This window comes from Mesoplodon mirus, assembly GCF_964341445.2.
Source record: "Mesoplodon mirus genome assembly, chromosome: 5".
Lineage (NCBI taxonomy): Eukaryota > Metazoa > Chordata > Mammalia > Artiodactyla > Ziphiidae > Mesoplodon > Mesoplodon mirus.
In genome coordinates this window covers 68,749,273-68,810,220 of record NC_138980.1, presented here as the reverse complement: position 1 = coordinate 68,810,220, position 60,948 = coordinate 68,749,273, and the positions used below count along the sequence as shown (strand labels likewise).

Here is a 60,948-nt window from a genome sequence, read left to right as displayed (position 1 = left end):
CACTATTCTTTAATATGATTCCTAATTACATTAGTCTCATTTCCCCCACCTCAGATGCCTATACCTTAATTTAGCTTGCTAAGCTTATAAATCACATTCTCTACCAACCCAAAATCTATGTCCTTTAATGGACCTCTTCCTCCACAAACTTCTCCAACTTTTAGGGCTCCGTTGCTTATATCACATGCATGTTTGCAGACTGCTTTGGGAATATACTGTAATTGCATTTAATTTTCTAACTCCTGGATTGATTGAACTATCACTCACAAACACGGTATCTTCTACTTCCTTAGGATCCTAGCAAGCTTTATAGTTTTACTTAAGCCAAAAAGATCTGTGACTTGCAATCATAAAGTTCTATATCTTTCTCAAGAAGGCTCAAAATACTAGACAATACCCTATTAATCTCCATCTCTTTTTAATAAAAAGCTCACTAGTTCACTTCACTGACTTAGTTATTTAGTGACAGAAGTTGGGATAAACTCAGGTGATTAACTTGATAATTGAGTCTAGCCTTCAAACAGTAATGTTATGCACTCTAAAATACACAAGAACCCTACACATAGAAATAGAAAGGAATAATAATATACTATTCAAGAAATACCATGTGCAAAGACAGTATAAGTAAAACAAATGCCAAGGATAAAGATGCTAGCTATATCCATGCTTTAATCTTCTTTAAGCAATGACATGAACAGAAAACTCTGAAAACTTTAAGTTTTACCAAACATTGAAGAAAGGCTGAATATGGCAGTACTTACGGCACAATGCAGTACTTTTAAACATTATAAACTCAATCTTGGTTACTTACCTTCTCTGACCTGTAGAACAGTTCATATTATAAGACCACTTTCCCCCAACAATCTCATTCCCACAAATGACGAAAGTTTCTATACAGAAGAAATCACAAGTTTCACACACACATTCACACACTCAAAGAACACACCAAAGGCTAGAGTTTTCTTTTCTTTCAGAGTTTATTGTGTACACATACACTTCACAGGTTTTTTTTTTTTTTTTAAGTCTGTACACTTCACAAGACAGTACAAACTAGCTACAATCTGCTAGCAACACATCAGGACATTAACACATCCCATGATTTTTGCCCTAAAACAGGCAATTGTGCTACTCCAACTCTCTGAGAGAGATTTTTCCAGCTCATGTCATGTGGCCCAGACACCTCCTCTTCTGTAACTTCCACTTCTGGAACTTCCACAAGCCCAAGCTCTATCTTTACTTCTATTTCATGTTCAGCTCAGTGCAGATACTCCGAGGCTTCACTTTTTCATCTTCATATCTGCTTCAATGGCACAGCGGCGCCCCCTGGTTCCCCCATCCTAGATGACAGGCAGACAAAGAAAGGGAGCATGAGTGAGTTAGCTATGAGGTAAGAGAAAAGGTGCAACAAGAATGCTGGGGATTTGGTTTTTTGGGGGAAGGGGGGGAGAATCAGCAGAAAAATCCAGGAAATAAGGGGCATTTATCTGTCTTCCCACAGAGTGGGCTAAAAAGCACCTGGTAGTAGTGTGTGAGGAAATGTAGGACAGAGTGCCTTGCTTCTGCCCACCATAGAGGTCACTGGAGTTCACCTGGGGTCCCACAGAATGACTATCAGTCATCCCACCCAGGCCCCAAATCATGTGCAAAGGAAGAGGAAGAGTAAAAGATGGGTGGGAGAGTCAGAAAGGGCAGTGGATAGTGAGATTCTTGGCTAACATACCTGTCCAGCTGTTGATCCCTATAAGAAAGGCCTTTCCTGCAGACTGACCCTGGCACTAGTTCCCTAGCACCTCCTGAGTTGTTTTCCGTGAGATCAGGACAATCAGAAGGCTTCTTTCCATCTGCTGCTCTCTCCCTGCAGCCCAGCTCCTTCCTCTTGTGCAATACTTTGCTGTCTTCAATAGATAAAAGATTCTATTAACCAGCCTTGCAACAACCAGCCAATTGCTTGGGGATCCAGAGTCACTGTTGCAGGCCAGTAGGAAAGAATGGAGATTACAGTGTTCTGTCTGTGGTACGGACTAAGGCCTGTAGGTAAGATGAGCTAGTGAACACTTTTGCTGGGCCAGGCCATTTTTACATTTCTAACATGCAAGGACTCTAAAATTCTTAGAGCTCATGAACACAAGTTGCCTTTGAGGCAACAGTAAGTATAAAAATACCACCCTTGCATTTGTATAACACTTCCTTTTTTTTTCAAGCCATTTTATCCTCATTTTATCCTCACAACATCCCTGTGAGGTACGCTGGACAGGCACCTCATTATATTACCTCCATCACACAGATGAGGAAAACAAAGCTCCAAGAGATAATCCAGAGTTTTAAGATCATGTGGTTTTCTAGGCTGATATCCTTCCATTACATCATGACTTAGTGCCTCATAATGAACAACAGAGAGTCAGAGTATTTTTCAAATCACAGAGGAAAAGAATAGAAGTCTTTAGGCTAGCTTTACTAAGCTTATCTCTAATTCCACCAGCCACTACTGTATGTAGTGGTCACTGTTACTGAGATCTTTATCTTAAATTTTACTGAATGTTTGTGTATCAGTCATCACTCTTGCAACTTAATATTAGAGGAAAATTAAAAACCCATGTGCTGAGTATCTGTAGGTATGAGGAACACTTTTTAAAAGCCAGCTAGCAGTTGCTGCTCTGAGCAATCTTCTATTTGTAAGAAAAGAACTGTCAAAAGGTGCAGTCAAGAAATAAGGAGCAGGTGCATCCTAGATCCTTACCAATAATACCTCATTTCAGCTCAGTGAAGTCATAAATAGTCCCTACCCAGCCCACACACACACACATGCAGACAGACAGGAGTGCAGAAGAGAGAGTTTCTTATTCGATGACTTGAATAAACAGAAGTTTAAGACATTGCCACAGTCTGCATGTTCGATTTCCCTCTGCCACCCACCCCCAGCAAGAGCTGAGAAACTTTGTGGCAACACCACCCCTTGCAGCCATTCAATACTTACAAAGAGAGAGAGAAGGAAGGCAGGAGAGCCCATGGGGACACTGTCCTGTTAGAGGACAAACAAACACTGATCAGGTTCCACGGAAACTCTCAGCTGCAAGCACCCCAAACCTCAGGACAGAGACACAAGCACCACACACACAAAGACAAAAATCTTAAAACTCAAGAATAAGAGGAAAGAGATCCAAAAGCAATCTGGCCATTATGCCTCTGGAATAGGAACTGATGGTCCCCAAATGCTGCAAGCTATGTAATTTCTCCCACTTTGTGAGCATTCTCCGAGAGGAGATAATAATTCATGCACTCAGCTCACAATTTCTCCCATGTGACTGGGTCTCCCAGTCACAGCAGGTTTCTTCAGTGTTTGGATGGGAGCAAACAACTACCATTTTAAAATCTTTATGTCTGTATACCATTGGAATGTAGAAGCCTGGAAGTACCAAGTAGTAACATAAGGTTCCTTGGATGCTTCAAACTTTTATCACTGGAACACTGGCACACAGGCTCTTCCTTGGTCTCCTCACCTTCTCTGAAGAATCCTGTTTGCGGGTAGAATCTCTCCCTCGAAGACTTTTAGCACTGATCCCAGACTCAGATGTCTGCATAATCAACTGTGTGGCCAGGAATTGCTGTAGGGAGAAGAAACAGAGTTGGCCCTAGAGACCTGATCCATCAAGGAAGAATGAAGACACCTTAAGCTTTGTAAATAGGAGTACAGTACTGTTCTGCAAACAGCATTCAAATACGTCTTGAATGATTAGGAGTTTTAGCACATTAGGTTTTAATTCTAGTTGTGCATGCTAAGGAATCGGAAAATGCCAAATAGCTCTAATTTTTTGTTGTTGTTATAATATAGCATCAAAATCTCTATGCTCTTACTCTATAGCACAGGGAATTATACTCAGTATCTTGTAATAATCTATAATGGAAAAGAATCTGAAAAGAATATACATAAAAAATTGGGGTGGCCAAAAAGCTGGTTAGGATTTTTTTCTGTAAAATGTTATCTGAAAAACCTGAACAAACTTTTTAGCCAACCCAATAGATATAAAATTGAATCACGTTGTTGTCCACTTGAGACTAACATAACACTGTAAATTAACGATATTTCAATTTTTTAAAAAATCCTAAAAAACAAATTTCTATGCTCTAAGAATGACAGAGAATAAAACTAGATGAACCAAAGCAATTTAAGTAATCAGTAAGCAATTTAAGTAGATTGGCAGACTCTGCAGAGATAGACAACATCCCTCCAAGTTCAATATCCCAAAGGGTGCCTGGTAATGTAACTACAGGTTAGAAGTAGGTTCCCTGCAATGAAAAGAATCGTCTACCATGTACATAATTCATATCACTTAAAAATATACATTCACCATTTTACAAAAATTTTATTAAAAAACTTCAGGAAACAAGATATTTGCCCAAGAAAGGCAGAATATTCTCTCACAACTCTTTTACCAAACCAACAAGAGAAAACCGTCATGAATCCAGCAAGAACAAAATTGTATCTTCCTGTGTCCCTGATGGCTATTCCAAGCAAAAACCACAACACCCCTTCCTAACATCAATACAAATCCTTCTTTTGAGTATTTTAAAATTCTCAGGATCCTCAAAGTACCTGGATCTGCTCCAAGACATCTCGCTGCATTTCTACTGCCATGTGATAGACATCGTGGTCTGAGCTATTATACATCACAGCATTCTGGAACATCAGCATAATGTCACGCTGAAATTCAGCTGTGCTGCGGATCAGTCCATTTTCAATGTTTTTCTTAATAGTTGACAAATCCATAGGCCTAAAAAACAGAGCAGGGGGAAATGGGAGCATAGAGGGGAAAGGACTCCGCTGGATCTCTGAATATATTATTACCGTATGCATTTCCTCATACATACCTTTAGTCCCAGCTGCCAGGACTCAAACACCAAGCCCTAAAACAAGTACTTAACCCCAAAACCAAATTCAGCCTGTATAGTAAGTACTGAGAAAGGTAATAAAGGGGGTTAATTCTTTTAGACTCAGTGATCCAGTCAGTGAAATAATTAGTTTAGCACTTGGTCATACTTACATCAAAAACATCTGCTTTATACTTTCTGTCTAAAGCAAAAGTCCACTAAGGGGCTTCCCTGGTGGCGCAGTGGTTGGGAGTCCGCCTGCTGATGCGGGGGACACGGGTTCGTGCCCCAGTCCGGGAGGATCCCACATGCCGCGGAGCGGCTGGGCCCGTGAGCCATGGCCGCTGGGCCTGCACGTCCGGAGCCTGTGCTCCGCGGCAGGAGAGGCCACGGCAGTGAGAGGCCCGCGTACCGCAAAAAAAAAAAAAAGTCCACTAAGACTGGACAACTTACAATTCAGGCCTAGTCAGCATGCTGAATGGATCATGGCTTACCTCTGTACAATGCTGTGGTAGCCAGGTGCTATGTCATCTGTAACAGGCTGCAGGAAGACATTAGCGTACCTGTCCAAAAAGAATATGGTGCAATTACTGACTTATCCTTCAAGAAGCACAGGTGAGAGAACTTGATCTAAGCGGCTGAAGGTTGTAAGAGACAATGCCATCAGTCCTGTACAAGCGTACTCACTTTTTTCTAATTACCAACAATGAGGAAGAGCAGGAGAAAATGTTCCTACTACTTGGTAAAGCCCACTCACCTATGATTAGCTGCGGCTCTCCATACAAGCATGATGGCTTTCTTCCAGATTTTCTGTGCCTGAATAGCTTCCTGATCCTCACTACAGACAGAGCTGAAATAAAAGAAATATGGGAGTCCCACTTGACATAAGTCCAAAATAAAAAGAGTCTTAATTATTTCTTGTCAGATGTTTGTTCCAGGCCAAGAAACAGAAGATGAAAAAGTAAGACTAAAGAAAAGATCCTCTCCTACTTCTCACCTTCACTGCCTTGACCTCAAAGAAAGAATTGCAGATACTCACAACTGTGAAGAAGCAGGGCTGCTGGGGATGGAGTCTGCCAGTGTGTGGGACTGCAGCGTAGCATTGTGTATGCTAAAGCCATCGTCACTCTCACTCACAGGGGGCTCATTATCCATTTCTGACAAATAGCCTTCTCCTTGATCTTCTTCCTTAGGCTCCCCTAGGCTGGCCGCTTCACTGACTCCATCTTCCTCCTCATCCTCACCTGGGGCATCCTTAGACATAGTGTGCTCCAGTCAACAAATGGAAGGAGAGCAAAGCTATCCAGCAAAGCATCATTAAACATGATCTGTCTTTTGGGTTAGATCAGTTCTAGAAAATGACCTCACACTGTTTCCTGACTGAGCCCTCTATCACTTATACTACCATCTACTTAAAGACACTGGCTGATCAAGTAACTTAGAACCTGGACAAAGAATAAGACCCAGGATCTTTTTAAAAGGAAGAAAAAAAAGCTACTTACTTAAGACTAAGCTAAGAGGCGTTCCTTCTTTCCCCTTGCTCTTGAGAGGAACTCTGACCCTGGGTACAAAGTTATCAAAAATAGTTTTTATTTTGTGTCTCATCTGATGGAGCAAGCTCACATCTCATTAAGTCTGTTTGTTACTACTGCTTTAGTAATTCTAATAAGAAAACTTTGGATGACTTTCTCTGAATAGTATAATTAATATCTGATTTCTATATGCTCTCCCTGGCTCTGATATCCCTACTCACTCCAAATCACTCTGGATGTATCAAAGCTTCTTTGTGCATTATATGCAAAGAAAGGTCTGTGTGATATTCACAAACTCTTTCAATTAGGAAGCACCTGTTGCCATAGTACTCCCACTATGCCTAACTGTCCACTGCAGCTTTTCCCCATGCAACTCCTTAACCAGTCTCATCTCAGAGAATAATGATGCGAGTTTACTCAAATTCATTAAAAAGGTAGTGCTATAGGGAAGTCTAGTCACACAGCAAGAGGAATAAAGAAAAGTCTGAAATACCTTTATCTGGCTTCCAAAAATAGTCCCTGATTCTTCTTTCAATGAGTCTGCAGAGGAGAGAAAGACTACCTGAAGATTTTTCCACCTTAGCCTTCCCCTTCCTATGGACAATAGTCCCCTGCAGCTCTCCTTTCCATGCTGACCTATTCTACCTTCTCTACTTGCCCACAACCCACAAATCCCTCAGAAGCCAAAGCAAATGATTTAAAGTTAGTTATAGAGTACATATTTCCTGGCTTTATTATTTACCTGACATTTCAAACTTGTGCTGAGTCTCTGACTCTAAAGGATCTTCAATAGGATTTGAGCCATGTGATGGAGACAACATGCTTTCAGGGGATGCCTGAAGACCAAAAAGAACAAATACCTTAAGTCCTGGTAAATCACTACAGCTTATACATTATTCTTCAATGATAATGAGACTATAGAAATTCTAAGTCCTCCTACCCATGTAATATGATTCTAATGGTCACCTTAATAGAACAGGGTAAGTATATACAGTACTGATCATACCTATGGGCTTTGGACACATCAACATGTCAGAACTCAGGCATGCAACAGGAAAACCAAAGGCCTAAAATGTCACTTCTTACCTAAGATATAACCCTCCACCCCCTGCCCCCATCCCCCAAGCCCTCGATCTTAAATACCTCTGTCTTCACTGTTGTAATTGGAGTTTCATCGCCTCTCCTACTGGAAGCATCTGCTTCAGTAATTTCTCCAGTTGCAGTACTTCTGGGTTCCTCATCTAAGTCCTGACTCCTGAGTTCTGGTGGCTCCATACTCGTGGCTGGAACAACTCCAGATACTATTTCAGCCCCTGAAATGCCTTGCTCTGGTTCTGCAGGTTCCATTTTGATCTCAACACTGGGTTCCCTGATGTCCACCAGTTCATGGATTCCTTTGCTTTCTGTTTCTTCAAAGTCCAGCCTCTCTTGCTTGACCGTCATCTCTGGTGCAGGGAGAGGTACTGGCTTTTCCCGTTCCTGCTGCATAGGGTGCTCCCAGGGGCCAGGCAGGGATTGGGGATCATCATTCTCTTCACAGAATGACAGTGCTGCTTCCACTGCTGCCACATCCAGCACTTCAGGATGATCATCTACCTGTCCCATAATACATACACTGTTGAAGTCACAAAAAGAAGCCCAAGTCCCTCAATTCATTAGCACCAAATGAGATGGCCTGAATCTGAAGCTTCTCTCTCCATCTTCTCCATGTAGCAGAAGCAACCAATGGACAGGTACCTGTCTGGTGCAAACCAGTAACATAGGAAAGGCTGGGTAGATGACTAGTATGTCAGTATCAAAGGGCTTTGGGACTACAGAGATGGAGATGGGAAGAAGCAGGAGAGTTGTTTATGTAATTCTTACTACAAGAAGCAAGGAGAGGCTGAGGAGAGAAGCCTATGTAGGACCCATGAGACATTCTTTGGGGCTTTGCTGAAGTTACCTTGTCCTCAATGATGGCAATGATGTCCCCAACAGTCTCAAAGTCCAGCTCTTCACCTGTGTAAGACACCGCAATATCCATCTTCTCAGCCAGATCTAAATCTTCCTTCCCATCAATGCTAGGAGCCTTTGATCCTCCAGGGGCCTCTGCTACCCCTGACCGGAAACACTCTTCTTTGATAGAATTGATGATCATGGAGATTTCACTGCTATCCATGGAGACAGTCACAGTATGTGGATCCCCCACAGCCTCCATGGGAACACAGGTGTCAGGCTGACTCACTGAATAACAGGAAAAGAAAACCATCTCAGAAGCTTATTTGGTACCAACTGTCCACCTGGAGATCACACCAAAGCTGTGGACAGATGTCAAGCACCCATACACTTAAGCTCAGTAAAAGTTATCTTACATCTACCTATGTTTTCTTCTCCTCAATTTTATCTAGAAAGGTGAAAACACATTCTCAAGCCCATTCATATATGTACACTTAGCCCTTTTGCCCCAACACATAAATGCCCACCCACTTCTTCTCACATCCTTGTTTTTGTAAGAATAAAGACGGCACATGTCCACAGAGAACAGAAGCTGATGTTCTTGGTCACCTTTCTCTAACTGAAGCTCAAAATGAAATTTTGGATCTAGTTGCTGCTCAGGGCGTGGGTCAAGGACGCACCTGGAGCTACACTCTCAGGAGTGGAGACAGCCGGAGCAGAGGATGGTGCTGGCAGCGCAGGCATCATGACAATGGTAGCCTGGGACACAGACTCTACAGGGGGTGGCACAATTTTAACTGGAGGTTCACTGGCAACAGTAGTGAAGGAAGCAAGAGGTGTGGTGAACTGTGTAGGACCAGCTTCTAAAAGCCGGGAAAGAGTGGGAGCACCTAACAGACAAAGAGGTACACAAACGAGGTAAGAAGAAAGCACATGAGCAAGCAGCAAACAATAGCCACTTTAAGACTCAACCAAGAAAATTTTTAGTCTCAAAGGATGAAAGTAACTCCTCTGTTAAATAAGCTCATTATCTATATCCTTATTTTTTCAAACCTTACTTAAGATCTTCTGCCAAGTTAGGAATGACTCAAAGCACCAGAATACATAATTCACATGAAAAATGAGTGGTAATTTTTTTAAAAAGGTATGAATAAATCTGACCCTTCTACTGAAGTTAAGCATGCTATAAACCACCCAAATTTAACACTACTCAAATACTAAAATCAAATGTTTCGCATTTTTTAAAACTCTTTTTTGCTTTACATTTTCTACCTCATTTAATTCTCACTACATCCTTGTGAAGTATATATATTGCAATTAATAAAAGAGGAAACTGAGGCTCAAGAATTAAGTTACCTATCCAAGGTCACAAAACCAGTGTGTGGCAGGCCTGAGACCCTTTAAGTCTAGTGTTCTAGTTCCAAATCTTATCTGCCTATGCTATAGTCTCAGGTATCCCTAGCACCCTTTTGTGATTTTTGCACCTTCACCATTAACTTCACTATTCCTCTCATTCAGTATCTATGCTGTGGTCATCCAGGACAATCAGTATTTTGAAGATGAAATGGATTTACAATTTCGAGCTCCATGTGGTTTAACAGGTAAAGTAGCTCCAAGTTTGGGCTTTAAATCTAGGATTCACAGTTGCTTAATAACAAAGGCTAGAAACCAAGGGCAGTCAATGCCATGTTCAACATCTCTAAAATAAAGTCGACAACAGAAAAGTAGTGACTTACCTGAGGCAGCTGGGGAGGCTGCAACAGTGTTGGGTGTTTGCTGCATCTCCCCACCATGTATCATGGGAAGGACCCCGCCTACCTCCAGGAGGACACCTGTACTGTTCAGGTGGCCAGAAGCCACAGCCATTTCACTCTCATTGACCTACCAGGGAAGAATAGAGGTGAAGGCTACACTCAAGCTTTCCTTTATTACCACTTCCCAAAAAAGCTCCAGCAGTTGGCCAAACTTCATGAAACTAAAAGTTAATATCCAAAGAAAATGATTTCAGACCCAAGGGAAACACTGATTTTCAAAACTTATTGACAAGAGTTCTCTGGAGAAGAGAACCAAAATAATTATGGTTTCAGATACCTCAGGACCCAAGGATACTATCAACTATTTTGTTTTGTTGTGTTTTTAAATTAACATTTAACTAGGAGATCTCTTCCTCTTTTGAACTTTTTTTCCATGTTATATTTTAGGTCCCAGGCACTCCCTTCCAAATTACTTAATCACCACAGCTCTCAAACACCCACAGAAGTCTCCATACCAGTCTGGGGCTAGTAGGCAGGAGGCTGCCCTTCTTCAAGAGCTCTGACAGCAGAGGGGAGGGGGGTGGAGTTGCTTTCTGTCCAAGCATCTTTTTCTGGGGTGAATCATCTGTTACTGGGGTCATGGGGGCTTCTAAGGGTGCAGAGCCTGGAGGAAGGGTGTCAGGAATTCCAGGAAACGAGGTGACTGGGGTACTCGGCAAAGTCCCAGGGGTTACCTAAGAGACAACAGAGAACCTTTATCTGACTTCTCAAACTCAGGAAGGTTCCCTACTAATCTGGATGGGTTAGTGTGTCTACCTATTACTTTATTAGTCCTGAGTGGAACTGCCCAGAAACCCTCTACCCGTCTTGCTCTCAACCACACCTTTCTTCCCCACAATTTTTTCTCTTCTACTCACTCAAATCCAAAGTGACTCAACCATTCCACCCAACTTGCCTTTTATAAACTCCTTACCCACTACCAATATTATATTTACATAGAAATCACCCTATATTTCAGCAGGAATTTCGTAAGACCAGTACACTTACAAGTAATTCCTTAAGTTAGTCTTTTACCTATCTCTAAAAATGTCAAAAGCCTCAATGTTTTTAGGTCCATTCTTATCTTAGAGCACAGAACATGGTAAATTATGTCTTTAGAATTCAGACCAAGAGAGGAAATTGCCTCTAAGCCAGAAGTGGTTTCCTCATCACTCAGCTCTCTGATGGCTTACTGCCCCTTTGCCGATCAATTCCTGTGGATGGAAATATACTCACCCCAGAGGTGGCCTCTTCCATAGTGGTTGCAGTCAAGTCGGCAAGTGGATAATCACCTCCTGGGGAGGAAGAATCTATAGGAGAGCGAACCATCACAGTAGGTAACCTCCGAGGGGGTGTTTTTACTGCTTGACGGGCTAGAACATACAAACGAACAATTTCTGTCTTCAAGATTAAATAAATAAAGCTAGACTCTGCTATTATATAATAAAGGACAAATAGGGATGTTACATTACTAAGGCAGCATTAAGAATCTGGATTAGGGCTTCCCTGGTGGCGCAGTGGTTGGGAGTCCGCCTGCCGATGCAGGGGACGCGGGTTCGTGCCCCGGTCTGGGACGATCCCACATTCCGCGGAGCGCCTGGGCCCGTGGGCCATGGCCTCTGGGCCTGCGCGTCCGGAGCCTGTGCTCCGCGACGGGAGAGGCCACGGCAGTGAGAGGCCCGCGTACCGCAAAAAAAAAAAAAAAAAAAAGAATCTGGATTAGAAAGCTTTCTTTACAAGATTTTAGCCTAATTTTTCCTAAGAGCAATTCTCACCCTAAGCAAACTTGTGTACCCTAAAGGTCCTTGGAGTAGGAAAGTAGTTTAAACATCCCTCAATATCCTCTTCAACAACTTAAGATTCTGCTTTTAACAAGAGGGAAAGACCTCAATGGCTCAAAGCATGTATTTCTAGAATTACAAATGCTTAAGTTCCTCCACTTATCCAATGACTAAGTTATTCTCAATCTTTTTACAGGCTTTGACTTCTAAAACCTTATGTTCAATATGTTATTATCAGGCTTTTGTGTCTTAAAAGAACACATGGTCTAGTGAGATCTCAGCAGAGCTCACTTTCTAAGAGTTTCCTCCTGGACATAAAGGGACGTTTTTATTCTGGTAAAAGAGAAGATGACAGAGAAAAGCATGCAATTGGAATTAGTAGATTCTGTGTTAACAAACAGTCTTCAACTGTCATCGTCATGCAGTAGTGTATAGTCAAATTGTTAAACGGAGTCACTAGGTTCACCTTACCCTGATAAGCCGCATCCGTAGCCTTCCTCTTTACTTCAGCCTCCTCTTCCTCCAATTTCTTTTTCCTAAAGAGGAAAATAAGGGTTAGATCCTAGCCGGCTGTAGCTCCTTCAGCAGTGCCCTCACAGGGAAATTTTTTGCCAGGCTAGCACTTTCTAGAGGAAAAACCTAAAAAATAAATCTTTATCAGCAAAATAGGGAATTTTGAGTATACTCCCTAACTACCAGTTCTTTACCCGTTCTTTACCCAGGCAAACTAGAGCCACTTTTAAGTTAGAACTAAGTTATGTTCTCACACTGAAATATTCTATCACATTACCTTCTAGGACTCACTACCCCCTCCCAGCCACCAGGCCACTCTGCAGCTTTCCCTTTCCAGAATCTCTCAAATCTAAAGGGGTGGCAGATGTAGGAAATAAGCCAGATTACTTAAGAAGTAAAGAGGATAAAAAGAGAAAAAGAAGTACAGATGGAAGAACAGTATAATATAACCCACATCGCAATGTCATTGCAAAGCTCATCCAGTCTGCTGTCCATGTGCCCAGCTTGAATTAGTTCTGCATCTCTTTTCAGCCGTCTGTAGGATGAGAGGTAGGTAGACTGGGTTTTTTAATCTATTCAAAAAATTCTGACTAGTATAAGCCAGCCCGATTTGTCTCTCCCAACCATTTTGCATTCTCTGAGAAGTACCTATATTTTTCCTGGGTTTCCTTTATCACTTTCTTTAGTTCCTCAACTCGCTCAGCAGTCAGTTTCCGAACAATGACATCTTCAACAGTTTCTACCACTTCTCCCTTTTCACCCCGTTTCCGTCTATGGAAAAATTTTAAAAACAAACAAAAACAAAAACAAAAAAACAGATATACACTTGAATAAGAGAACATTTTTTCCTACTCCCACTTGCTTTCTTTGAGCCTTCTCCAACATCTAACCAGAGATAATTTCTAACTTTTATCACACCATGATATAAACATAAAAAAACCAGACTTCCACAGTAAATATTCTCCACTAAAGAGATTTGGCTCAAGTGCCTGGCTTTGTACTCACTTTGGGGTCTCAGTGGTCTCTAGGAGCTCTGAGTACTGGGAAGCACAATGCTATGGAAAAAAGTGAAAATATGATGAGCAAGCCTAAAAAGGAATGACCTTTCAAAGTTTCAACATATTAGACTAAGGTTTAGACAGGGGAGCTATATTTAAGGTAGGAGTAGCTTCTAGGAGGACAAATTACTTTGCAATCAAATCAGTTCAAAATAATCAATACCATAACACAAAAAAGGGAGTCTTCTGGCCTGGAGTTTGTCTATTTGAGGAAAGACAAGCTAAGAGCCAATATTTATATTTAATATCAACTGAGTAGTTACTGTATGCAAGGCACTGTGCTAAATGCTTTCTAGGTATTACCTCAACTAAATATTTTCAACAATCCTGAATCTACTTTTATCCCTATTTTACAAATCAGAAAACTGAGGCTCATGGTTCAAAGTTTTCAAGTGGAGTCATATCAAACCCAGATCCATCTAATGTACAAGACTGGCCTTTTAACTGTTATGCTACGCTGACAAGAACAGTTTGTAATAGCGTGGGCATACGTGGATGGATTGGCAAATATTGAGAAAAAGAAAAAGTATTCTCCAACTATTCTTCATGGTACAAAAGCCTTGTGATTAAAAGGGTAGGACCTGGTCACACTGGTCAGAATGGCCATCGTTAAAAAGTCTACAAATAATAAATGTTGGAGAGGGTGTGGAGAAAAAGAGAACCCTCTAACACTGTTGGTGGGAATGTAAATTAGTGCGGCCACTGAAGAAAACAGCACAGAGATTCCTCAAAAAACAAAAAATAAAACTACCGTATGATCCAGCAATCCCACTACAGAGCATATATCCAGATAAAACTATAATTTGAAAAGATACATGCAACCCTATGTTCACAGCAGCACTATTTACAATAGCCAAGCTAAGACATGGAAACAACCTAAATATCCATCAACAAGTGAATGGATAAAGAAGATATTCAGATATAGAGAACAGATTTGTGGTTACCAAGGAGAAGGGGGTGTGGGGGAGGAAAGGATGGGGAGTTTGGGATTAGCAGATGCAAACTATTATATACAGGATGGATAAACAACAAGGTGCTTTTGTATAGCACAGGGAACAACATTCAACACCCTGTGATAAACCATAATGGAAAAGAATATGAAAAAGAATACATGTATGTATAACTGAATCACTTTGCTGTACAGCAGAAATTAACACAACATTGTAAGTCAACTATACTTCAATAAAATTAAAAAAAGAAATAAACGTAAGAACAAATAAATAAGATACTTAAAGACCAAAAAGAAAAAAGGCAGGACCTGGAAGGGAACCCACTTCACATCTCAAAAAGTGCTCTAAAAGAACGCTTACTTGGGAACTTACTTTTTGAGAGAACCAGTCTGGAGGGCGGCCAGGTTCTGCAAAGGGCTTGATTGCTCTGCTAACTGATACCCTACAAAATTAGAAAAGCCTTATCACATATCAAATTGAAAAAAAAAGAGAGAAGGTATACTTAGAGTTCAAGGTTTAGAGTACAAACTTTGGAGTAAAAAATTGTCACTGGGAAATATTCTGGAATATGTGACTATGGAAAATGACACAGCTACTGAAAAGTCATTTTAGAGGGAAAGTGTCATTGCTAAACAGTTTTCCTACATGATGTATTTCCTGAGTGAAGTGAAGCTACTAGGACCTAGTAAAGTATCATTTCTGTTCATTTGGGAAAATATTTTTATGTTGATCTTGGTTCTTTCAGAAAACATCTGTCATTTGGGAAGCAATCTGTAAAATATTCCAGCCCCCCCAAAGTTATCTTTTGATCTATTAATACAGCTCTTAGGAATATAAGAAAATAACAAAAGAAGCAAGCACCAGGAAGAAAGCACCATGTAGACTTGACCAAACTGATGAACAGTTAGGTTTTTCCTAAATGCCTGCAAGAGGATGTTTAACTTATAGCACTTCACCTCTAGAAAATATTAAACCACCCATAAAAATAACTATGAAATATAATATATATGGTGATACAGAATGTATTTATAACATAATATTAACTGAAAAAAGGTGACAATTTTCTGCTATGATGCACTCATGACTTTTTAAAAAGTTACAGGTATAAAGACAAAGGAAGAAATAGGCAAAAATGAAAATAGACTGAAATGGCTTGATGCAAGAGCATGAAGGGGCTTCAACTGTGTCTATTTCTTTTTTTTTTTTTTTTGCTGTATGCGGGCCTCTCACTGTTGTGGCCCCCCACCCCCCGTTGTGGAGCACAGGCTCCAGATGCGCAGGCTCAGCGGCCATGGCTCACGGGCCCAGCCGCTCCGCGGCACGTGGGATCTTCCCGGACTGGGGCACGAACCCGTTTCCCCTGCATCGGCAGGCGGACTCTCAACCACTGCGCCACCAGGGAAGCCCCAACTGTGTCTATTTCTTTAAAAAGATCTGAAAGAAACATGACAAAATATTAAGATTTCTTAAATCCAGGTACCAGATACATGGGCATTCTGTATGACTCTCCCTACTTTTCTATGTGGCTGAAGTATTTCACAACTTTAAAAACAAAAAAAGTTTTGAATTTTGTGTTGGGATAATGGTTTCAGAGTTTTTTCTTTTATAAAAAATTTACTTTGGGCTTCCCTGGTGGGGCAGTGGTTGAGAGTCCGCCTGCCGATGCAGGGGACACGGGTTCGTGCCCCAGTCCGGGAAGATCCCGCATGCCGCGGAGCGTCTGGGCCCGTGAGCCATGGCCGCTGAGCCTGCGCGTCCAGAGCCTGTGCTCCGCAACGGGAGAGGCCACAACAGTGAGAGGCCCGTGTACCGCAAAAAAAAAAAAAAAAAAAAAAAGAGTTCAGTTTATATTTGAGTTATATTTAAGTTCAATCTGAGATTTACCAAATTAGTGTGCTTCGTTTTGTCGCAGGATTTACCAGCTCGAGAACAGTTGCTACCTGGAAGATCCTGGTTTCATCTTTGAAAACTTATTTGAAAAACACATAAAATTGTATAAGTGCTAAGTGTGACCAGCAATGGTGCTTTGGTAAACTCATTTGGTTAAAGTAGTAGAGATATACCATACAAATGCAAATTTGTATATTAAGTAATCTGAACACTTAAGACAATTAAAAGGTGTCCTTAGATCCTGAGGGAAAAAAGAGGGGGGAAAAAAAGGACTAATGTTAAAAATGAAAGCGTATGTCCTGGTAGCAAAAAAGACTGGAAACCACACACAGTCCTATTTTCTGGTACTTAAAAGAAATACTGAGTGCTAAGACAATTCAAAAGGGAAAGAATAATCTTTTCAACAAATACTGAGTCCTGGGACAGTTGCATACCTACATGCAAAAGAGACTCCTGCCTTACAACCTACAAAAAATTAACTCAGAATGGATCAAAGACCTAAATGTGGAGAGTTGAAAGCTGTTAGAAGAAAATATAGACGTAAACAGCTTCTTAGCTATGACACCAAAAGCACAAGCAACAGAAGAAAAAATAAACTCATATCGAAACTAAAAACTTTTGTGCTGTAGACAATACCAACAGGTATCAACAATACCAAAGAAAGGCAACACACAAAACAGGAGAAATATTTGCAAATCATCTATCTAACAAGGGATTTGTGTCCAGAATATATAAAGAATTCTTTAAACTCAATAATAAAATGAAAAATAATCCAAGGGATCTGAGCAGACATTTTTACAAAAAAGACATACAAATGGCCAATAAGAACATGAAAACATGCTCAACAACACTACTGGTCATCAGGGAAATGCAAATCAAAACCACAATGAGATACCGTTTCATACTCATTAATACAGCTATAACGAAAAAAGACAACAATAAATGTCAAGCATGCAGAGAAATTGGGGCCCTCATTTATTGCTGGTGGGAATGTAAATCAGTGGGGCCACTTTCTAATTTGGCAGTTCCTCAAAAAGTTGAATAGAGAATTACAATCTGATCTAGCGATTCCACTCTTCCAAGACAACTGGAAACATGTCTGCACAAAATCTTGTACACAAATGTTCATAGCAGCATTAATTATAATAGTCAGAAAAATGGAAACAACCCAAATGTTCATCAACTGACAAATGGTAAACAAAATGTGGCATACCCACACAAGGGACTATTATTTAATCAAAACAAGGAATAAAGGGGACTTCTCTGGTGGTCCAGTGGCTAAGAATCTGCCTTCCAATGCAGGGGACGAGGGTTTGATCCCTGGTCAGGGAACTAAGATCCCATGTGCTGTGGGGGAACTAAGATCCCATGTGAGGCGGGACAACTAAGCCCTCGCGCCACAACGAAAGATCCCGCATGCTGCAACTAAGACCTAATGCAGCCAAATAATGTTAAAAAAAAACACACAAGGAATAAAGTACTGATACATACTCCAACATGAATGAACCTTGAAAGCACTATGCTAAGTGAAAGAAGCCAGTCACAGACAACCACAAACTATATGATTCTATCTATACGAAATGTCCAAAATAAGTTATCTATAGAGAGACAAAGTAGATGAGTGGTTGGTGGAGAATGGGGAGGGGAGATGTTAGAGAGGTAAAGAGGAGACTGGAGAATAACTGCTAAGGGATAAGAGGCTTCTTTCAGAGGTATTTAAAATGTTCTAAAATTAGACTCTAGTGACGGTCTTACAATTCCAAATATACTAAATTCTGTGAATATACTGGGTTAATTTTATGGTATGTGAACTATATCTCAATAAAGCTGTTAAAAAACAAATGCTGCTTAAAGGTTAACTGTTGGAATCCACCGGTATAAAAAAAAAATACCCGACAGTTTCTAATACCCAAGAAAGCAGACATCCTAGATACCTTACCAATTTTGATCTCCACTCCTCATAACGGAAGACGCTAAACACAGCTTCTCTCGGATGGACCATGGCTCTGTAGGGCCAGTACTCAGCAGCTTATGTTCTGAAAGGAGAGAAGACTTGGAGACAACCACTGAGACACTAATTCTAAGCCCCAAAGGGAAGACTAAAAGCCTAACACAAAACATCCCCACCTGTAAGGACAAAGTGAGCCACTATCACCAAATCTTGATTTTCACCTCTTTAGTAAACACCACCACTAGGGTGATGCCTATTCATTGCATGAGAACTGCACTGAGTATATGGCAAAACTTTTCTTCAAATGCCATGGTTACTATATGTTCAAAAAAAAAAAAGAGTCATTAATTTATCGCAGTTCTCCCCAAAGACCCAGTTTTAAGAATGCTTTATTCCAGGGACTTCCCTGGCGGTCCAGTGGTTAAGACTCTGCACTTCCACTGCAGGAGACACGGGTTGGACCCCTGATGGGGGGAACCAAGACCCTGCATACCCCGCGGCGCAGCCAAACAAGAATGCTTTATTCCAATTTGGACGCAAGGGCTATTTCCCAGGATTCCGAGCGGCCAACCCCCACACCCTACCCCGCACTGCCCCACCTCCTTCTTAGCATAAACTTGTTTACTTCTCTCAGGAACACCCACTCCCCTTTAGCTGTTGAGCCTAAAAGAGCTTTTCACTCCGTGAAACAGGGGGAAATGGCTGAGATGCACGAAATGCAATTTTCCCCCAGTGGCAGAAAAAGCTCACGGTTAAGATACCCCATTTCTCTGTGAGTACAGGCCTCACAAACGTTCGTCAGAAAACGACTCTTTGAGACGCCGGCCATTCCATATAGCTGTTGTGTGGACAACATGTCTGCCCACACGCCCGAGCCTCTGAGGCACCTTTTTTCCTCTCACTCTGCTGAGCTCCCAAACATACAAGGACTCCCTGAGGTGCTTCTCTCAAAACTCCGCGGCCTTACTGAAACAGAGACTCTACGCTTCTAGGCCCCCAACCGTTGGCCTTCACAACGCCGGTCGAGCGCAGGTCTTTGACGGCCCTGGGCCCTCAGGCAATTCATTGCTCCTACTCTCTAAGAGTGTGACAGAAATCTGTTGCCTGGCCTTGGCTCTACAAACACCTTCCACACAAGAGCAGCCCAATTACTTACTGCCCGTTCCTGCCGCCATCTTGGCCCCGAAGTCTCCAACCCCGGAAGGAAGACCGTCTGGTAGGGCTAAATCCCGCGGGATTCTGGGAAATCGAGTTCCGGTGTTTGTTCGCGGTGCGTCATGGGAAATGTAGTCCCCCACCCTCCCACCCCCCAACACCCCCAGGATGAACAAGCGCCCTAAACTAGGTCTCTTGTGAGAGGATGGCGACTGAAGCCTAAAGAATGCTTTTAGGCTTCTTAGAAAAGAAATGCCTAGGGTTCAAGAAAAACTGATAAACCGGAGTTCCAGTGGGCCCAACTCCAAACTCCGACAGTTGGTAACCCGTCCCGCACTAGAGCAGAGGTCAAGCCGTAGCGGTTTTCCGGTCTCGCCCGCCCCCTTGCGCCGATTGGTAGGTGCAGATTTCGCTATCTGATTCGCCGAACGAAAGCAGCGCGTAGTTTAAAACATTGTATCAGTAACAAAGGTGCACCTCGTGGGCGGAGTTGTGCTCTCAGGCTGGGAAAGTCCAGGTTCGGCCGCGGAGTGAGAGTGAGCCGGTACCGTAGGAGAAGTGTGGCGTCTTCGGGTGAGTGTGCGGCTGTGCTTGAGCCCAGCTGGGGTACTTGCTTTTGCCCTGGCGGATTCGGCTTTCAGAAAGCGGAACTGCCGCCATCCCTTTTTTTCTTAATACCACTGTCCTCACTGTGGGCCTGGGAGGCGAGGTTGGAGCAGGAGCCTAGGGCTACTGACACCGCCTCCACGACACCGTTGAGCGAGGCACCCTACTTGGAGCGTGGCCTTATGCTTTCGGAGCCGGATATCTGTTCATTCCTGTTCGCGGTCCGAAATGCTGCCTCAGATTGGATTAAATGATTAACTCTTTCTCTCATTCCCTTCCCCTTTGCTGGTAGTTTAAGGGGAAAAGGAGTAAGAATTCAGGCAGCGAGACTAGATTGTCCTGGGGCCAGGGAATTGTTTCTTACCCAGAATTTGCTGCCCCTTTTATCCCTTAAGGTTCTCCTCTCTACCCACTCTTGTCTCTTTTTAGACCTAAACTGCCCCTGCTGAAATGTCACAAGGGATCCTTTCTCCACCAGCCGGCTTGCTGTCGGATGAGGAGGTCGTAGTCTCCCCCATGTTTGAGTCCACAGCTGCAGATTTGGGATCTGTGGTACGCAAGGACCTGCTGTCAGACTGCTCTGTCATCTCCACCTCCCTGGAAGACAAGCAGCAGGTAAAGGAGTTGAAGAGTGGCTTGGGGACAGAAAGTGATATCCTCAGCCTACTAGTTGTCCATACAGAGTAGCATGAGGTAAAAAATCCAGCAATCCTAGGGTTTGAGGGATCAACTCAAAATTAAGAGCATGACAAGTAGAGAATGTACAGTTGTGTGTCCATAAGAAAACTATTAATTGCATTGCATTAATGAAACATCCTCAAATGCATACTCTCAGTTAATCCTATGAGGGAAGGCAATTGTTGTGTCTACTTCACCATGAGTCCCAGACATTTTAAATAATTTGCAAAAGGTCATATTGCCATTATGTAGGTGGAATGTACATTCAGGTTTTAATATCAACCACAGCTTCCATTTAAGGAGCCTTTCTTTCTGCTGAGCTGAGGTTTCTCAGCTGCAGCATTATTGATGTTTGGGGCCAGATAATTCTTTGTTATACGGGGCCGTCCTGTGCGTTGTAAGACGTTAAGCAGCATTCCTGGCCTCTACCCACTAGATGTCAGTAGCTGCTTACCATTTGTGACAACCAGGAAACCTGTCCTGACATTACTAAATGTCCCTTGAAAGGGAAATGGCCATGGTTGAGAAGAACTCTACTCAGAAGTCTCCCCTTTTGTAGAAGTTTCATGAGAGCAGGAGCCTTGTTAATGTTCTTCACTGTGGACTACCAGAGCTCTTAGAATTTTTGGGCCAAAGTAGACAGATCTCTAAATATCTGTTGAATGAACGTGGTGGGTGCTGTTATTAACCCCAATCTACAGATGAGGAAACTGAGGTGAAAAGAATTTAAAGAACTTGTTCAAGATCTCATAGTTACTAAATTATGAAATTGGGACTCAAATTCAGGTATGTCTGCCTCCAAGGTGCTTAACTGCTGTCTTTTGCTATATCACACACTGATCTTCATACCAGTCAACTAGTTCTGACTCAGATAATCTGTGGTAAGCCAAGTTTTCAGGATAGTGAAGAGACAAGGAAGGGTGATTAAGTACTGAAAACTCCATGTGGGTTGGAATGATTATGGAACCCAAGTAATGGCACAGAGTCATTTGAGGTGGAATAGAGGTAGTGTTAGCATGATTCCCAGGAAATATGCTATATTTTCCCATCTGCTCAGAAGTAACTGTTGAGATTAATCTGTGATATTGGCCTGGAATTCTGCCACAGGTTCCATCTGAAGATAGTACAGAGAAGGTGAAAGTATACCTGAGGGTCAGGCCCTTGTTATCTTCAGAGTTAGAACGACAGGAGGATCAGGTAAGTTTCTGAGGAGGGAGGATTCAAGGTGGAATGATACAGTACAGTAGAGGTTCCCAGGAGTGTTCCCTTCTGTGACAACTGTGTTTTCCCCCTTCTCAGGGTTGTGTCCGTATTGAGAATATAGAGACCCTTGCCCTACAGGCACCCAAGGACTCTTTTGCCCAGAAGAGCAACGAGCGAGGAATTGGACAGGCCACCCACAGATTCACCTTTTCCCAGGTACGGAGTTACTGACATGTGAACAAGGGACCAACACTTAAGGGCAACTTTATTCCCTCTTTAGAAGGAAAGCTTTTTACTTGACTGTGACTCCTTATATATTCATGTCTACAATCTGGGAGACACTTGTTATGTGCTAGTCAGTGTGTCGAGTACTTTATGTGCATTAATTCCCAACAACTCTATTGTTATTATTATCATCATTGTCCCTAATTTCCTGGTAAGGATACTGTGGCTCGGTGAGTATAATGTTGCTGAAGCCATGTAGCTAGTCATTGGTGGAGTTAGGACTTGAGTCTAGATCCATCTATTTCCCAAGCCCATGCTTGTGAACATTATGTTGTTCCATTTTGTGTGCAGCATTGGACTTAGTGGATAGCATTCCATAAGTATTTGTTGATTTGGATGAAAAATGGACTGGCAGAGAGTATTTAGGCAGCAGCTGGCAGCAATGCAGGAAGAAGTTGCTTGAGTAGTCTCCAGAGCCAGCCACCCAGGAAGGGATGTATCTGCTGGCTCTGCACAGAGAAAAGTGGGAGACGAAGGATGGGCCTCTGAGAAATTGGGTGTGTCTCTAGATCTTTGGGCCAGAAGTGGGCCAGGAATCTTTCTTCAACCTGACTGTGAAGGAGATGGTCAAGGATGTACTTAAAGGACAGAACTGGCTCATCTATACATATGGAGTCACCAACTCAGGGAAAACCCACACAATTCAAGGTGAGTAATAGGCCTCACAGAACTGCTGACTGTCTTTGCCTTTTGATGCTCTGAGTTGGGGAACAGCACCTACTACAGCTGTCCACCTTTCACATGCCTCCAGGTACCATCAAGGATGGTGGGATCCTGCCCCGGTCCCTGGCTCTGATTTTCAATAGTCTCCAAGGCCAACTTCATCCAACACCTGATCTGAAGCCTGTGCTCTTCAACGAGGTAATGTGGCTAGACAGCAAGCAGATCCGGCAGGAGGAATTGAAGAAACTGGCCCTGATAAATGGAGGCCTCCAAGAGGTAAAGTGTTGGTGTTCACAGAGGCAGGGATGGGGGACAAAGTCTCCAGAAAGTTTTGTGCTTATCTTATCCCTGGACCCCTCCAGGAGGAGCTGTCCACCTCCTTAAAGAAGAATGTCTACATTGAAAGTCGGATGGGTACCAGCACCAGCTTTGACAGTGGCATTGCTGGGCTCTCCTCCACCAGTCAGTTTACCAGCAGTAGCCAGCTGGATGGTATGTACCATGACTGGGCTCTGTGCCAAGTAACAGTAGGGACGTATTCTCTACTCCCAAAAACTTCCAGGGGTACAGACCAGAGGTTGCAACCTGAGCTCCACCTTCTGAGGCCCCTGCAGGCCAAAAGGGAGATGGACTACTCGAGTTGATGCTCTGTACATTGGCTTCTTCCCCAGAAACGAGTCACCAATGGGCACAGCCAGACACTGCCCCAGTAAGTGTCCCTGCAGATATTCGCTTCTCCATCTGGATCTCCTTTTTTGAGATCTACAATGAACTGCTTTATGACCTGTTAGAACCACATAGCCAGCAGCGCAAGAGGCAGACACTGCGGCTGTGTGAGGATCAGAATGGCAATCCCTATGTGAAAGGTATGGGAAAGCAGGGAGGCTAGCATGAACCCTGGAGGGGACCTTGGGAGAGACTAGGAAAAGAGTTAGGTGCTCCCCTCTTATGTATGCCCTTCTTTCCTTGGCCTCTCAGATCTCAATTGGATTCATGTTCAGGATGCTGAGGAGGCCTGGAAACTCCTGAAAGTGGGTCGTAAAAACCAGAGCTTTGCCAGCACCCACCTGAACCAGAACTCCAGCCGCAGGTTAGTGGGTTATGAGTCAGCCTTTCTTTCACTGTGTTCCAGGAAACATTAGTCCTCCACCTGGTCATAGAAGATATGCAGTGACTTTTCGCTCTTTCTTAACTTCCAGTCATAGCATCTTCTCAGTCCGGATCCTGCACCTTCAGGGGGAAGGGGATATAATCCCCAAGATTAGCGAGTAAGTTTTTCCATTTAGAAATTTGGGTTCTTGGCAATAAATGGTAATTGGGGGAGGGGACGAGAGCGGTCCTCAGGGGAATTACTTCCGTTAGATTCATGCTCTCCTTCCTTGGGTACAGAGATTCTTCATGGGTCCTCCCCTCCCTAAAACTATACAAAGGGCTAGAAAGCTCATAACATGTGGGGTCCTTATGTTAGATCCTGTCCATCATTCAAGGTTATCACTCTGTGATCTGGCTGGCTCGGAGCGCTGCAAAGATCAAAAGAGTGGTGAGCGCCTGAAGGAAGCAGGAAACATTAACACTTCTCTGCACACCTTGGGCCGCTGTATTACTGCCCTGCGCCAAAACCAGCAGAACCGGTAAGCTTTTCACTGCAAGCCAGGATGGCCTGGAGCTCTGCAGTTTGCTAAGAGACTTCCCGGTCATCACTGGGGCTAGTGCTAGGATACCCCCAAGGGCTGGAGTTCTGCTCACAGCTCTGTTCTCTGATTCCCTGCCAGGTCAAAGCAGAACCTGGTTCCCTTCCGTGACAGCAAGTTGACTCGAGTGTTCCAAGGCTTCTTCACAGGCCGAGGCCGCTCCTGCATGATTGTCAATGTGAATCCCTGTGCATCTACCTTTGATGAGACCCTTCATGTGGCCAAGTTCTCAGCCATTACTAGCCAGGTGAGAAGCTATAGGTGTGATGACTGTGCTCACTTTGGGCTGGTACCTGTACTTAAGGAAGCTACTAGGGACTAGAAATGGATTCAGTTAAGATTTTTTCCCCCCTCACTAGCTTGTGCATGCTCCACCTGTGCAACTGGGATTCCCATCGCTACATTCATTCATCAAGGAACACAGTCTGCGGGCATCTCCCAGCTTAGAGACTGGAGCTAAAACAGACCCAGGCCTTGATGATGATATTGAAAATGAAGTTGACATCTCCACATATGGCAAGGAGGTGAGAATGCAAGAAAGCTTTGGTGCAGCAGCTTGATGGCTATACATTTTCCATGCTACCTTCCAGGTAGGCCTGTGCCTTTTTAGGGCATGGGCTTCTAGTGACCTCTGACCTGTGTTTACCTCCTAGGAGCTTCTACAGGTGGTGGAAGCCATGAAAGCACTGCTTTTGAAAGAACGGCAGGAAAAGTTGAGGCTGGAGATGCAGCTCCGTGATGAAATTTGCAATGAGATGGTGGAGCAAATGCAACAACGGGAACAGTGGTGCAGGTACCAGCTGAGTAACCCCTCTTGTTCTGTCACCTAGACCTAAGGGTGGGAAGCAGAGACTAGGATGGAGTAGTGCCTCAAGATCTGCTCTCCAAGCTCACTCAGAATCTTCACTCACTTCTCTCTTCTCTGACAGTGAACATTTGGACACCCAAAAGGAACTACTAGAGGAAATGTATGAAGAGAAACTAACGATCCTCAAGGAATCACTGACAAGTTTTTACCAAGAAGAACTTCAGGTGAGTTGCCCTGAACCAGTCCCAACTAGCTGCTCAGATTCCCATCGCCAGCTTGCCTGAGATAAACATTATATAAACTCTCATAGGGGTAGGAATATGTAATTCACCTTTCTATAGTCTCCTTAGTGCTTTGTACGTGTCAGTCTATGTTTAATTAATTGATTAAGAGTTTGGCCAGGAAATGGTGTAAGTGCTAACAAACAGGATTTTGAGGCCCATGTATCAGGGAAATTTTTGTTCATTGTTCAGTCACCTATTCCTGTAGGATTTGTCTGACTCTGAATGGAATTGTGCTCTCTACTTCCTTCTTAGGAGCGGGATGAGAAGATTGAAGAGCTAGAAGCTCTCTTGAAGGAAACCAGACAGCAGCCAGTGGCCCATCAACAATCAGGGTCTGAACTGTCCCTACGGCGGTCACAAAGGTTGGCGGGTTCTGCCTCCACCCAGCAGCTCCAGGAGATTAAAGCTAAACTGGAACAATGCAAAGCAGAGCTAAGCTCCACCACTGAAGGTGAGGGAGACAGGGCCAGGAAGCATAACAGTTTCAGGGAAGAGCTGTTCTTCAAACTTGGGCCTTCTGGTGCCAGCTCCAACATAATTTCCTCAACTCCAAGCTACATCCCCCTGACCTTTCATCCTAGGATGCACATAGCATCACTTGTTATGTCTGCTGCAAGCTACTGTTAATTCAGTTAAAGAGATAAGTCCAAGGCTAGAAAGCCTACACATGTAAGGTTATTGTTTCCTTCTCAGAGCTGCAGAAATATCAGAAAATGTTAGAACCACCACCCTCAGCCAAGCCCTTCATCGTTGATGTGGACAAGAAGTTAGAGGAGGGCCAGAAGGTAATTACCTTTCTCTGTTACCAAAGCTCTCACCTAAGGCAATTTCCAACACTATATCCCTGGTTCATATGAGGACAAGATGTTTTCTCTGCAGTCCTAGAGAATGGCTACTTCATTCAAATGACTAGCCTTTCTAGTTTTACTTCTCTTCAAATGGTTCTCCGACTCCTCCAGATCACTGGTTGATCTTCGCCACAATTTGGTTCCTACTCCTCCTTTTTCAGAATATAAGGCTAATGCGGACAGAGCTTCAGAAACTTGGTGAGTCTCTCCAGTCAGCAGAAAGAGCCTGTTGCCACAGCACTGGAGCAGGAAAACTTCGCCAAGCCTTGGCCACATGTGATGACATCTTAATCAAACAGGTTAGGGAAGCCTATATACCACTTTCTCCCATCAGCCCACTTCAGAGTATACATGAGAAAGAGAAAGGTAAAGACTTTTAGGCTAATCTTACAGTGAGGGGAGTTTCTCTTCCTTGCAAAATAACCATTCACTAAGTACAAGGCATTATGTTAAGGAATTTGTAGGCTTTTTCTGTTATAACAACCCTAGAGAGGTAGATACTATCATATTTAATCCAAGATGCTTAGATTATAAGAAACAATTGTAAGATAAAACACTAACAATTAAGCTATGACACTGTCATCAGTAAATGCATCCTGATTCCAGATGTATTCAAATGTAAAAAAAAAAAAAAAAAATCCTAGGCTAATTTGATACCTAGGAACTGAGGCTCTTGGAGGTTAAGTAAAATCATTCAAGCTCATACCACCTGACGTGTTAGAAAAGGTCCTTCTATTCAGTGCTATTTGTTTGGGTCTTAAAGAAAATACCCTCCTATTCAGTTAAAAGCTCTAAGCATAAAGAGTTAATCTTTGTAAAAAGCAGTTTTAGTAACTAGTAGTGGATAGTGTCTATTACCTTGCCCTCCTGTTTCTCTAACAGATTAGACAGAAATGTTTTCTATAACTTTGTTGATCTTCCTTAGGATCAGACCCTGGCTGAGCTGCAGAATAACATGATGCTAGTAAAACTGGACCTTCGGAAGAAGGCAGCATGCATCGCGGAGCAGTATCATACTGTGCTGAAACTCCAAGGCCAGGCTTCTACCAAAAAGCGCCTCGGTGCCAACCAGGAAAACCAGCAACCAAACCAACAGCCCCCAGGGAAGAAACCATTTCTTCGTAACTTACTTCCCCGAACACCCACCTGCCAAAGCTCAACAGACTACAGCCCTTATGCCCGGATTCTGCGCTCACGGTGCTCCCCTTTACTCAAATCTGGGCCTTTTGGAAAAAAATACTAAGGTTGTGAGAAGGAGAGAGCATTGCTCTGAGGTGGGTCAGCTGCTCAGCTTAAGAAATAGGTCTCTTTAAAGCTTTACTATATATATATACCTGGAACTCTATCCAGAATGCAATATTCAGACACTAGTTTTTCTCCCTTTTGTAATATAATCACCTATGTAATCTTACACTTTTTTTACTTATATGGTTTCTATGCACACAAAAGTTATATTAAAATAAAGATATTGTTCACATTTTAAATTTGAATTCTAAATTTAGCATAATCATTGAATTATAAAAGGGGCAGAAAATTTGAAAATCAAATATCATTCGGGCCCCTGGGAACTTTGCACAGGAATGGCAGTGCAGACCAGCAACTGGTGCACAGCTAACCCAAGAAAGCTTGGTAAGAAATTAATTCAAGGGACATTAGATATTCTAAACCTTCCTTAATATAAAATGAAGTGTCACCAATAAAGACGTTAAAAAAACCAAAAACCAAAAAAACAAAAACAGGTTAATTAACTAAATGATTAAAAGGTTAATAAAAAAGTTATTCATAAAAAAATAAAATAAAATAAAATGAAGTGTCATACATTAGGAGATGAATGGGTAACAAACTTGTTTTGGAACAAAAATAAAGGAAGCCTGGGCCCTGAGCTCAGAATAACCCATAGCATCTACTGTACAAATTCATTACAGCAGGCATTATAGTCATAGCATATTACCTCCTACTGAATACACAAGCACAGGCCTGAAACTCTCCCAAGAGCATAGTAAGAATGATTACTTTTACCTTGTCTAATAGATGAAGGCTAGAAAAAAAACATTCTTTTGGAGATGGGGGGAGAGACAATTATGGCAAAATATTTATTAAAACAGACCGACTCTAAGAGTTTATTCTTATCTGTACAATCACAGAAGTTATCACACCCAAATGTCCATGAAACTCTGTAACCCTGCCTCCTTGCTCTGCTTTAGTAGGGGTATAGCCAACTCTATAGACATCTTTTCCCCTTAGTAGGGGCCATCAGCAGTTCCACACTCAATGAGAGTCCTTTTGCCCCTTCTTTTGTTCAACTCTAGTAAGTTACTTCCAATTTGAAAGCTTCTAGGAGACGCCTCAAAACCAAAACAGCAGAATGTCTCCCCAGTAAGAACAAAAGTATACCTTCACCCCATTTAAACCTAATCTCTGATATCAGAATAGTCATGCTCAGCAAATCAAAGAATGATGAGTCATGTCTATACAGTGCCCTGACCTTCCTAGGGTATCCAGTGCCCTACCATCAGCAGAGGGTACAGTGGCAAGCTTTTCTCCCTTCTTTCTTCCTTGCCTCTCTAAAGAAATCTCCCACTCCCAGCAGCATTTAAACTTTGTCCCTGTAGTCTTGCCTGTGCTAAAGTGCTATTAAAGGGATGTTTTTGGGGGGCAAAAAGGTCTGGGGGAAAAGGCCAAGATCTATAGCCACTCTGAACAGAAGGGAGATAGAAGTGCTTCAAACTGGCAAAGACAGTATCTGTTCCTGCCAGGATTCTTCTGTCAGTCTACTCTGCAGGTGATTCTATAAACTGTCCCCAAGGAGCTGTTTCCATGTGTACAAACAAAAAGAACTAAGGTCCTTGGAAGAATAGACGTGGCTGTTCTTTACATGGAGGTAAGGCTTAATATGGGTCTGGCAATGTGCTGGCTTGAAAGTAGCCAACTATGGTGTGACTGAAGACAGGTTGAGTGGAGAAACTCTGCGTGTGGGAGTGTTGTTAGCAGACAGTGAAGCAGGGAGGAAAAAGGGAGCAGGCATCTCGGTGGAGGGAGTCTCGCCTTGGTTCCGAAGCTGTAGGATTTGCCGGAGCAAGGCCTTACCTTCTTCCCGGGTCTGAAACAAAGTCAGGCAAATGTGTCAAAATATGTCCAAGGCTTTTCTCAAAAACAGTTTCTAAAATACTGACATACAAAGTTCCACAGAACAAGGTAGCCTTTCCACTCACCCTGTTTTTTTTTTTTTTAATCTTTATTGGAGTATAATTGCTTCACAATACTGTGTTAGTTTCTATTGTACACCAAAGTGAGTCAGCCATATGCATACATATGTCCCCATATCCCCTCCCTCTTGAGCCACGGCAATCAGAGAAGAAAAAGAAATAAAAGGAATACAAATTGGAAGAGAAGGAGTAAAACTGTCACTGTTTGCAGATGACATGATACTATACATAGAAAATCCTAAAGATGCCCCCAGGAAACTACTAGAACTAATCAATGAATTTGGTAAGGTTGCAGGATACAAAATTAATGCACAGAAATCTCTGGCATTCCAATACACCAACAATGAAAAATCAGAAAGAGAAATTAAGGAAACAATCCCATTTGCCATCGCAACTAAAAGAATAAAATACCTAGGAATAAACCTGCCTAAGGAGGTGAAAGACCTGTACTCAGAAAACTATTAAACACTGATGAAAGAAATCAAAGATGACTTAAACAGATGGAGAAATAGACCATGTTCTTGGATTGGAAGAATCAATATTGTGAAAATGACTATACTACCCAAAGCAATCTACAGATTAAATGTAAACCACTCATCCTCTTAACCACCTTCCACTTTCCACCCCCAGATCATAGTAAAGTCATGTGCTAGAACCTAAAATCCAAACCTTTTACTAAAGAACTGATACTCACATCATTGAATGCACAGCACTTTTGGGCACAAGCTGAAGCTTCATCCCACAGCTTGCACTTAAAATAATACTGGGCCAGATAGCGGAAAGCAGTGCTCTCCTCCAAGTGTTCCACTATTTCCTAGATAAGGAAATCAGGAATGACTGAGGTGACAATAATAAGATCAGCAACCCAATTCTCATGCTCATGGCACATACCCCACATGAATAGATATCTTGGATATATTTGATGTAACATTGGGCTGCCTGTTCTGACTCAGTCAACTGTTCATGAAGCCTACAAAAGAAATTGGTCTTTAAGTATAAATCATATCTCAAAGCAAGCTAGTGATAAAAAGTAAAAGCACACAATTAAGATAAAAAAATGATAATACATAGACAAGTACAAATTTTGACATAAATGACACAGTGGGACCCAGAATAGTATTAGTGCCCAGAGGTGGTGGTTACTTATCAAAGCTTAGAATCATTACTCTGCTACTGGTGATGGAGGGAAAGTTTGTAAACACTTAAGCTGGATAACATACCATTGCAAAAATTCCCTGGTAATACCCTGAGTGAGATTTAAAAAGATACCAAGCAATTCAGATTTTTTGTAAGAATCCAGAAAAGAACTGGCAGGAAGGAAATTGCATTTAAGAACCTCTTTCCTTATCATTTCTGAGTTATTCCTTATTTTCCTGGGCCTTATCAGGAGGAGATTAGTACCTAAAGTAGTTTTCCTAGACTGCTCTGACATAAAAATTTCATTTCTTTCTATTCATTCTTGAATTTTCCAAATAGGAAAACAATTCCTCTTCAAAGAGAAGTAGCATTCTCTTGAGTCAAGATGGCTAAATTTCCAGATCAGTAATCATACACTGTGCTACATCCCCTCATTCATGTAGATGATGGATGGGAAGCTCTAGAATGTGCAGGACCCACCTCACCAGAGAAGCCAACAGAAATATCACTAGCGTGTCACTCTTTCACTCACTTTGCCAGTTTCACCAAAGCCATCTTTTCCACATCTCCCACGGCATAAGCTCTCCAATAGCACTGTCAAAAAAATAAATAAACTGGTCACTTCAACCACTGCCCCATCTGCCATGACTAATCACACAGAGACTCAGGTCCTGCAAGCCTCCCAGAAGTTCAGACTTGGAGAATACAAAGCATCTTTACTAGATCTGATAGGTCCAGGCTACATACTAACATTCCCACTAATGATGTCAGCCCCACTTTGCTTTATACACCCTATGTGCCTATAACTATTCAGACTTCCCTAAGTAGATAGATCCACATGAAGGAAAATTAAGCACAGATAGCTCAACCCCTCATCCAAACAGCAGATTTCCACACAAATTCTTCAGGACCCAATTTCAGATACCTTTTTGGCTTCCACTAGTTGATTGAGTTTCTCATAACATTCTCCTAAAGCGACCAGCATACGAGAATCATTGGGCCTGAGAGGGAAGAGAAATAGGAAATCCAAGCAAAAACTGAAGTCCTCCCTTGAGGAACCACCACCACTATTTCAAAGCTATGAAGGGAATGGGCTTTAATCCAATACTTCATGTAATTATATTATTTTGTGTTCACAATTATACTATTAACACATTAGTAGAATACACTACATAAAAATGACCAAACAACATATGGCATGTTTAAACTTAGGTCTCTAAGAGTCAAAACCATTCACTGTGATTCTTCAATAGCTATCAAAAGAGAAAGAAAAGTGTCAGCCCTTCCCACAACAAACACATCATCAAGTGGCCCGACTTACCGAAGCTGGTGGGCCCGTCTATAATAATAAAGGCAATAAAATGGCATCTTAAGGATTTCATAGGTCTGCCCAAGGCCATACCAGGCTCTGTAGTCCCGCTTATTGACCTCAATAGCATGCCTAAGAAATGGAAGAGAGACCGGTAAGAGAGCAGAATCAAAGTTAGCGACTTGCAGGCTCAATAGATACTCCTAAAATCACAACAATCTGCTCCATCTCCCCCTCCAACTAAATGCTCACCTATAAGCCTGAATAGCAGCAGATGTGTTCTTCATTTCCATGTACTCATGTCCCATCAGCGTCCAGGCACCAAGATACCGAGGATTCAATTTCAGTGCTCTCTGGAAATACAAGGCTGCTTTCTCATGCTGAGAACGCAAACTATAATAATTGCCTAATTGAAAAACAAACAAACAAAATATATAAATAACTAGAAAGGCAAAAATAAGTCACTGGGCTTCCCTGGTGGCGCAGTGGTTGAGAGTCCGCCTGCCGATGCAGAGGACACGGGTTCGTGCCCCGGTCCAGGAAGATACCACATGCCGCGGAGCGGCTGGGCCCGTGAGCCATAGCCGCTGAGCCTGCGTGTCCGGAGCCAACGGGAGAGGCCACAACAGTGAGAGGCCCGTGTACCAAAAAAAAAAAAAAAAAAAAAGTCACTAAAATAGGCAGCATTCCACAGAGTAGGCATGAACCATAACCCATTCCCCCAAAGTCCTTGCAGAAAAGCCAAATTCTACATATGGGCAACATCATCATTCCCTTGGAAAATATATTTTATCTATCACACATTCTGGTTGTTTAAAAAAAAATGTTTCCTAACACCACAAAGGTTTTCTTCATTTTATTTCCTCTCGATATAGCATTTATACACATATTTCCTTAATAAAGGTAGGAAATTCCTAGAGTATGCTTTAGATTGGTGGTTTTCCAACTATCTTCCTAGGTTTCTAAGGAGGTACCTAAAGGATTAAAAAGGTAGCACTCTGAACTCCCCTCTTCCACAAGAATCAAAGAAGTTCTATTATCACTGGTCTTAAAAAGAATATATGAAAGATTTTAAGATTCTATAAAAAATTTTATTTGAAGAAAGGGAATAAAGGCCATCTTTCTTATACTAACTAGTAAATGGATAAACGAAATGTAGTATATACCCAGACAACGAAATACTTCTCAGCAGTAAAAAGAGAAGAACTACTGACATATGCTGCAACATGGACAAACCTCGAAAAAGAGCTCAGTGAAAAAAGCCAGACAATAAGACTAAATATTCCAAGATTCCACTTATATGAAATTTCTAGAAAAGGCAAAACTATACAGATAGAAGGCAGATCTGCTGGGGATTGGGAGTAGGACTGACTGCAAATAGACCCAAGGGAACTTTTTGGGATGATGGAGTATTCTAAACTGGATTATGATTATGGTTACACAACTGTATAAATCAGCAAAAACTCAGCGAACTGTAAACCTAAAATAAGTAAATTTTATGTTATGTAAATTATCCCTCAATAAAGCTATTTTTAATATATACCAATAAAATGGATAACCTAGAAGAAATGGACATATTCCTAGAAATGTATAATCTCCCAAGATTAAACCAGGAATAAGTAGAAAATATGAACAGACCAATTACCAGTAATGAAATTGAATCAGTAATAAAACAACTCCCAACAAAAAAAGTCCAGAACCAGATGGCTTCACAGGTGAATTTTACCAAACATTTAGAAAAGAGCTAACACTTATCTTTTCCAACTTATTCCAAAAAATCGCAGAGGAAGAAATGTTTCCAAACTCATTCTACAAAGCCAGCATCACCCTGATACCAAAACCAAAGATACCACAAAAAAAGAAAATTACAGGCCAATATCACTAATGAACATAGATGAAAAAATCCTCAATAAAGTATTAGCAAACTGAATCCAACAATACATTAAAAGGATCATACATCATGATCAAGTGGGATTTATCCCAGGGATGCAAGGATGGTTCAATATCTGCAAATCAATCAATGTGATACACCACACTAACAAAATGAAGAACAAAAATTATATGATCGGGCTTCCCTGGTGGCACAGTGGTTGACAGTCTGCCTGCCGATGCAGGGAACACGGGTTTGTGCCCCGGTCCGGGAAGATCCCACATGCCGCGGAGCGGCTGGGCCCGTGAGCCATGGCCACTGAGCCCGCATGTCCGGAGCCTGTGCTCCGCAATGGGAGAGGCCACAGCAGTGAGAGGCCCGCATACCGCAAAAAAAAAAAATTATATGATCATCTCGATACAGTAAAAGCTTTGAACAAAATTCAACATGCAGTTATGATAAAAACTCTCCACAAAGTAGGTACAGAGGGAATATCAACATAATAAAGGCCATATTATGGTAAGCCCACAGCTAACATCATACTCAATGGTGAAAAGCTAAAAACTTTTCCTCTAAGATCAGGAAAAAAATCAAGGATGCCCACTTTTGTGACTTTTTTCAATGTAGTGCTAAAAGTCCTAGCCACAGCAATCGGATAAGAAAAAGAAATAAAAGGAATCCAAATTAGAAAGGAAGAAGTAAAACTGCCACTGTTTACAGATGACATGATTCTATACATAGAAAATCCTAAAGGTGTCACCAAAAAATTACTAGAGCTCATCAATGAATTCAGTAAAGTTGCACAATACAAAATTAATACAGAAATCTGTTGCATTTCTATACACTAATGACAAACTATCAGAAAGAGAAATTAATGAAACAATCCCATTTACAATCACATCCAAAAAAATTAAATACCTAGGAGTAAATTTAATTAAGGAGTTAAAAGACTTGTACTCAGAAAACTATAATACATTGATGAAAGAAAATGAAGACACAAACAGAAAGATACACCTTGTTTATGGATTTGAACAATCAATATAGTTAAAATGACCATACTACCCAAGACAATCTACAGATTCAATGCAATCCCTAACAAAATACCAACGGTGGGATTTCCCTGGTGGTCCAATGGTTAAGACTCTGTGCTCCCAATGCAGGGGGCCCGGATTTAATCCCTGGTCAGGGAACGAGATCCCGCATGCCACAACTAAAGATCCCACATGCCACAACTAAAGATCCCGCATGCCGCAACAAAGACGCCACACACAGCAATGAATATTCCGTGTGCTGCAACTAAGACCCAGCGCAGCCAAATAAATAAATAAATATTAAAAAAAAAATACGAACGGCATTTTTCACAAAACCGGAACAAATAATCCCAAAATTTGTATGGGAACACAAAAGACCTTGAACAGCCAAAACAATCTTGAGAAAGAAGAACAAAACTGGAAGCATCACATTCCCTGACTTCAGACTATACTACTAAGCTACAGTGATCAAAACAGTATGGTACTGGTCCAGAAACTCACACACTTATGGTCAATTAATCATGACAAAGGAGGCAAGAATATACAATGGGGAAAAGACAGTCTCCAATAAGTGATGCTGGGAAAACTGGACAGCTACATGTAAAAGAATGAAATTAGAACATTTTCTCATACCATATAAAAAAATAAACTCAAAATGGATTAAAGATCTAAATGTAAGACCAGAAACCATTAAAACTCCTAGAAGAAAACAGAGGCAAAACACTCTTTGACAGGAATCATAGCAATATTTTTTTGGATCCATCACCTAAGGCAAAGGAAACAAAAGCAAAAATAAACAAATGTGACCTAATTAGACTGAAAAGCTTTTGCACAGCAAACAAAACCATCAACAAAACGAAAAGACAGGGACTTCCCTGGTGGCACAGTGGTTAAGAATCCGCCTGCCAATGCAGGGGACATGGGTTTGATCCTACATGCCGTGGAGCAACTAAGCCCATGCACCACAACAACTGAGTCCGCACTCTAGAGCCCACGAACCACAACTACTGAAGCCTGCACGCCTAGAGCCCGTGCTCCGCAACAAGAGAAGCCACCACAATGAGAAGCCTGTGAACTGCAATGAAGAGTAGCCCCTGCCTGTCACAACTAGAGAAAGCCTGTGCATAGCAACAAAAACCCAATGCAGCCAAAAATAAATAAATTAATTAAAACAAAACAAAACAAAAACACAACTTACTGAATGGGAGAAAATATTTGCAAATGATATCCAAAATATATAAACAGTTCATACAACTTAATATCAAAAAATCAAACAACCCAGTCAAGAAATGGTCAGAAGACCTGATAGACATTTTTCCAAAGAAGACGTACTGATGGCCAATAGGCACATGAAAAAATGCTCAATATCATTAATCATCAGAAAAGCAAATCATGGGGCTTCCCTGGTGGCGCAGTGGTTAAGAATCCACCTGCCAATGCAGGGGACACGGGTTCGAGCCCTGGTCCAGGAAGATCCCACATGCTGCAGAGCAACTAAGCCCGTGTGCCACAACTATTGACCCTGTGCTCTAGAGCCCGTGAGCCACAACTACTGAGCCCATGCGCCACAACTACTGAAGCCCGCGCACCTAGAGCCTGTGCTCCGCAACAAGAGGAGCCACCGCAATAAGAAGCCCACACACCACAACGAAGAGTAACCCCCAACTAAAAGAAAGCCCAACTAAAAGAAAGCCCACGTGCAGCAACTCCTAGAAGAAAATCGCAACTAAAAGAAAGCCGACGTGCAGCGCGGACGCTACGCAGCCAAAAATAAATAAATAAATAAAATTTTTTAAAAGAAAAGCAAATCAAAACCACAATGAGATATCACCTCACAACTGTCAGAATGGCTATCATCAAAAAGACCACAAATAACAAATGTTAGTGAGGATGTGGAGAGAAGGGAACATTTGTACACTGTTGGTAGGAATGTTAATTGGTGCAGCCACTAGGGAGAACAGTATGGAGGTTCCTCAAAAAACGGAAAAGAGAACTACGATATGACCTAGCAATTCCACTTCTGGGTATATATCCAAGGAAAACAAAAACACAAATTTGAAAAGATACATGCACCCCAATGTTCACAGCAGTATTATTTATGATAGCCAAGATACGGAAGCAACCTAAGTGTCCGTCAACAGAGGAATGGATAAAGAAGATGTGGTATACATACATAATGGACTACTACTCAGCCATTAAAAAGAATGAAATCTTGCCATTTGCAACAACATGGATGGATCTGGAAGGTATTATGCTTAGTGAAATGTCAATTTGAGAAAGACAAACTATCTATTATCACTTATACATGGAATCTAAAAAATAAAACAAACGAATGAATATAACAAAACAGAAACAGACTCACAGATAAAGAGAACAAACTAGTGGTTACCTATGGGGAGAGGGAAGTGGGGAGGGCAAGATAGGCGTAGGGGATTAAGAGGTACAAACTACTACATGTAAAATAAATAAGCTACAAGGAAATATTGTACAGCACAGGGAATATAGCCAATATTTTATAGAACTTTAAACAGAGTATAATCTATAAAAAACTTGAATCACTATGTTGTACACCTGAAACTAATATAATATTGTAAATCAACTATACCTCAATTTTTTAAAAAAGAAGAGGGCTTCCCTGGTGGCACAGTGGTTAAGGATCCGCCTGCCAATGCAGGGGACATAGGTTCGAGCCCCGGTCCGGGAAGATCCCACATGTCATGGAGCAACTAAGCCCGCGAGCCACAACTACTGAGGCCGCGCGCCTAGAGCCCGTGCTCTGCAACAAGAGAAGCAAGCGCACCGCAACAGAGTAGCCCCCACTTGCCACAACTAGAGAAAACCCGCACACAGCAGTGAAGACCCAATGCAGCCAAAAATTAAATACATGAATAAATTCATTTAAAAAAGTAAAAAATAATAAAAGAAGAAAAAACAATTTGAGATATACCAAGACTCTGAGGGATTTTTCATGAGATATTGTTGAGTGAGAAAAGTAAAATACAGAGAAATGTGTGTAATATGATCCTATTTTTGTAAGCAAACAGCCCATTAAACCCTGCATATGTGTATGTGTATGTTTTATGTGGTATGGGACATGCTAACACAAGTATTTTAAAGGAGGAAAGGTGCAGTGAGGGAAAAAAAACCTGCAGTTAAAAAAATCTCCTTCATGTATAAATTGCATGTGCATAAACTAGATAAAAAGATGGATTTAAATGCATATATACTAATTTACAGAGATAATGATATACTGTCAAACAGAAAAAGCAAATTGCAGAGAAATTATACAATTCCACTTTGGTAAAAAACAAGTAATAAGATTTCTATATATGTGTTTGTCTTTGCTTTTAATTTTCCTAGATTCAGCTGTCAGTTTGATTCAGGAGAAATTATTTATAACAATGGTCTGTATCACTTAAGATCATTCAAGTTCACATTCACCTGGGAAAAAAGCAAGATGGAGGGCTTTATGTCCTATAAAAGGATACCTTTGCTTCTGCCACTGACTCGGACCCAGAGACAGAGGAATAAGCAAACTCTAGGCAGACTGTCCAAAGGTTAACTTCTGTAATAGAATAGGAGAAGTGAAGTAGTGGTAGCAAGGGTATAAGCTTTAGCTGCTAAAGGAGTCAGGATGACAAAGGAGATGTTAAGGAAGTCAGAACAGGCAAGTTCTGGGCAAAGATTAAGTAGATGAGATTTTCTGACCAGTTGGAACAGCTAAAATGTACTGAATGATTGCAATGTGCTGGGCAACTTACATTGTTATAAGTGCTTTTTATATGTTAATTTACTTACTCCTCACAACGAATACATGGGAGAAGGTTCTACTGTTATTATCCCTTTATGGATGAGGAAAGTATAGCGCATAGAAGTTAAATCCAATGTCACACAGCTAGTTAGTAGCAAAACCAAGATTTAAACTTGGGCAGTTTTGTTCCAGAGTCCAAATCTTAACCATGCTATACTGTAATATATACATATATAAATACACATACATATATGTATTTGTGTGTGTGTGTGTGTAAAGCTGCCTCTCAGAGACTGGGACTCCAGAAAAGATGCAGAAGGAAGCATTCAATTCACATCAAGACATAACTGCAGAAGCAAGGACTAAACAAGTAGGAGATTCTTGCCATCACTCTATTCTTAAGTTGTTTCATTCTCTTTCAGGTCCTCAGTTTCTTCTCTTCTCTCTCCACCCTTCTTTCTCCTTTGTGAAAGCTGAAATATATTTTTTGTCATATCTAATGTTCCTTTTTCTTGATTTTTAAGATAGATGAGCTGAATTCAACAAACATTTATTGACAATATGTCAGGAACTTTGCTAGGCATTACAGATACACTGAAGAAAAAACAGTTCATTAAGAAGTTTACCAAACGATTATTTAAAAAAACAGATGGGAATTCCCTGGCAGTCCAGTGGTTAGGACTCCGCACTCTCACTGCCGAGGGCCCGGGTTCAAACTCTGGTCCGGGAACTAAGATCCCGCAAGCCGCGAGGCATGGCCAAAAAATAAATAAATACATAAAATAAAAAAAAGAAACTCCTAAAGCATTACTCTTCATATGTACATATCCTTTGATTTTAACTAGCCTTAAGTTAGTAGGCTAAAAAAGGAACAGTTCATTATCTCCCCTACCTCTATTTCCTTTCTTCAGGTGAAGGACACTGTTACCAATCTGGTTACCCATTCACCAATTCCTGCATGTTCTACTTCCTAAATATCTTCTAAATCTAATCGCCTCTCTTCATTCCTCCTGCCAATACCTCAGCTTGGGCTCTCATCATATCTAGACTGGATTATTGCAAAAGCCTCCCTGTTGGTCTTGCCCTTTTTCTAATCCTCCCAGCACACTGTCTCCAGTTATCATTTGAAAATGAAATTCTAAAAACATCTATCATTCTCTGGTTTAAAATCCTTCAGAAGACTTCTCCTGCCTTAAGAATAAAATCCAAACTTTTAGTAAGGCACAAAAGGCTCTTCAAGATCAGGCCCCATTCAGACATTCCCTCCTCCCACACCATGCTTCAGGACACTAAACTATTTCAGGATCACTGTCTGTTTCACACTTCAATGCCTCTGCACTGCAATATCCTTCCCAAGTCAATCCATCTCCTCCTTTAGTGAACTCTTTCACTCCTACCATCCTTCAGGTATCACCTTCTCAAGAGCCTTCCCTAATCAGACTGGATTAGCTACCTTTCCTATGTACTCTCTTAGCATCCTATGTTTACTTCAATCATAACCCTCAACCCACTATATTATAGTTGTTTCTTACTGGTCTTCCTCAGTAGGTAATGGGGTAGGTACTGCAACACAAACCACCGTATCTGGCACTCAGAAGATGTTCAAAAGATGTTTTCTGAATAAACTGGAGTTCCATCCTCACTTTAACGGACTTTATACTTCATTCACAATGCTCTGATATTGAAAAGATCATTTGTTCCTCTTACCTATGTTCCCATAGGATTTTTCTTTTTTTAATATTTATTTCCCATACTAGTCTACAACTTCCTAAAGGGCTGGAAATATTTATTGAATGACTGAATTGAAATTCTATCAGTTTGTTAACAACATCCTAACATACACATGTATGTTCTCAATGCAGTGTCACCAAAGATCCAGGAACAGGGTCTTTCATCTCCAGGAGACTTAGGCTTTCAATCACAACCAACCAAGCTTACTTTTATCCAGGAGTGGCCAATTATCTATTTATGTCAACTGATTATCAGGCCACAGTAGTGTGGCCAAGTACATAGGGCCATGGTTCTCAACCAAGGATGATTCTGACCCCAAGAGGTTATTTGGCTTTATCTGCACAACTGGGGGAAGGAGGTTACTGACATCTAGTGGGTAGAGCTGGGTATACTTCTAGCATCCTGCAATGTACAGGACAGACTCCCACAAAAGAAATTATCAGCCAAAAATGTCAATAGAGCCAAGAGTGAGACACCCTGATACAGAAAAAGATACACTCTCATCTCTTTTCATAGGATTGGAAATTCTTACAAACATTTTAGTAATATTAGTAAGTTTAAAATACACAGGATTTGGGACCTCCCTGGTGGTCCAGTGGTAAAGAATCTGCCTTCCAATGCAGGGGATGCAGGTTTGATCCCTGGTCAGGGAATTAAGATCCCACATGACATGGGGCAACTAAGCTGTAGCCACAACTACTGAGCCTGCGTGCTGCAAACTAGAGTCCACGTGCTCTGGAGCCCGCACGCCACAACTACAGAGCCCATGAACTATGGAGCCCACGCGCTCTGGAGCCCGTGCACCACAGCTAAAGAGAAGCCCACGTGCCACAACAAAAAGCCCACGCCACAACAGAAGATCCTGCATGCCTCAGCGAAGACCCCGCGTGTTGCAACTAAGACCCGACACAGCCAAAAAATAAATAAATAGGGGCTTCCCTGGTGGCGCGGTGGTTGAGAGTCCGCCTGCCAATGCAGGGGACACGGGTTCATGCCCCGGTCCGGGAAGATGCCACATGCCACACAGCTGCTGGGCCCGTGAGCCATGGCCGCTGAGCCTGTGCATCCGGAGCCTGTGCTCCGCAACAGGAGAGGCCACAACAGTGAGAGGCCCGCGTACCGCAAAAAATAAATAAATAAATAAAATAATAATTTTAAAATACAGGGACTTCCCTGGTGGTGCAGTGGTTAAGAATCTGCCTGCCAATGCAAGGGACACGGGTTCGAGCCCTAGTCCAGGAAGATCCCACATCCGGGGAGCAACTAAGCCTGTGTGCCACAACTACTGAAGCCCACGTGCCTAGAGCCCGTGCTCTGCAACAAGAGAAGCCACCACAATGGGAAGCCCACGCACCACAACGAAGAGTAGCCCCCGCTCACCACAACTAGAGAAAGCCCGCATGTAGCAACGAAGACCCAATGCAGCCAAAAATAAAATAGATAAAATAAATAAATTTACTAAAAAAATACACACACATATATATATTAAATACACACATTTTTGATCCAGCCTTTCACTGCAAGGAACTAATTATACAGAAATAGTTGCATAAACATGCAAAAATAAAAATATACATACAAAGATGTTTCCTGAAGCAATTTTTATGTTAACAAACACTAGCCACAACTTATACAACAGAAAATGATTAAATAAAAATAATGGCACATCTATATAATAAAATACTAAATAGCCATCAAAAATAATACAATACAGGGCTTCCCTGGTGGCGCAGTAGTTGAGAGTCCGCCTGCCGATGCAGGGGACACGGGTTCGTGGCCCAGTCCGGGAAGATCCCACATGCCGCGGGGCGGCTGGGCCCGTGAGCCATGGCCACTGAGCCTGCGCATCCGGAGCCTGTGCTCCGCAATGGGAGAGGGCACAACAGTGAGAGGCCCGCGTACCGCAAAAAAAAAAAATAATAATAATAATAATAATACAACTCTACATGTACTAGCATGGAAAGATGGAAAAGATATATTGTTAGGTTAAAAAAAAGGACATTACAAAGCAGTGTGTATAATGATACAGTTTTTGCGAGCAAACCATACACACACATACACCATTTTTAGTACTCACACAGAAAAATATTCTGGAGTCATATCCACCAATCTTGGGGGTGGGATTACAGTGATCCTTCACATTCTATTGTATATAATTTTGTTACCTTTGACACTTATTTTTTTTGGCTGTGCTGTGAGGCATGCAGGAAGGCAGGATCCCAGTTCCCCGACCAGGCATCAAACCCGTGCCCCCTGCAGTGGATGTGTGGAGCCCTAACCACTGGACCACCAGGGAATTCCCTTTTTTTCTTTTGACACTTTCATATTATTGTTATTTTTACATTTGGATTACTCACAATAAAGATAAAAAAAGAAAAAAAGTGGTGACTCTTACCAATTACACAGCATGTTTCTACACGATATTTATCAATCTCACAGAGGTTGTGAGCCAGATAACTCAACTCAGATTTCATGCTCTGAAAGAAAAGAAAGACAATCTAAGCATGGAAAAGGAACCCCTACATAATTTTTCTTGTAGCTAATGCTACTAGGTGACAATCCAACCCAGGAGATCAAAGCACAAAAGAGCTTAAGTCCAAGCAAAGGAAGGAGCTCACCCTGACATAAAGAAGGTTGGAGAATGTGTCCATATTTTCGATCCTGTAAGGGTCTTGTTTCCTTAGCTCATTAAAAATAGAGAGAGCTTTGTCGATATCTGCAGAAAGAAGACAGAGAGTTCAGAAAACAACACAGCACTACCTTCAGGGTTTGATGGTATTTCGTTGTCCTTATTCACTCACCTCTGATATTGTGATAGGCAACTGCAATTTGGGAAACAATATATGAGCTCTTAGAGAAGCCCACATCAATGAGATTCTGATACTTTTGCAGGGCCTCCTCTATCAACTGCAACTCTGTGTATATATGAGCCAGAAAAAACTCTTTCATCCAGGTGTCTGGCAAAGACAGGAACTTCAGCTGGCAGCAGGAGAGAGAGGAACACACTTAATATACTTTGACCTCTCTCCCAAATGAACATCAAGGAACTATCTTTACTGTCTAAAAGAATTTATCACCAAAATTTTATTAGAGTACCTAATAATGAACACAGGGCAGTTCAATTAAGTGAATAGGACTTACAAGCACAATAGGGAGGAATAGGGAGGAATGGTCTAGCTGGGGACAGCTTCAAAGAAACGACAGGATTTGAGGCGAGCCTTGGAGGATGGGTAGAAACTGAATAGAAAAAGGGAGAGGAAGAGAAAAAAGACAACATTCTAGGTAAGGACAACAAAAATAGAGGAAAAACAGTCATGATGAGTGTGGGTAAATAGAATGCTGCAACTAGCTCAGTTTCAGGGGAGGCTATGTGTTGGGAAGTAGTGGAAAAATAAGACTGAACTGATAGGGTGGGTCCTATGCTGCAACAGGAAACCACTGCAATTTTTTTTTTTTTTTTTTTTTTTTTGCGGTACGCGGGCCTCTCACTGCTGTGGCCTCTCCCATTGCGGAGCACAGGCTCCGGACATGCAGGCTCAGCAGCCATGGCTCACGGGCCCAGCCGCTCCGCGGCATGTGGGATCTTCCCGGACCGGGGCACGAACCCGTGTCCCCTGCATCGGCAAGTGAACTCTCAACCACTGCACCACCAGGGAAGCCCCCACTGCAATTTTTGACAGGAGAATGACATGATGACATGGGTGCTTTAAGAATAAGTTTGGAAACAGTATGTCAGATGGCTTGGAAATGGGAGTATAAAAATGGGAAAGCTAGATAGAAAGTATTTATTACTTTTAAGTAATCCAAATTTGAGATGATAACCAAGACAGCAAAGGAAACCAAGAGAAAGAGATGCAGATAAGAAGGTAACCATGGCAATGTCTGGTGACTGACTAGATTCAAGGGAAATAAGAGAAAGGGAAGAGACAAAATGTGACTCTGAGGCATCAAGACTGGGTGCGTCCTGAGAAACAGAGATACAACTGAGAGTCCGTCAAGTTGGGAGGAAGAAAGAGAATTTGGTAGGCAAGATGAGAAATTTGGTTTTGCATATTCTGAGTTCAGAGATAAAACAAACTTTCAATGAAAGTCTAGTAGGCAGTTAGAGATAGGTAAATACAAGTAAACCAAGATTAAGATTTCAGAAACAAATGTAGTAGCATGTATCACTACTGGGGAAAATCAACCAGCCCTTGGTCCTTTAGAGCCAACAAAAGGAAGTGTGTTGTTGCTTCTATTAACTATTGAAGAACAGCAAAATAAACTTTGTAGACAATGTTCTCTAACAATGACTAATAAAACAATGCAGTTTATAAAGCAATTTCATATACATTATTTCATTAATTAACAAATCTCTAAATCTCAACAGAGACCTATGACAGCTCAGAAGAAACATTAAAAATGTTTTTAATTCAATTCTTGATATCAGAGAAATCGTTCCTATAGCATCTTTGGAATTAGGAGAGAAACTATAATAACATTTAGTCTATAAAACAAGTTACAGTAAACCTTGAATGTGAAAACATGAACATGAAAAGATATTCTAAGTCAACTGAATGCAAATGCAACAGCAACTACCAAACAAGATCTAGACATCAGTCTTTCAAATAAAGACCTAAATCCCAACAGTGAAAGAGACTAGAGAAGGAGCAATGAGGTAGCTATAATGAAAGGTTTAGCAAAACTTTCTCCCCCTACCCCATTATTAAAGAATTACATAAGACTTGAAGCAGAAGATTTTTCACATAGCTCATCTCAATTTACCATCTCCTTGTCTGTAATCAAGTTACAGAGTTCTAGCCAGGCTCCCCAATGCAAAGGCAAAACATGAGTAGCCTCCACAAACACATCAATGGCCTCTTTCACCAAGTCCAGCTTTCGAAGCACCACACCATACCTAGGAAAGAAGGGAAGGATCACAGAAGTTAACAACATCTCCCCTCTACTCAGAAGAATATCTCACATAAGTTCCAAATTACTATAACACTTACAGATAAAGGCCAAATCCATCAAGTTCCCGAGCCTGGTGTTTTTTGCTGAGCTCCACTCTCAATTCTCTGAGAGCCTCATTTTTCACTTGACCTTTCTCCAGGGGGCCTAGGAAAGAAACAGAGTTTCTGATCTAAGGGTAGACTGCTGTTTTTCATTTCATAGACCTAGATATTCCCTTTGGCATCAACCAAAGTTACACCTGGAACTTCCAGCAAACACTCACAAGTGGCCAATGACATTTTTTTTTTTTTTTTTTTTTCGGTACACGGGCTTCTCACTGTTGTGGCCTCTCCCGTTGCAGAGCATAGGCTCCAGACGTGCAGGCTCAGTGGCCGTGGCTGACGGGCCTAGCCGCTTCACGGCATGTGGGATCTTCCTGGACCGGGGCACGAACCCCTGACCCCTGCACTGGCAGGCGGACTCCCAACCACTGCGTCACCAGGGAAGCCCCCTCCAATGACATCTTACACAGTCCATTTACTTTATTATAGAATCTGCAACTGATAACTGGTCTGCAGTCATATTTTGTTAGGCCCACACAGGTTTTTAAAAATCTGAATTAATTATCAATGTTGAAAAACCAGAAGCTTCAACTAAAAATCTAAATTTCCAGGTTCAGGTTGCAGGGAACAGGGTAGGGCCAGTGGAAGAAAGCCCCTGACAACACCAAGCACACATTCCCACAGGGCAACCCTCAGAGGGAGTTGGGTGACAACCAGCCAGTTGTGCTCTCCAATTTGCAGACTCCTCCTCAGTCCACTTCCCATGTTTATATTACCTGCCTGGCTCCTATAGGCATTATAAAGTTTGCAACCTCTGTTTTAGTCCAAAAGTTAAGAGAAAGAAATTCATACCTAGGCTATCAACTGTTTCATCATCCTTCTTCTTTTCTCCAGACTGTAAGAGAAAATCAATAAATAGGTCTTTTTTTCCGCTTATTCTGAAACCTGTAGCAGCCTGATTCGACCTAAAGGGTACAAGTCCAACCAAAATGACATCTACTATTGGTCACTAATTTTAAACAACTATTCGGGGGCTCCACTGGCCAAATCTGGAATAATTTGAGTACCAAAATGATAAAGTGAAACAATGAATTATAAACAATTAAAAATATAGGAATTCTTGAGTCCATACTGATACTAGATAAATACATAAATAAATAGAGAAGGGGAAGACAGACTCCTGCTTAGAGTAGAATTTACTACTCAAGAGAGTGCTGGAGTAGAAAATCATCATTTTGCAACATTATAATAAAGAATACTTCAGGCAAAAATTAACAATGAATATCTTGACTAATGGTTATTTAGGTTTTTAATTTTTTTGTCTATTACAAAAAACCCTTCAATGAACAGCCCTGTACATATATATATCCTTGTGCACATACTGAAGTATTTCTATTGGACAAGTTAAGTTTCTTAAGGAAGAATTGTTTGGGCATAGTATTTCAAATTGACATAATCTGCCCGGAGCAGCGGCCCACACATGTCGGGGCCTGGGTTTCATTTCCCCATACCAAGGAGTGGGTGGTGGGCTGAGGCCCCAGTGGTTCTGGGCGCCAAATCTCACCTACAGGCACGCCAACCAAACCAACGCCAAACTACTTTTACTCCTGAAACAGAGGGTCTACTGCCCCATATTTGTCAATAATGAATATTACCAATATTTTTATATTTTCTTTCGTACCATCATTTTTTTTACTTTACTTATGATGTCTTCTTTGTTATTGCTAAATATTTATACAGTATATTCACCAAGTAAACTATTTGAAGATTAAACTTTTGCTACTGGGATTCTAAATATGGATGCTTCACTGACAGCAGAATGACATCTGAAAATGGCCCTCACCAGATATCTAGAATACATGTACAGGAAATAGGCTTTCTTGCTATTGCAGCCATGTAGGAAATGTGCTGCCCGATCATACTCTTTAACGTCAAAGTAGGCCTTGGCCAGGGTGTAAGCATCCATATCCTGGGCATCCTCCTAAAAAAGAGACAAGTTTATGTAAGTGGTTAGGAACAGGATAACAAAAGTTCAAATCCAAGAATATTCATTAATTTCAAGATGTAAGAAAAAATAATTATTTTCCTCCTCCCAAAAACCTAATACTTATTTATTAGTTTATGAAGTAAGGTCACAGAACATTTTTTCAAAATAAAAGCTTGGGGAAAAATATTAAAATTTAAAAAACTAAACCAATGCACTCAGAAGCTTATTGTTTCTGCAAATGTTGTGGGAAATTGCATATGCTTTAGTGTTAGGGACTTGGATTTAAATTCTGACTCCTTGATTTCCTGGTTTCAAGACATTAGTAGGGAACTTACTTAGCTTCTCTGAGTATTCACTTCTTCGTCTGTAAAATGGAGCCAGTAATACAGATTTGATATGAGGAAAAAGTGAAAAAGTCATGAAAAATGTCTAGCATTAATATCTGACATGGCTTTCCTTCGGCAGACTTTTAAATTTCCACATAAATGCAACATGCTGTGGAATTACTTATACTTTTTGTACTTCAAAAAGTTTTGACATGTTAGTATTGTATAAACCAAAAAAACACAGCTATAATTCTCTATGTAAAAAAAAAAAATGAAATGATGCACATTTGAGGTAAAAACATACAATCCCCCCAAATTCTAAGGATAAGTTGATTAAAACTTTAGTAATTTCATTCTCCTCATCCTTCATGTCCAAATATTACCAGCACAAAACTGGAACCAAAATTATGTTCAATATTTTCTTCATTGGATGAACATGTCCTAAATATGGCCATTCAGGTTAGGATTCTGGTGGCCCTTTTCACGTACACTCACCATTTACTTATTTCTTCTCCTGCCTCTTTCACCTGCATTGTATCTTTTGGATTAAGGAACATTCATTGTTTTTAAGTGTGTGTGTGTGTGTGTGTGTGTGTGTGTGTGTGGTTGGTGGGGGTGGTAATCAAGAAATGGCATCTTCAGGAAAAATAAAATGGATTATGATAAAGATCTTTCAGATGACACAGACTATGTAAACATATATACTATAGATCATACATAAAATGTATTCCTATCTCATTTAATTCTCTCAATATCCCCACAAAGTAAATACTATTATCCACAGATGGGGAAAACTGTGGCTCAGGAGGTTAATTAAGTTGCCAAAAGTCACTAGTATGGCTGAGATTTGAACCCAGAGTTGTGTGGCTCCAAAATCAGTTTCGTGCTGTTGTATTGGGTTGGCCAAAAAGTTCATTCGGTTTTTTCCATTAGATGGTTCTAGTAGTGCTTAGTTGTGTTTAACTTCATTTGAAACAATTTTGTTAGCGTGTATTGTGACAGCTGTCATATCAGGGTTAATTTTTTTTTTTTTTTTTTTTTTTGCTGTGTTGGGTCTTCATTTCTGTGCAAGGGCTTTCTCTAGTTGCAGCAAGCAGGGGCCACTCTTCATTGCGGTGCGCGGGCCTCGCACTATCACGGTCTCTCTTGTTGCGGAGCACAGGCTCCAGACGCGCAGGTCCAGTAGTTGTGGCTCACGGGTCTAGCTGCTCCTCGGCATGTGGAATCCTCCCAGACCAGGGCTCGAACCCGCGTCTCCTGCATTGGCAGGCAGACTCTCAACCACTGCGCCACCAGGGAAGCCCTCAGGGTTAATTTTTTAAAAAACTTATCAAAACTGGTGAACTTTTGTGTAGCCATTTTAATATCGAAGATGGAAGGAAAAAAGCAACATTTTCCACATATTATATTTTATTATTTCAAGAAAGGTAAAAATGCAACTGAAATGCAAAAAAAAAAGATTTGTGCAGTGTACGGAGATGGTGCTGTGACTGATCGAACGTGTCAAAAGTGGTTTGCAAAGTTTCGTGCAGGAGGGCTTCCCTGGTGGCGCAGTGGTTAGGAGCCTGCCTATTGATGCAGGGGACACGGGTTCGTGCCCCAGTCCGGGAGGATCCCACGTGCCGAGGAGCGGCTGGGCCCGTGAGCCATGGCCGCTGGGCCTGCGCGTCCAGAGCCTGTGCTCCGCAACGGGAGAGGCCACAACAGTGAGAGGCCCGCGTGCCGCAAAAAAAAAAAAAAAAAAAAAAAAGTTTCGTGCAGGAGATTTCTCACTGGATGAGGCTGCATTATTGGGTAGACCAGTTGAAGTTGATAGCGATGAAATTGAGACATTAATTGAATACAAGCAACGTTATACCATGCAGGAGATAGCTGACATACTCAAAATATCCAAATCAAGAGTTGAAAATCATTTGCACCAGCTTGGTTATGAGAATTGCTTTGATGTTTGGGTTACACGTAAGTTAAGCGGAAAAAAAACCTTCTTGACCGTTTTTCCGCATGTGTTTTCTCTCTTAAATGCAATGAAAACGTTCCGTTTTTAAAACAATTGTGACGGGCGATGAAAAGTGTATAGATACTGTACAATAATGTGGAACGGAAGAGATCGTGAAGCAACCGAAATGAAACACCATCAACCACACCAAAGGCCGGTTTTCATCCAAAGAAGGTGATGTTGTGTATATGGTGCGATTGGAAAGGCGTCCTCTATTATGAGCTCCTTCCGGAAAACCAAACAATTAATTCCAACGAGTACTGCTCCCAATTAGACCAACTGAAAGCAGCACTTGATGAAAAGCCTCCAGAATTAGTCAACAGAATACGCATAATCTCCCATCAGGATAATGCACGACTGCATGTTTCTTTGATGACCAGGCAAAAACTGTTACAGCTTGGCTGGGAAGTTCTGATTCAACTGCTGTATTCACCAGACATTGCACCTTTGGATTTACATTTATTTAGGTCTTTACAAAATTCTCTTAATGGAAAAAATTTCAATTCCCTGGAAGACTGTAAAAGGCACCTGGAACAGTTCTTTGCTCAAAAAGATAAAAAGTTTTGGGGGTTTCCCTGGTGGCGCAGTGGTTGAGAGTCCGCCTGCCGATGCAGGGGACACAGGTTCATGCCCCGGTCCGGGAAGATCCCACATGCCGCGGAGCGGCTGGGCCCGTGGGCCATGGCCACTAAGCCTGCGCGTCCGGAGCCTGTGCTCCTCAACGGGAGAGGCCACAGCAGTGAGAGGCCCGCGTACCGCAAAAAAAAAAAAAAAAAAAAAAAGATAAAATGTTTTGCTAAGATGGAATTATGAAGTTGCCTGAAAAATGTGAGAAGGTAGTGGTACAGTGAATACGTTGTTCAATAAAGTTCTTGGTGAAAATGCGTGATTTGTACTTTTATTTTAAAACCGAAGGAACTTTTTGGCCAACCCAATAAAAACCTTTGACGCTTCTCCTCGTTATGAATACTGTCTAGGTTGAGCTAGAAAACCTAAAAGGCTGAAATCTTAAGCAAGGATTGTTTACTAATCTCTCCAGCTTAAGTAAGGGCACCACTAAGTCTTTCAAAACTCAGCAAAAACATACAGATAAAATCGCTTAAAAACACCCAGCTCTTTGAATGCTTGAATTTCCTCTACAAACATCCCTGCTAAGCAGTATGCTACCTTCCGGTGACAGGGCACTCAGTATCTCTTCTGATGATGGGGAGCACTCACTGTGAAGACGTGCTTACCTCTGTAATAGGCGGCGGCGGCTGCAGCTCGGACAGAGGCAACGCCGGGAGGGAGAAGGCCAACTCCGCAGACCTGGAACACCCACACAAACTGAATCAGCTCAAGACCCCCAAGGCCGAGGATCCAAGCCCGGTCCCCTCGGACTCCGACATCTTACCATTTGCTACTGTGCAGTAGGCCCCGCTCCCGGGTAAGGCCCGCGATAAGTAGCAGCTGCTTTTTAATTTCCCGCAAATTTGAGAAATCGCCGCTCGATGACAGGGCGGGGACCACGGCAGCCGACACTGCCACCGGGACTACAGAGGAGCCGGCAGCCATTTTCCTGTCTTGGCCACCCCAGCCAATCACCAGCGGAAATACTAGCTGCCCCTCCGCACCAAAAAAGTCTGTCTGTTATTGGCACGCTCTTGCTCCAGAAAAACCAATCAGAAATCTTCCTTCTCGGAACGTCAGTAAGAGGCGGGGAGGGAAGAGGCAATTACTTCTCCGATTGGCGAAGAACTAGCGGGGCGCGAAAGTTAGAATAAGAAAGAGAGGGGAATAGCCACGACTTCTGGGCGGGGCAGAGAGGAATGAGTGATTGGGAAGGTGGCTTGGGAAGCTAGGGTTGGGAATAGGGGCAAGAAAGTGCAGAATGATGTGATTGGACGCAAGATAAGAGTGTAGTTCGTGGGCAGATTCTGTGCCGCTGGATGACATAGTGGTGTATATGTGTAGCAAGGATGTCTGGTATCCTCTAGATTTTTTTCTTAAAGAAGTAAGTTGTATGGCCACAGGTGGAGAATTCTTCCTCTTTACCCACCTTTTTCTTACCCCGGGGGAGGGGGGAGGGTAACTAACATTTATTGAGGGCTTACCTTGTGACAGGTTCGGTACTTTTACATACATAATCGGGTTTAACCATTAAAACAGCTCTATGATATTGTATCATCCCAGTTTTACAGATGAAGAAAACGAAAGCTCAGAGAGTTTGCATCACTCTTCCAAGGAGAGTGTTTAGATTATAACCCAGCTCTGACACCAAAACCCAGAGTTCTTAAACACTACATGAACATTTTCAACCTTGTTTTGTTTTTAACCCTTTCATAGTAATATATGGTTTTACCAACTCCCTTGGGAATGTTTTGAACCCATTCTTTGGGTGTTATATAGAAGTGATTTTAAGTAAATCATGTTGCTTAGATTAACATGTATTATTAAAGCTTGTATTCTAAAGTCAACTTTATCGCAGCATACTATACAGTGCATGAAGGCAAAATTCTACTTGTTTCATAAGTGTTGCACACTTTGTTTTAAATTTATAATTTAAGAAAAAATGATTTGTTAGTAAATACAAAAATTACAGTATATCATACATCTACTCATGTGTACCTATGTATATATATTTGTATATATATACTGAATATAAACTGAATAAATACTGACACATAGAATGAAATGTAACTGCTTATGGCATTATAGATAGAAAATGCTTTTATGACTTGTTTAGAATTCTTATATTTGCCCTTTAAAATGTTATTGTTTATTTTTATAATTGTGTAGACTTTTATAGTTTTTATGTTTTGTTTTTAAATAACAAGAAAATAGAGATTATTTCAATATGCTTTTGGCAAGCACTTATTTACAAACAACACATTTTTAGTGTAGCCAGGCTTTTGTCCCAATGAATGAAAAGATAAGTTGGATACAATTGTCACACAATTTTTTTAAAATAAATTTATTTATTTATTTATTTATGGCTATATTGGGCCTTTGTTGCTGCGCACGGGATTTTCTCTAATTGCGTCGAGCGGGGGCTACTCTTCGTTGCAGAGCGCGGGCTTCTCATTGTGGTGGCTTCTCTTGTTGCAGAGCACAGGCTCTAGGTGCATGGGCTTCAGTAGTTGTGGCACGTGGGCTCAGTAGTTGTGGCTTGAGGGCTCTAGAGCGCAGGTTCAGTAGTTGCAGCACTCGGGCTTAATTGCTCCACGGCATGTGATATCTTCCCAGACCAGGGATCGAACCTGTGTCCCCTGCCTTGGCAGGTGGATTCTGAACCACTGAGACACCAGGGAAGCCCAATGTGGGTAAATTTTTAAAGTATATATGACTTAAAATAAAACACTACAACAGTCAAATCCACCACGGAGGCTTCCAGTGTTCAGCTGAGTAATACAGCTGACCCTTGAACAACATGGGTTAGAACTGTGCAGATCCACTTATATGCAGATTTTTTCAATAAATACATATACGTGGGCTTCCCTGGTCTGGGAAGATCCCACATGCCGTGGAGCAACTAAGCCCGTGCGCCACAACTACTGAGCCCATGTGCCACAACTACTGAAGCCCGTGCGCCTAGAGCCCGTGCTCCGCAACAAGAGAAGCCACCGCAATGAGAAGCCCGCGCACCACAATGAAGAGTAGCCCCAGCTCTCTGCAACTAGAGGAAGCCCTCGCGCAGCAATGAAGACCCAACGCAGCCAAAAAAAAAAGAAGTTATACTCAGATTTTTGACTGGGGGGCAGGGGCTGGCACTTCTAAATCCCATGTTGTTCAGATGTCAACTGTAAACTGTTCCATGTTCCTCTGATCACCAAGAACCACCTCACATGCATTCTTTCATTCACTCAAGACTCAAACTGTTTCCTTTTATCAGGAGAAAATATTTTAATAATTATCTTATTTGTTAAATGTTTAAAAAATGAAAGCCATAATCACCACCTTTAATGATGTGGACCGCCCCGCCCAACACCTTTGTGAACTCCTGATCTCTACTTCCTTGCCTTTCCAACACCACCAATCTCAGCCCAGTTCAAAGGTGTTTTATTTCCAAGCTGATATCAGTCCTCCTTTTACATTTCTTCTCTCTCCAGGGGTACAATGGTGGTAATAATGAGTTCTTTACTGGGAGGCAGTTGAGTGGAGAGCTGTAGAATGTGGGCCCTAAGCCATATTACCTAGGTTCAAGCCCTAACTCCACCATTACCAGTATTCCCAAGATCTTGAGAATATCATTTATTCTATGTCCTTTAGGTCATTCAATGATAAAATGAGGATCATAACAATAATTCCTGCTATTCAGTTGGAGTAAGAACTGAATGAGATAATCCATGTAATATATTTAGAGCAATTGTTAACACAATGAGCACTGGATACATGTAAGATATTCTTGAACACTTACTCTCTGCTGGGATCTTTACATATCAGATCACTAATTTGCATGACAACCATGCAAAGCAGGTATCATTATCCCTATTTTACAGGTATGATACATTTATATCAGATACAGTATATAAGTATGCTTATACATAACATACAGTATATAAGAACAGTTTAAAGAATAATACTAAGGGACTTCCCTGGTGGTCCAGCGGGTAGGACTCTGTGCTCCCAATGCAGAGACCCGAGTTCGATCCCTGGTCAGGGAACTAGATCCCACATGCATGCCACAAGTGAGAGCTTGCATGCCCCAACTAAAAGATCCAGCATGCTGCAATGAAGACCCAGCACAGCGAAAAAAGAAAGGGAGGGAAGGAAGGAAGGAAGAAGAGGAGGGAGGGAGGGAGGAAGGGAGGAAATTAAAAGAGCACCCATGACCCACTACTTCGATTAAGAATAGAACATTACCAGTTCCTAAGCAACCTAAATGTCCATCAACAGAGGAATGGATAAAGAGGATGTGGTACACATATACAATGGAATAAATTAGTCATAAAAAAGAACAAAATAATGCCATTTGCAGCAACATGGATGGACCTAGAGATTGTCATACTGAGTGAAGTAAGTCAGACACAGAAAGACAAATATCATATGATATCGCTTATATGTGGAATCTAGAAAAAGGATACAAAAATGAACTGACTTACAAAACAGAAGTAGAGTCACAAATGTAGAAAACAAACTTAGGGTCACCAGGGGATAAGGGGGGAAGGGATAAGTTGGGTGGTTGGGATTGACATATACACACTACTATATATAAAACAGATAGCTACTAATAAGAACCTGCCATATAGCACAGGGAACTCTACTCAATACTCTGTAATGACCTATATAGGAAAAGAATCTAAAAAAGTGGATATATGTATATGTATAACTGATTCACTTTGCTGTACACCTAAAACTAACACAACATTGTAAATCAACTATATGCCAATAAAAAATTTTTTTAAGAACATTACCAGTTATTTTTATTTTTTTATTTATAAAAGAAAATTTTTTTAAACCAGAACACTTAATGCATGACTAACTGTTGAAACCCATAAGATGAACTGTATGCTACAACAGCTGCCCTCTTGGGTTTAGGTGTTGCTCCTTCACAGAATCCATGCCTGAATCCACAGCATACAATTTTCAGGTGCCTCATTCACTGGTCAAGGCGATATTTTGTCTTTTAGCCTTGGCACTCCATTATACTTTCTCTTCCTCTTGGCCATGTAGCCACATTTGCCACAGGTTGACTTCTGAAGGTGGGAGGTGGCACAATGTATGCACCTTACTGTGACGCTTTCCCAGTGATGACATCCCCTTCCTCACCTCTTCTGTGGCCAAGACCAAAGAGGTTACCAGTTCTTTAGAAGCCCCTCCAGTGACACTATCCTTCCTCCTCCCCTCCTTTCCCTTTGCTTGTTCTCTTTTCCTTTCCTCCCTCTGTACATTATTTCTTCCATTCTCCTCCTTTTAAAGAATTCCCTCTTTTTTTTCTTTCCACACTCTGCTATTTCACAGCTATGAAACCTAGAGCAACATACTTAATTCTTATGGACTTCAGTATCCTTATCTATAAAATGGGAATAATAAGAACAATACCTGCCTTACAGGCTCGTGGGAAAATTTAATGAGATAGTGTTTGTGTGAGGGTTAAATGAGATAATCTACGTGAAACCTTAGCACAGACCTTGGCATATGGTTGGAAGTCAATAAATAGTTGTTTATATTTTTATTATTATTTTAAAATCATTTCTTCTCTGCTGGAAGAATTCTGTGGTATAATGGAAATAGGCCTTTGGAGTCATAGAGACCTGGGTTCAAATTGTGGTTCCATTATATACCAGCAGTGGCTTAATGCAAGTCACTAAACCTCTACATCTATAAAATGGGGGTGATGATACTAATGGTCAGTAATTGACCACACAGGGTTGTTATGAGGATCAGAAGAAATGACACATAAAGTACCTAGTAATCAGTTAAAACCTTTCCCTTCCTCTCCTTTTCTTCCTCTTTTCTTTGATAATTTTTTTTCCCAACAGGGGTATTAAAAGCAGCTGTGTGCTTGTGCAGTTTCTCCTAAACTCTGGATTCAGTTTGGCAAGTGTTCAACAAGCACCCACTAGTTGGCTACAAACACCTTCCTGGCTGGTGTGCTGTTACGCCTAGGACACTAACCCCCTTTGAGAAAATGAAGTTCTAGGATCATCTCCATTCCTGGGTCTGGACACCTGGGATAATTTTTTAAATAATTTCTAAAAAAGAAGAAAGAATAAGAAGTTGCTGAATTCAACTCTAGGCCCTAACCCCAAGCTTGTCACACACGACAGCTTCAGTAACAACTTTATCCAGTCATGTGCTGTCCCAACTAACACTCTCCAGCTGCCCTAGGGGTTTGTAATACAGTGAAGGTTGACACACCTGAGGCCTTTCCCAGAAAAAACTCCATTGTCTTCTGCTGTGATCCCAGCTCTGGCCAACAGATAGAGCCATTTCCTCCCTCCCTTCTCTTCAAACTGCCTAAGCAGAAAAGCTGTTGCTCAAAAGCTGTGTGGTCCAGGAATGGGAGAACTGTGGCCATTACCAGACACCAGAGCTAAAGAAGGGTGAGGGCTGACTACTACCAGGAAGAATCTATTACATCTAAACTGGTGAGGACAGAAAGAACAGTCAGTTCCCATCAGCGTTTCAGCCCTATGGATATCTGGGGCCGTTTAGTTTTTTGTTGGGTCTGGGAGAGGGCTGTCCTGTGCATTTTAAGACGTTTAACATCCCTAGCAGCTAGCCTCTAGATGCCAGTAGCATTCCCCTCCCCAACCAAAAATGCCTGTGACAACCAAAAATGTCTCAGACATTGCCAAACGTCCCCTGTGGGGCAGAATCACTCCTAGTTGAGAACCACTGATTTGCAGCCACTAATAGTGTTGGGGCAATGGTCTATATAGAATAGACTCCTGGGGACCTTCAAGGGATGTACTCTGAGGGCCACCTGCCCTGACAGCCCAGTTTCCAATACTTGGGGGTTGGGGGAAGCCCCTTAAAACAAGGCAACTAGCCCTCACCTGTTGAGTAAGAAAAGCTAAGAGGGTCACAAAGAGAAGGGAAGAGAGCAAATGTGGAGTTGAAACCCTCATGGTTAGGATTAGACTGTGAGGTGTGGTTTATTTTTTTGTTTTTAATTATTTATTTAATTATTTATTTATTTATGGCTGTGTTGGGTCTTCGTTGCTGCGCGCAGGCTTTCTCTAGTTGCGGCGAGTGGGGGCTACTCTTCGTTGTGGTGTGTGGGCTTCTCCTTGCAGTGGCTTCTCTTGGTGCGGAGCACGGGCTGTAGGCACACGGGCTTCAGTAGTTGCGGCACGTGGGCTCAGTAGTTGTGGCGCACGGGCTTAGTTGCTCCACGGCATGTGGGATCTTCCCAGACCAGGGCTCGAACCCGTGTCCCCTGCATTGGCAGGCAGATTCTTAATCTCTGCGCCACCAGGGAAGTCCCTACTTTTAAAAAATATTTATTTTATTTATTTATTTGGCTGCGCCGGGTCTTAGTTGCGGCAGGCAGGCTCCTTAGTTGTGGCATGCAAACTCCTAGCTGCAGCATGCACGTGGGATCCATTTCCCTGACCAGGGATTGAAACCGGGCCCCCTACATTGGGAGCGTGGAGTCCCAACCACTGCGCCACCAGGGAAGTCCCCAGGTGTGGTTTATTTTAATCTCTAAAGATAAAGAAACTGAGGCTCAGCGGATCAAGCAACTTGCCTAAGGTCAAACACCTAGGAAGTGATAGAACTAGATTTCAAACCCAGGACTATCTCCAAAGCCTTATGCTGCAACTTTGGGACTCCTGTAGCCTTATTTATTCATTCATTCATCCATCTGTTCATTTAACAACTACTTAGTTTCCACTATGTGCCAAGCTCTGGGAATAGAGTGATGGACAAGATAGTCAGTCCCTACATTCATGGACCGTGTTGTCTAGTGGGAGATAAAAATGACAAAGAAACAATCATACAAGGAATTAGTCAACAACAGTTAAAAAAGCAGTGAAGGAAACACTTAGGGAACTAGACCTGTGCTAGACTATGGCCAAAGATGGCTGTAAGTCCTTCTATCCCTAGATACATGCCCTTTTGCAAGATGACTTTTCATCAAGAAGTGAGTCTATTTCTCTGCCGTTGAATTTGTGCTGGCCCTATGACTTTCTTTAACCTATTGGTAAAACAAATGCAGTAGAAGTGACTTCTGGGGACCTTCAAGGGATGTACTCTAAGGGCCACCTGCCCTGAAAGCACAGTTTCCAATGCTTGAGAGTTGGAGGAAGGCATCAAGGGACCTTACAGCTTCTACTCTCACCCTCTTGCTGCCCTGAAGCCACCATGTAAGGAAGCCCCAGGTTAGCCTCCTAGCTGTCTCAGGCATTCTAGCTGTCCCAGCTGCTTCCACCATTTTGGCTGAGGCTCCTTACAATGAGCAAGGCTACCTAGGAACAGCTAGCAGCCAGTCAACCCAACAACTGACAGCAGCTGCAGAGGTCACCCAGGCAAGACTGAGCCCAGTCAAACTGCAGAATCATGACCAAATGGTTAAGGGCAGTTTGTTATCCAAAGACAGAAATCCAGTTGAAGGCCCTAACCTGGTCTGGGGGTGGGGAGTGGATCAGGGGAGGCTTACTTGAAGACACAGGTTCAAGTTGAGACCTGGAGAATAAGTGGGAGTCAGCCTGGTAGAGCATGAGGTAAGAGTATCCAGGCAGCAGAGACCACCATTTGAAGGCCTTGAGCTAAAAATGGAACTGTGCTTGTCTGAGGTCCTATGCAGGGAATGGCAGCATGAGATGGTCTAAAGAGAGAGGCAAGCCCAACATTGCAGGCAATGACCAGTGAGTGAAGTGCTTTACTCACCACCCACCACCCATCTCCATCTCCATCCTGGACCAACTTTTTGTCACATTCTGAATACATCCATGGGCTGTGTCAAGCATGTAAATTTCATCCACTGTGTATGTCAAAGAATTAAAAAGTTGAAAAGACAGACGCACATTAACCTGCCTCCCAGAAGCTTGCAAAAGGTTGAGTCACAGTCTTCTGGGGATGAATGATACGAAGATGACAAGGCAGCCTGAGCACATGGTAAAAAAATGTATTTTTAATAGCTGCGATGACCATCTAAGCTATTATGGCCCCATATTCACTGATCTCAGCTCATAGTTAAATGGAAATTTACTTGAAAAGCCCTTTCTTTGCATAATGGGAAGGCAGGCTTGTCCAATTCCATTTCCCCAAGGTAATAGCTCCAGGATGTAATGGGACGCCTCGCTACCAGCCCTGCTCATCGGAGGCTCAGAGCCTGGGTACCCCCCCTTCTCAGTGTTCTTTATCCCTATTACTCAGTAAGGTCCCCCTAAGGATGCCTCACCTCCAAGGTCAATGCTGAGAACTGTTAGGAGGAGGGAGAATTGACTGGGCTGATATCACTGTGTTGCTCATTCTCTTTGCCATGGGGAAGATGATACAGTGGGAGCTCCTTCTGCAGGGGCAAAGAGCTAAGCCTGATCACAGCAGGCTTCTCGTCAGGCAGGCTTCCCTCAGGACAACCACAGGACCCCACACCAAGGCTGTTCATTGGTTCCAACCAGCTGAGGGAGGAGGGCAGGAGGGGGGTGGCTCTATCCTTATCCAGCCTAGCAAATCCTGCTTTCTCTCCTATCCCAAGAGGGTCCCACTGCAAAGCACTACCGAAGAGGGGGGTCACTTTTTTTTTTTTTTTTTGCGGTACGCGGGCCTCTCACTGTTGTGGCCTCTCTCGTTGCGGAGCGCAGGCTCCGGACGCGCAGGCTTAGCGGCCATGGCTCACGGGCCCAGCTGCTATGCAGCATGTGGGGTCTTCCCGGACCGGGGCATGAACCCGTGTCCCCTGCATTGGCAGGCGGACTCTCAACCACTGCGCCACCAGGGAAGCCCCAATTCACATTTTTTTCACTACAAAAGTGAATATTTACTTAGGATAATAAAAGAAATCATACAAAATTACACATTTTAAAAAAATGATAGGGATTTCCTTGGCGATCCAGTGGCTTAAGACTCCACGCTGCCATTGCAGGGGGCGCTGGTTCGATCCCAGATTGGGGAACTAAGATCCGCGTGCTGCGTGGTGCGGCCAAAAAAAAAAAAAAAAAACTGACAAATCCCATAAGCATTACAAAATCCGAGGGGGGAAAACATGTTTTTATTAATTAACTTCCTGACATACCTCCATAATACATTTTTTCCTACATTTTAGCCTGCAATTTTTTTTTTAGTTTGAACCCTTTCACTTTACCAACCCTGACTTACAAGAGCTTCCTTTTGTTTTTCTTGCTCTTGTTTTTTTTTTTTTGTTAAGGTATAAGATACATAAAATAAAATGTGAAAAGTACCCATTTTCACATGTGAAAAGTAATTTGATCTTAAGTGTACAATTCAAGGTTTGTTTTTTTTTTAACATATGCACACACTCATAAAACCACCACCCAGATCACGGTAAAGAACATTTCTGACAGGTGTTTACTCTTAATCCAGTTCTATTACCAATACCTTTTTTTTTTTAATTGACTGAGGTTCAGGTATTAGGCTATGAGCTTTATGAAACATGATATCATTTGATCCTCACAACAAAGTACCACTATCATCTCCATTTTACAGATGAAGAAACTGAGGCTTCAAGA

At 42.0% G+C, this 60,948-nt stretch overlaps 3 protein-coding genes across 7 annotated transcripts; 1 reads left to right on the top strand and 2 right to left on the bottom strand.

Moving 5' to 3' along the window:
• Nucleotides 1-958: 958 nt before the first annotated feature.
• Nucleotides 959-19,524, bottom strand: BRD8 (bromodomain containing 8). Of its 5 annotated transcripts, XM_082620429.1 has the most exons (22): nucleotides 19,426-19,524; nucleotides 18,258-18,354; nucleotides 14,801-14,870; nucleotides 13,426-13,475; nucleotides 13,069-13,191; nucleotides 12,875-12,955; nucleotides 12,379-12,443; nucleotides 11,363-11,499; nucleotides 10,603-10,821; nucleotides 10,070-10,214; nucleotides 9,014-9,223; nucleotides 8,341-8,621; nucleotides 7,542-7,994; nucleotides 7,141-7,234; nucleotides 6,892-6,938; nucleotides 5,906-6,120; nucleotides 5,624-5,716; nucleotides 5,361-5,429; nucleotides 4,592-4,769; nucleotides 3,498-3,602; nucleotides 2,975-3,019; nucleotides 959-1,337 (listed from the first exon to the last, which is right to left on the bottom strand). In XM_082620429.1, exons 1-22 carry the CDS (start codon nucleotides 19,442-19,444, stop codon nucleotides 1,278-1,280), a joined length of 2,856 nt encoding a protein of 951 aa, XP_082476555.1. In that variant the 5' UTR covers nucleotides 19,445-19,524; the 3' UTR covers nucleotides 959-1,277. The 5 variants fall into 5 exon arrangements, with proteins under 5 accessions (XP_082476555.1, XP_082476556.1, XP_082476558.1 ...); XM_082620430.1 differs by lacking the exon at nucleotides 2,975-3,019; XM_082620432.1 differs by lacking the exon at nucleotides 9,014-9,223.
• A 334-nt stretch (nucleotides 19,525-19,858) lies between these two features.
• Nucleotides 19,859-27,980, top strand: KIF20A (kinesin family member 20A). Its single transcript, XM_082621170.1, has 19 exons — nucleotides 19,859-19,997; nucleotides 20,460-20,645; nucleotides 21,816-21,905; nucleotides 22,008-22,127; nucleotides 22,706-22,844; nucleotides 22,948-23,135; nucleotides 23,222-23,351; nucleotides 23,531-23,725; nucleotides 23,838-23,949; nucleotides 24,059-24,127; nucleotides 24,347-24,490; nucleotides 24,632-24,797; nucleotides 24,910-25,074; nucleotides 25,204-25,343; nucleotides 25,480-25,582; nucleotides 25,895-26,093; nucleotides 26,336-26,427; nucleotides 26,652-26,789; nucleotides 27,416-27,980. The coding sequence occupies exons 2-19, from the start codon at nucleotides 20,481-20,483 to the stop codon at nucleotides 27,731-27,733; spliced, it is 2,673 nt and encodes an 890-aa protein (XP_082477296.1). The 5' UTR covers nucleotides 19,859-19,997; nucleotides 20,460-20,480; the 3' UTR covers nucleotides 27,734-27,980.
• Nucleotides 27,981-28,582: 602 nt separating this feature from the next.
• CDC23 (cell division cycle 23) lies at nucleotides 28,583-51,395 on the bottom strand. Its single transcript, XM_082621171.1, has 16 exons — nucleotides 51,222-51,395; nucleotides 51,064-51,136; nucleotides 47,363-47,500; nucleotides 46,372-46,414; nucleotides 45,517-45,622; nucleotides 45,290-45,422; nucleotides 43,327-43,504; nucleotides 43,144-43,241; nucleotides 42,921-43,002; nucleotides 32,395-32,548; nucleotides 32,155-32,274; nucleotides 31,759-31,834; nucleotides 31,366-31,427; nucleotides 30,588-30,666; nucleotides 30,391-30,510; nucleotides 28,583-29,590 (listed from the first exon to the last, which is right to left on the bottom strand). The coding sequence occupies exons 1-16, from the start codon at nucleotides 51,380-51,382 to the stop codon at nucleotides 29,420-29,422; spliced, it is 1,794 nt and encodes a 597-aa protein (XP_082477297.1). The 5' UTR covers nucleotides 51,383-51,395; the 3' UTR covers nucleotides 28,583-29,419.
• Between the last annotated feature and the right edge of the window lie 9,553 nt (nucleotides 51,396-60,948).

What these genes read in the sequence shown, in the direction of transcription:
- BRD8 (XM_082620429.1), bottom strand. An exon ending in TTTTTGGAAGCCAGATAAAG is followed by an intron (nt 6,121 to 6,891) that starts GTATTTCAGACT and finishes ACTATGTCTAAG; the next exon opens with GATGCCCCAGGTGAGGATGA. An exon ending in ATGTCTTGGAGCAGATCCAG is followed by an intron (nt 3,603 to 4,591) that starts GTACTTTGAGGA and finishes TTCTCCCTACAG; the next exon opens with CAATTCCTGGCCACACAGTT.
- KIF20A (XM_082621170.1), top strand. Translation starts at nt 20,481, where the DNA reads ATGTCACAAGGGATCCTTTCTCCACCAGCCGGCTTGCTGTCGGATGAG. An exon ending in ACAGATTCACCTTTTCCCAG is followed by an intron (nt 22,128 to 22,705) that starts GTACGGAGTTAC and finishes GTGTGTCTCTAG; the next exon opens with ATCTTTGGGCCAGAAGTGGG. An exon ending in CGCCAAAACCAGCAGAACCG is followed by an intron (nt 24,491 to 24,631) that starts GTAAGCTTTTCA and finishes ATTCCCTGCCAG; the next exon opens with GTCAAAGCAGAACCTGGTTC.
- CDC23 (XM_082621171.1), bottom strand. Translation starts at nt 51,382, where the DNA reads ATGGCTGCCGGCTCCTCTGTAGTCCCGGTGGCAGTGTCGGCTGCCGTG. An exon ending in ACATGTATTCTAGATATCTG is followed by an intron (nt 46,415 to 47,362) that starts GTGAGGGCCATT and finishes TTTCTCTTACAG; the next exon opens with TCTGGAGAAAAGAAGAAGGA. An exon ending in TGCCTATCACAATATCAGAG is followed by an intron (nt 43,242 to 43,326) that starts GTGAGTGAATAA and finishes TTCTTTCTGCAG; the next exon opens with ATATCGACAAAGCTCTCTCT.